Source organism: Vigna unguiculata, chromosome 5, assembly GCF_037176805.1.
Source record: "Vigna unguiculata cultivar grain cowpea cultivar isolate G323 ecotype 2 chromosome 5, ASM3717680v1, whole genome shotgun sequence".
Taxonomy (NCBI): domain Eukaryota; kingdom Viridiplantae; phylum Streptophyta; class Magnoliopsida; order Fabales; family Fabaceae; genus Vigna; species Vigna unguiculata.
This window is the reverse complement of record NC_140796.1, coordinates 20,808,223-20,880,311: the sequence shown is the minus strand read 5'-3', so window position 1 is coordinate 20,880,311 and position 72,089 is coordinate 20,808,223. Positions and strand designations below refer to the sequence as shown.

Below are 72,089 nucleotides of genomic sequence, written 5' to 3'. Positions count from 1 at the left end.
GGAAAGTAAAGAACAATATTGTAGATATTAAAAGAACTCCAAAATAGTAAAAGAAAGGTAAACTTTTATTAAGAACAGAAAAATGGAAAGTTTAGAATACATTCACGATGAAGATCCTTTAAGACTCCTCCATCATTGTGGCTTGAGTCTTCAACTATCCTATTCACAAAAGCTATCCCAAATCTAAGAAAATATATCCAAAACTATGAACTTTGTAAAATGTAATGTTTTTGGGCTCCATTTCTTCTTCCCACTCTAATATATTTAAAAGAAAAGAATATAATGAATTTGAGAATATTACACTCTACTAGGACTCTTAGGTAGGGCTGTGCATAATTTACTAAACTATACTAAACTATAGTTAATTGTACTATATTAAACTAAAATATACTAAACTATTCATAATAATAATTGAAATGTATTATAAAATAGTTTAGTTTTAAAAAACTAAACTTATATTAAGTTAACTAACTTAACTATTGAACTATAGTAAATAGGTTATTAATGTGAAAGAAAAGATTGAAAGAACAAAATACCTCAAATAAAATATTGGTATTAGAATAAGAATTAGACTTATGTGTTTTTTGTCTTACGTTCTATTCTTTCTCTTTCATATTAAAATATTTATTTTATTTTGTCTTAATTTTTTTTTCTTTACTCTTTCTTTGAGAAAAATATAAAATATTTATAATTAATTTATTAAAAAAATTATAAATTCATTCAAGATCTTATTTTATTTTGAATGAATTTTACTATGTAATATTATTTTTATGTTATGATTTTACAGAAGTTATTTTTACAAATTAAATTTTGTGACAACTAACACTTTTATAATTTTTTATTTATATTAAAGTTTTTCATAATTTAACTATTGAAATTAGTATAATAAAAATAAATATTGGTACTAACGTATTTTTTATTTTAAAATCTTATGTAATATTATTTTTTAGTTTAAAAATATTTATTATGTGGCGTTAATTTTTTTAAAGAGAATTTATTTTAAATAATTCTTAAAATATATAAAAAGTTATTGGTTCGTTGCTTCACGAAATATATTTTAGAACTTCATAAAATTTTTAGAACATTTTTCACACAAATATTAATGAAAACAAATGTTAAAAAAAATATTAATTTTGAGAATTTTCTAAAATAAATTTGACGCAACATAATAAACATTGTAAAACTAAAATGTAATACTACATTGTAAAAAATACGTTAATACCGATATTTGTATTTATTATATTAGTTTTAATATTTTAATTACATTTTAAGTTATAGAAAGCTTTAATATAAATAAAAAAATTATAAAAATGTTAATTGTGACACAACTTAAATGTTGAAAACAACTTTTGTAAAATTATAGTATAAAAATAACATTACATAATAAAATTCATTTAAAATAAAAAATAAGATCTTACAAAAATTTATAATTTTTTTAATAAATTAATTATGAATAGTATAGAAAAAATTAAAACAAAGTAAAAAAAATATTCCAATGTGAAAAAGCAAAGCGTAAAACAGAAAACCAATATCTTATTTGTTGGTACTTTACTTTTTTAGTCTTTTCTTTCATATCAAGAGTCTATTTACTATAGTTTAATAGTTAACTTAGTTAACTTAATAAAAGTTTAATTTTTTAAAACTAAATTGTTTTATAATACAATTCAATTAATATTCTAAATAGTTTTTGTTTAATATAGTACAATTTACTATAGTATAGTTTAACAAATATGTCCAACCCTACTCCTAGGTACTATCTATAGTTGTAACTATTTAGATTCCTTCTTTGACCACTTCTTAGACTTCTTAACAACTTGATGTTGATGTGTAGTCCATGAATTAGTCCAGGTGTAGCCAAGACCACTCCAAGCGAGTTACCTCATGATGTTGACATGTTGGTTTTGGCTTGACAGGTTCTTGTGCTCTCTGGTCACACTTCAAACTTCATTAAGTCTTCAAAGCTCCTCTTAACTCCACTTCAAAACCCAATTAAAGATTAAGTTACGGAAAGTCAAAAGGGTTAAATAACATTAGAGCTAAGTTCCATTATACTATCTTTGATATTAAAGACTCAAAACTACTAAACTATAAATCATTATAAAACACTCTTTTTCACATATTTTCTACAAAACTTAGAATTTTATTAGAATGAATGAAAATGAATTAAAAACTAAAAACACAGATAATAATGTTCCCAAATGAAGTGCTCCTAGACCCTAAAACTAAGCCTAATTTGACAATTAGCACCATCGTATCATCATCATACATGTCTATGCTCCTGCTTATCTACTCCTAAAAGATCTTGTGCATGAGCCTTTGATAGGTTGTCTCATCGTTTTTAGGGCTGAAGGCATAATTTCATAACAATAATTATCCCATTTGGTTATAAAGGTGATATTCTCCTATCCGAGTGATACATTGGTATCTGATTATATGGTGTACTCTTAACATCCAATTTCGTCCGGGTGAATATATTTATTTTTAAAAAAAATAAAAAAAAAAGTAAATTTTTTTTTAGTTAATGGAAAATAATAAAAAATGTGAAACAAAATTTTCTTGAGAGAATTTTCAAACTTTAAGTTTAGGAAAAAAATAAGAAAAAAAGAGAGATGAAAAAAAAGAGAAAAGAAGAAGAAGAAAGAACCGAATTTATTATTAATTATCGTACTTCTTTCTGAGTCCAACAACTTAACATATGGTCTACCCTTTGTCCTGAAACAGAAATTAGTGATATGATTGTAATAATGAGAAGCAATATCTCTTCAAATGGTAAGAATCAATATTACTAATTAGGAGTGATTTTGTTCTCTGATTTGTTCACACTTAGAATCAATATTATTGATCTTGATTGATTTTGTGCTCTGATTTGCTGCGATTTGATTCCCAAAATATGCTGTTATCATGACTAATTCCTTCCTTATATTGTTTATTACAATTAAGGCTGAGATCGATTGATATTGTAATCTGTGAGTATAAATACGCAGTTTGTCATATGAAAAAAGGACCGAAAAAAAATATTCTCTATTCTTCTCTAATTCTTTCTCATCACCACTCTCACACACCTCCTTTTTTATCTCTCTTTCAAAAAAAACATATATTGTAGGAGGTAGAAAAAAAGAGAGAAAAAAAAACATTCTCTACACTCTTTCTTTCTCTCATTACCACCCACATAGACACCTCTCATTTTTATCTATCTTGAAAAAAAAAACAAAAAAGATAGAGAAGGAGGCAAAGAATAAAAAAGAGAAAAGGTGAGAAGATATTGAACATTTTTGAAGGTATGTCACTCTCACTTGTTTTTTTTTATCAATTATTATTATTATTATTTTTTCCATTTCTTTTGTGTTTGTTCGACCGCTCGTGTTGCATGACACCCATTTTAGACTTTCGTTCCTTTTTTTCTAAAAGAATATATATCAATCTAAGAACAAAAAATAGTTTTCTTTGTTTACTCTTTAATATCTATCTCGTTGCTCACGTCATAGTGACATTCACATCCACTTTTAAATAAATTTAAAAAAATAAAAAATTATAAAAGATTAAAAAGATAAAAAAAATCAAATATAAGAAAAAAGAATTTATTTTCAGTGTCTGTCCGGCTGCTTGCATCACGTGACATCGATATTAAAATAATACTAAAAATTTAAATAAAAAGGTTTTCATAATTATTAAAAAAGTTAAATTATTTTTCAAATATTTTTCCAAATAGTTGTTCATAAAGAACTACGTAACCTTGATTCTCCATTCACATGGAGATACGTAGGAGCGAGGATTAATCCTCGTCAGGCCCAAAAAACTAAAAAAATATTTTTGTTTCTTTTGTAAATTCATTTATTATTATTTTTGGAGAAAATAAATATTTTAAACTCTATAGTTTCCTATAATAACTGTGGTGGCGAGTCCAAACTCTATTTTTTGCAAATTTTAATTTTTGGTTCGCCGTTCCGTCGCGATTTTCGGTTACGACAGATGGCGACTCCACTGGGGATGTTAGAGAGTCAGACCATTTATTTGAATGTGCAAAATTGATGTGGTTTTTCTTCATATTTTTTCTTTCTCATTTTTTTTGGGTATCTGTTTTTATCTTTTTTTATATTTAGAATAATTGTATGTGTATATTATTCTTTATTTTTGTATTTGGAATAATTGCCAAGTGTGGGTTTGGGTATACATTGTGTTCTCCCTTCACACACACACATTTTATTCATTACATGAGTGGGGCCCTATACCTGGGTCTAAGTTGCTTATAAATAGAGGGAATTGTGTAGCAGTGTCACAATGGATGTACTTCCTAAGTGGTCATTGTGAGAACCCCAACTAGAGTTTGTTTGCTTCATTGGTACTCCCACTTCTTGTTGTTTACCAACCATCGTGGGAAATTCCATGAAGTGGGCCATAACTCTAGTGACCTTGATATTTAGGTATTAGGAAACTATCCTTGTGAGCACATATATTTTCCCTTAGAACTTCTTAGAACTTTAAGCATTAAACCCATGTTAAATAAAGGCACTAAAGGGAGACTATTTGCATCCTTTACCCTCACCTTTCTTTGTATATAATAATAAATTCATCACAATCACACCATTATAAAAAAAAAAAGAGAAAAAAATGTCTCCTAAGGTATAAGCATGCATTTCATTAGCATATCAATAAATAAGTGCTCTGCGATGCACAAACATGCATTTGCATTCCCATTTTGTGGTCATCCATGGTACCATGTTCATAGTTTAAAACAAAAATATTTGCACTAAAATAAATTCAAATTGTTTCTCATTTTTCTTGTCATCGATTTCTTGGAATATTTCTTATAAAAAATAAGTACATAATAAAACTTCTTTGGTCAAATCGGTGGATTTAATAAGGAAATAAAATTTTGTTTGTTATCATTTCTTTTGAAATACCCATCTAATTTTGGATGCATGAAATTACTCAAATATATCTTCCTTTCCATCTCTCTTCCACCATAAACCTTGTTTTCTTTTCCATGGAGAATTATCATAAAGGGGACACATATCTTAAAAATGATTACAAGAAACTTCCTTAACACAAAAAAATGAAGAATAATTAGCTAGGCTAAAAACTCTGATGGATAGTTTAGGCAAAAATAAGACAAAAAAAGTGAAAAAAAAGAACAAAACAAGGGACATCTTGTCACATGAACTAGATTATTTTCCTCTGAGTTAAAGTTTTTGTTGAGAATAAACAACCATGATTTGAAATGATGTGTGGCCATGTTTCTTTATCCAAAAAAAATATAAGTAATTATCCTTTGCTACCCAATTTGAGCCTTTCAACAAATTTCTTTCAAATTATCCTAAACAAGGGTCACCCTCACACTAAGGGTTGACATAATGTTTGCATTTGTTTCATCTGACTGGTAGTTCACCAATACAAAAATATCAAAAAAAGAAAAAAGAAAAAAGAAAGAAATGATATGGTTATATAGAAAAAAAAAGCAAAAGTTTAAAGAATGAGAATAAAAGGTCAAAATATAGAAAGAAAAAAAAAGGTGAACAAGAAGAAGTCAAACAAATTCTAAATGAAACATTATTCGAAGATCCTTGTTGAAACAATCCTCACATCACTTGTTTGGGCCTTTACTATCATTTACTTCCATACCCCTAGCCTTGGCCATAATACAAGCCTAATAATGTCGACACAGATTAAAGATTGGTTGTTATCTTTCGAAGGTTTTAATTTAGAGGAAAATTTTGATTTGCTAACAAGTTTGTTCTTAAAAAAATTTTAAAAAAAAGATTAAAAAAGTGTGTTCAGAGATTTGCTTTTAAATACTGGGGCAATTTATTTTGGGGTGACATATTTCCAAAGCTTCAAAATTAGCATGGGCAATCAAGCAATCTGATTAAATTTGGGTTGTCCCCTTTCAATTCATTCTTCATGAAATTCCATCTTTGCTCATACAGTAGCCTCCACTCTAAGCCTAAACCTTGACCAACCTTAACATAGTCCATCTTTATCAATCCCAAACCCAAAATGGGGCAGTCACTTTGTTTGTGATTCATATATTCCCATCATTCATTTTGAATTTCGGCATTTATTTACATTGAAGATTGTGATCACATTAGGGGCATCCTATGAAGACCCCGTCATTTTTCAATATCCTCAATTGGGAAAAGCCAAACGCACTTTTGCACCCTAAGACCATCCTAGGCTCTCACACTAGGGGCAACTTTTTGAAGTGCCCATCATTTCCTTCATATCATCAATAACTAGGGAAAACCCAGACACATTTTGTGCCCCGAGACCAATTCAAATTGAGGCAACTACCTAGTTAATCTTCATCACCTCATCCAAGCCTTTTCAAGCCCTTGGCAATTTCATGGGTGTCATTCAAATAGTGTTTCAAAAGAATGAATAAAAAAAATGATTCGTTAGTAGCAGATTAGATCAAAGAAATGATTTGGAAAAGTAAAAAAATATCAAAGTAGAATGATTCCATGAATTAGAAATAACAATGAAATAAGAACCAATTCGAATTTGATTTCAATAAAAGGCAAAAGAATAATTCATACATCATACCAAGTCATGCACACATGAGTAATTCATCTTTTTGAATAAAGCAAATTCCACCCATGCATCCACGCATCCATGCATGCATCATCGTCTAGGTTTAAAAAGAAAATCATAGCATGTCATACATCATCAATGATTCACTCCTCCAACATTTCTTAGATTTATGAAAAAAGGAAAAATGAAAAAAAAACCTAATAAGAGTCTCATGAGTCCCACCCATGCATCCACGCATTCATGCATGCATCATCATCTAGGTTTAAAAAGAAAATCATAGCATGTCATACATCATCAATGATTCCTAACGTGTGCATATGCATAACTCCTCCAACATTTCTTAGATTTATGAAAAAAGGAGAAATGAAAGATACAAAAAGAGTCTTCTTAATCTGTTTCATCATACCATACAATGTACACACATTCACATCATGTCATCCATCATACTCCACAAAATCATTGAATATTATTTCCAAAAAAAATAAAGAAATTTGAAAAAAAGTCAGCAATGATATTCTTTTTTTGTAAATTGCAAAAATGTTAGGCATTCACGTGGTGTTAGTCGACACTTCATGAGCAAAATTCAAGTTTTCCTTTTATACATCAAGACCCTCTGCGAGGCAATGGTCATTGATTCCCTTATGTTTACATCAAGACCCCCTGCGAGGCAATGGTCATTGATTTCCTTCTATTTATATCAAGAACCTCTGCGAGGCAATGGTCATTGATTTCCTTATGTCACAACGAGGCCCTCTACAAAGCAATAGTCATGATTTTTCTCATCATCGAGGCCCTCTGCGAGGCAATGGTCATTGATTTCTTATGTCACATTGAGGCCCTTTACGAGGCAATGGTCATCGATCTCTTTACATCGAGGCCCTCTTCGAGGTAATGGTCATCGATCTCTTTACATTAAGACTCTCTGCAAGGCAATGGTCAATTATTTCTTATGTTACATCGAGGCCCTCTACGAGGCAATGGTCATCGATCTCCTTACATCAAGGCCCTCTTCGAGGCAATGGTCATGGATCTCTTTACATCAAGACCCTCTGTGAGGCAATGGTCATTGATTTCTTATGTCACATCGAGGCCCTTTGCGAGGCAATGGTCATCGATCTCTTTACATCAAGACCCTCTACGAGGCAATGGTAATTGATTTCTTATGTCACATTGAGGCCCTCTGCAAGGCAATGGTCTTCGATCTCTTTACATCAAGACCCTCTACGAGGCAATGGTCATTGATTTCTTTATTCCATCGAGGCCCTTTGCGAAGCAATGGTCATTGATTTCTGTCCTTTTGATATAGACCCTCTCCATGACATTGGTCTAAACTGTTTTTTTAAAAAGTCAGAAAAGAAAATAATAAAACAAAGTGATTTGTCAGATCGTGACCCTCAACACGTTAATGGTCACTAAATCTTTTGGATATAGACCGTCTCCTCGGGATTTTTCTAATCTTTTCTCAAAATGTCAAAAAAAAATAAAATCAAATTGAGGCCCTCTACATGGTAATGATCACCGAATCTTTTGAATAAACCCTCTCAACGGGATTGGTCTAATTTGGTTTTTTCAAAAAGTAAAAAAAAAAAACAAAAAGAATTAGTGTGTCAAACCGAGACCCTCTACTTGGTATGGTCAAGTTAATCTTCAAATTATCTTCTTTTGAAACTCGAACGAAATTAGTGTTTTTATCTTTACTTATACTTTATTACGATAAAATGAAAAAGTCAAATTTTCATATTATCCAATAAAATCTAAGTAAAGAGGGGCAGTTGTCAACACCCAATTTCGTTCGGGTGAATTAATTTATTTTCGAAAAAAAAAGTTTTTAGTTAATGGAAAATAAAAAAAATGTGAAACAAAATTTTCTTAAGAGATTTTTCAAACTTTAATTTTAGGAAAAAAAATAAGAAAAAAAGAGAGATGAAAAAAAGAGAAAAAAAGAAGAAGAAAGAGCTCAATTTATTATTAATTATCGCACTCCTTCATGAGTCCAACAACTCAACATATGGTCTACCTTTTGTTCCTGAAAGAGAAATTAGTGATATGATTGTAATAATGAGAATCAATATCTCTTCAAATGGTAAGAATCAATATTACTAATTGGGAGTGATTTTTTTCTCTGATTTGTGGACGGTTAGAATCAATATTATTGATCTTGATTGATTTTGTACTCTGATATACTGCGATTTGATTCCCATAATGTGTTGCTATCATGACTAATTCCTTCCTTATATTGTTTATAACAATTAAGGTTGAGATCGCATTGATATTGTAAGGCGTGAGTATAAATACACAGTCTGTCATATGAAAAAAGGACCGAAAAAAAATATTCTCTATTCTTCTCTAATTCTTTCTCATCACCACTCTCACACACACCTCCTTTTTTATCTCTCTTTAAAAAAATTATACTGAAGGAGGTAGAAAAAAAAGAGAAAAAGCATTCTTTACACTCTTTCTTTCTCTCATCACCACCCACATAGACACCTCTAATTTTTGTCACTCTTAGTTGTTTTTTTTATTTATTTTTATCAATTATTATTATTATAATTTTTTTTAATCATTAAAACATATTTTTTTCCATTTCTTTGGTGTCTGTTCGACCGCTCAAGTCGAATGACACCCATTTTAGACTTTCATTCCTTTTTTTCTAAAAAATATATATCAATCTAAGAATAAAAAATAGTTTTTTTGTTTACTCTTTAATATTTATCTGGTTGCTCACGTCGCAGTGACATTGGCATCAACTTTTAAATAACTTTAAAAAATGAAAAATTATAAAAGAATAAAAAGATAAAAAAAATCAAAGATAAGAAAAAAAAATTTATTTTCAGTGTTTGTCCAGCCGCTCGCGTCGCGTGACATCGATATTAAAATAATACTAAAAATTTAAATAAAAAGGTTTTCAAAATTATTAAAAAAATTAAATCATTTTTCAAATATTTTTCCAAATAGTTGTTCGTAAAGAACTACGTAACCCTGATTCTCCATTCACATGGAGATATGTTGGAGCGAGGATTAATCCTCGCCGGGCCCAAAAAACCAAAAAAATATTTTTGTTTCTTTTGTAAATTCATTTATTATTATTTTTGGGAAAAATAAATGTTTTAAAAAACCACATAACTTTTGCACATTTAATTAAAGGTATTGTTTTAGGACGGGCGTTGTGGGGTGCTAATACCTTCTCCACGCGTAACCGACTCCCAGACCCAAAATCTGGTTTTTCGCAGACGTTGCTCTTTTTTATGGTTTTCCATAGTTTCCTATAATAACTATGGTGGCGACTCCAAACTCTATTTTTTGCAAATTTTAATTTTTGGTTCGTCGTCCCGTCGCGATTTTCGGTTGCAACATTTCGTAACAATAATTATCCCATTTGGTTATAAAGGTGATATTCTCCTTGTCCGAGTGATACATTGGTAACCAATTATATGGTGTACAAATCCTATGGACATGCCTTGTTGAGGTTAGTGAACTCGATACACATGCTCCACTAACCTTTTGGCTTCTTCACCAATACCACATTCGAGAGCCAGGTGGTGTACTTGAACTCTATTGTGATGCATGCCTCTTACAACTTCTTTACCTCAACTTCTATTGTTAGTCGATGTTCTTTACCAAGATAGTTAGTTCATTCGAAATTACCCCTGGATGTATATTGAGCAAGTCTGCTAACGTTTGTGCGATCAAGTCTCTCTTGTCTTTTAGAACTAGTATTCCTGTTTGCTCTTGTTCATGGCCCAGGTCGGTTCACAACCGAGTAACTTGGCCATCCAATCGACCTACTCTCTATTCTTTGGTTTCTCCTTGGGGCTCCATTTTATCCTTCGTGTTCGTTCGCAAGTACAAATCGACCATGACCACCTCCAATCGGTGAACCTTTTTGGATGGGTGATATATCATCATTTTCAAAATTCCCCTATAGCATTCCATGACTATTTTTCAGTCGGCATAGATCGTGCAAATCCTCTGCTTGTTAGAGGTAAACTTCATTGCCATGTGTGGTGTAGACACAATGGCTCTTAAGGCATTCAAACAAGGACGATCAATCAATACATTATTTGATGTGTTGGCTTCTACCAAAAGATATCTATATAGTCAAACTAGGTCTGTAAATCCATATAGTCGTATGTGTAAACTCGTTTGCCCAAGAATCAGACGATTTGCTCATTGTACGAAATGATGAGGTCATCGACAATGTCCATCTTGAGGAACTTCTCCCAATTAAGGGTATTGACCGAGCTACATTGGTTAATCGAAATTCTGCTTATAACATATTGGTGAACTCAATTGATATAATCATTAGATCGTCCTAATTGGGGTCAGGCGCCTTAAAGTTCTCATATAAAAAAGTAAAGTGCATACTCTTGAGTCTCTTCTCCACCAAGTGCCCTATTTTGAGCGCTCGAACGTGCCTTTTTTGAGTTGACATGGTGTGCCCCCCACTGATAAGCCCATGAATACAATGTTAATAACGTGCTTCAATGGTCGTTCTCAACTCTTGTTCCCGCTTTAACTTCTTCTTTTTAGTGGCTCCCTACACCTAAAAATTCTCAACGTTGGCCTTCAAGGGCTTTTAGGCTGATTTCACCTACGATGTAATCTTCTTTCTGGATGGTCCATCCTAACGAACTTTTTTAGATGCCATGTTTGGTTCAACTTTTCTACTTTATCTCTTAGAGCTGCACACTCCTAGATGTTGTGGCCAAGGTTATGACGATATTGTCAACACCCAATTTCGTCCGAGCAAATAATGTTGTTTTAAAAATAAAAAATATATAAAAAATATAAAAATATAAAAAATAAAAATATATAAAATAAAATACCAATAATAATAAAATAAAATAAAATAAAAATAAAATAATAAAGTAAATAATATATATATATATATATATATATATATATATATATATATATATATATATATATATTCAAAAATAAGTGTAACATAAAAAAGATAAAAGATAATAAGTTGTTAAAAAATAATAATAAAAATTAAGTAATAAAAGTTTTTTGTAAGGCCCAGATTTCCTGCCCTAAAGCTTTAAGGGTTGCCCTTGAGCTATTGGGCCTTAGGGCTGACCCAAAAGATAAAGCCACCGAGTCTTACCTAATTCCACACTTTTCAAATTTCTTCTACCTTGGTGCTTAGAGCCGCAACCGCACTCTTTCCGTTAGGGTTCCGTTGTGTTGACAGTCCGCCTCCCGTTTGGCCGTTCTTAGCTCACCTTCGAGTCCGTTCCTTGAAGCTGTTCGTCCTCCACAGTTTGGGTGTCGAGGTTTTCAGCTAGCTTGTCCAGGTACGGGAACCTCACTGTTAATGTGTTTATAAACTATTTTGCGGTACATTTTTATGATTCTTGAACTTGTATGTTGTGGAGATTGCTTGCAGTGGTTGGTGTTGTTGTTGGTATGTGCAAAATACAACTGTTACAGGCATGGCAGTGGCGGTGACTGTTAAACTCGCCCAGGCGAGCATGTCTCGCCTAGGCGAGGTGAGCAGAGGCTCGCCCAGACCTTCTCACGCAAATGGTTGCCTAGGCGACTCGCTCAATTTCGAGCAAGCGAGCATCTCGCCCAAGCGAGGCAAGTCTCGCCTAAGCGAGAACGTGCGGAGGCCCCTGTTCCAGATTCGCGAACTCTCGCTTAGGCAAAAAGGACTCGCCTGAGCGAGAGACTCTCGCCTGGGCGGAGAGGACTCGCCTGAGCGAGAGACTCTCGCCTAGGCGAGGCTCCTCAGCCTGAGCGACGGTTTGAGCGAGAATGCGTTCAGTTTGGGGTTTTCATGTCTTTTGGTGGTTGAACTATGTTCTATTGTACTATTATGTGATGGTATGAGGGGGGAAATGGGTATGCATGTTGGGAGGAGATTATATGTGGGGGGGATTATGAGCTTGGCATGATCTCTACATGAATTGTATATGTTAAGTTGGTTACATATGTGTGTGCGTGGGGTCACAAACTTAGCATGAGCAATAATGAATCTTGGTGGTTGGTAAACCTTTGGTATGGTTGGTATAAGGAGAAACACTTTACTCATGATCGGGAATAACGAGTTGGTAATGATTCAACATATGAGAAATGGAGATTTGTTATGGGTTTTGGGTTGAAATCTTATGTACAACATATGTATAACGTCTTGGTTGTTTATGTATGTTGGTCCGTGTCAGTGCATAATTCCTTAGGGTCTCTAGGTGAGACTTTCAGGGTTGCGCTTTAGTGGTCGAGATGTAATTCCATGGCCCCTGTTAGTGGGTGTCCATGGTGGTGCCCCATCTGTATGACTAGGTAAGGATTGAAGGTAAGGTTGCATTCTGACACTCTAAGGAGTCAGTTAGTCTCACCTAGGGCGGACTGACTCCTATGGTGAGAGTAGCAGGAGGCCTGAAATTCATTAAGGGCTAACCTTGTGGTGAGGGAAAATCGATTCATTGTAACACTTGTAACACAAAGCTCGGGGGTGAGTAGAGGTATCCACCACAAGTGCAAGCATCCGCTGAATCAGACCAGGTTATACGTATCCAGATGAGTCGAGTCGTAGTGTATTGAATGAAGAGTCATAACATGCTTGGATGTTGTGTGAGTATGGGATGGTGAAAATATATTTGACTGTATGATGAATATGTTGTCAGCTCTAGCTTACCCGTTTTATTGTATGGATGTATTGTTTATGGCTACTCTTTCTCGCGATGATCATCAATGTGATTGATGGGAGCAGATGGGCGAGGTTCTCGTGGTCCGCAAGGAAATGGCGAGGTTCTCCTGTTAGACTTTTATCTTGTTCCCTTGGCATCGTGGTGTGCCTAGAACTTGTAGGGGCTGTGTATGAGACCCCAGGACTACGATATTGATTTATCCGTGTGTGACGTTTCTTTTAATTCCGATTAATAATTAAATGGGACGTTACATTTTTAATTTATGTTTTTTTAAGCGTTAAAGTAAAATAATCTTTTTGTTTTATATATATATAAATATATTTTCGTTTTTATTAATTAATAAAATTCAGAAATTAAAAATTAAAATTTGAAAATGAAAACGGTTTTTTGGTAGGATTGGAGGGAATGGTTTCTGATCACGTCATGCACAAAATCTCTATTCAGTTTTTGGAAGGGGAAAAGAAAAGAAAAAAGGAAAAAGTTTTAGAGGGGGGAAAAGGTTATTTTTCTTATTGGTTTTTGGGGGAATCCAGGAGAAGACTTCTTCTCGCTCTACTCTCATCGTCTTGTCCATAATCCGCTAAGCCTACATTCGCCTCTACCAACCCTCGGTGGCATTGTTCTTGATTGTCGTCATTCATCATTTTTGTCATTGGAGTTCATGATCTAAGTCTATTTCCAATACAAGGTTAGCCTACAAGGTTCATTTTTGTTTTCCAATATTTGTCTGTGTTATGAATACTACTTGATATTTGTTCAGGTTTTTCATTGATGTTTTATCACTACTTTTACCGTTTAAGTTTTTGGATTTTGTTCTCAGTTTTTATTTGTTTATTTATGTTGATGTTTTGTGTCAGGAGGTGAGTTACGTGATGTTTCATATTGGCTTAGTCGTGTGTGGTTGTTTTAGATGGATTCATCTTAAGGGTATTTTGAGGTTAGTTGAGATTTTTATGGAGAATAGATGTGTTAATCTTATTTGAACCCTTTTTTCAGTAAGAGTGTACCACTTTTGGCTGGGTCTTTTAACTTGGTTTATGAAAATTATTTGAACCCTTTTTTTGGCTTTCAACTTGTTCTTAGAATGTTGATTGATTTGACATTGTTTTTTTTTAAATGCATACTACGTTCAACATGGTCCAATTCATGATCCAATTTGAGTACAATGTGCGGGACCTACTTTCTTTTTAATCATTTTGGAATCGTGAGTAAAATATGCTTATGTTAAACTTGGAATCATGCGTGAGTTGTTGTAGTGTTTTAAACTTTAAAATCTTAATTGCTTTATGTTCATATGTCCATTTAGAGTTTTTTATTAAGTGTATGTGATAGAATGGTGTCATTAATTCGTACACCCCTTGTATCTTAAACTTAACAGATTTTTTTCTTCATGCACCACCATAAATAATTCGTACACCCCCTGTATTTTAAATTTGGCAGATTCATCTTTTCTTCACGCACCTCCATAATTAACTCACGCACCCCTGTTTGTTTAATTAAGTTTAGCATATTTAAGTTTTTCTTTACGCACCTCCATATTTCAGTTTATGCACCACTACTTTTAATATTGGATTTTGTTTATTTATTTGCTTCATGCACTCCCCAATGTAATAACCCCACACCCCTTACATTAAGTTTTAGTTTACTTTACGTACCTGCGTTTTCACTAAGCACACACCCCACTCCTTTATTTTCTTCTTAGATATAGTGTGTTTACTTTACTTAATGCACCCCGCGTTTCTCTTTATGTACCATATTTCGGTGTTTGTTAAGTAAATTTCACATTTCAATCATGTCATTTTCAAAAATAGTAAAAATATTTTAAATTGAAATAAAAATAATTTTCAAAAATGAAAAATAAGAATAAATAAAAATTTAAAATTATTTTCTTTATTTATTCTTTCTTTTGGTGTATAATCGGCCGCCCGTGTCGTACGAAACTTTCTTTTAAAATGAAAAATATTAAAAAAAAATTTTGGTGTCTAATTGACCGTTTGCGTCACATGACACTCTTTTTTTTCAATGAATAAGTTATAAAAAATGTGTTTGGTGTCTAATCGGCCGCTCGCGTCGCACGACACTCCTTTTCCTTTTCAAATATGTCAAAAGACAACTTTCAAAAGTAATTTAATCAAACAATTTTATCAAGAACTACGTGATCCTTGATTCTCCATTGTAAATGGAGATACGTAGGAGCAGGGCAAGTCCTTGTCAGGTTCACTTCCCAAAAATCAAAAGGTTTTCCAAATCATTTTCAAATTGTTGTATAAAGAACTACGTAGCCCTGATTTCTCATTTTTTAATGAGAATACGTAGGACCAAGGTTAATCCTTGTCGGGGGTCCTTTTTAATAAAAAAAAAAATTTGTTCAATATTTTCTTATTTATGGAAAAAATAAATATTTAAAATAAACACATCCCTTTTACAAATTTAATTAAAGGTACCGCCTTTGGGCGGACGCTGTAGGGTGCTAATACCTTCCCTACACGTAACCGACTCCCGGACCCTAAATTTGGTTTTCGCAGACTTTATTTTATTTTTATGGTTTTCCATAGTTTTCCAGAATAAACTATGGTGGCGACTTCTAATCTCTTTTTCCAAATGAATTTATTTTTAGTTCGTCGTCCCGTCGCGATTTAGGTTGCGACAGATGGCGACTTCACTGGGGACGTAGAGAGTCAGGCCTATTTAATCGAATATGCGAAAGTGATGTGTTTAATTTAAATGTTTGTTTTTCCCTTTCTCAATTTATGTATATATTCCTGTTGGTGTATGACATATTTGTGGATATTGAACCTTAGGGTAGAAAATATGTTTTTGTATGGATCTTTTTTGCAGGTGGGGATTTAGGTTTGCATTTTTTCTCTCCCTTCACACACTCACCTTATATTTTGTACATGACTTGAGCACGGCCCTATACCCGAGTCTGAGTAGCTTAGAATTAGAAAGGGATTGTGTAGTAGTGCCACAGTGGATGTACTTCCCAAGTGGTCATTGTGAGAACCCCAGCTTCATTTGATACTCTCACATCGTGTTGTTTACCAACTGTTGTGAGAAATGTCCTGAAGTGGGCCATAACTCTAGTGACTTTTTATCCTTAGGACATAGGAGACTATCCTGGTGAGCACATATACATACCTTAATCCTATGATGCGCTTGAAGCTTATAAGGCATGAAAGGGAGATGTGTATTCCTATAATTCCTTCTCTGTTTATTTTATTTTATTTGTATTTCTTTGTTTGTGTTCTTTTCTTTGGGTTATAACAAGTTATGTAAATTATTCATAGCATAATGTAGTATGTATTTTTTGTTTCTTTTTTTCTTGTACATTTTCATTGTATCCATTCTAGGTAGAAAATTATAAAGCTGTGTCATTTTCTTGGAGAAGAAATGGAAATTAATAGGGAATCTGGAGTTGGAGAGCATTCTGGTTCAGAGTCACTAAAAAAGAAGCAGTCAATTAGAGCAAACGAAGGAAGTATGGGAATTTACTAAATCTTCTAGAGATTGATACTCAGGTTCCAGTTGTTACTGCTTTGGTCCAATACTATGATCCGCCGCTCCGGTGCTTCACCTTCAAGGATTTTCAATTAGTGTCGACAGTGGAGGAATTTGGGGATATTCTAGATCTGCCATTAGAATGCAAGATTCCTTACAAGCATGCAACGCAAAATACATCTGTTTCAACACTAGCAGGAATCTTGAAGATACACCCTGCAGAGTTCGAAAGCAAAATGATTATGAAGAAAATCATCAAAGGCATTCCTCAAGGGCTTCCAGAGGGACATCTACGCCAATTGGCTGATAAAGACATGGGGGAAACCTTCATGGATGTACTGGCGCTCGTTCTTTATGGCGTCATGATTTTTCCAAGCATCAATGCAGAATACCTAGTCAAAACAATTTTAGCTGATGTTTATGGAAATTTGAATATGTGTTATGAATCTAAGAAGAAGAAGTTGTCATGTTGCTTGCCAGTATTATATAAATGGTTTACTTCTCATATTAGTCCAAATTACAAGCCAACAGTTAAAGGAGCGCAAGAATGGGCATGTTTTTTTACTTAGTTACATAATGGAATGATCAAATGAGAGGTATCCAGGCAGCAGAGATCACATATCATACACTTTGGGGAGTACCCAAATGTACCTCTTATAGGAACCAAATATTGTGTTAATTATAATTCGATATTAGCACAAAGACAATTTGGATATCCTATACGGGGTGCACCAAATCCAGAATCTTTAGTTGCAGTGTGGAATTGCTATGAAGAAGGGACCTCTAATGATTTACTCCGGTGAATTAGAAGTGCTTGGGGCAGTGTGGTGCATGAAAAAAAAGACTTTAGGCCATGGGTAGTAAATGAGAAGACGTCTTATCAGCAATGGGTAATGGATAGGGTTAAAGAGGTGAAGCTACCATTCAAACTAGTTGCCTTCATGCCAGAACAACAAGATGTGGAGAGTGAGGAAGTCAAAACCCTTAAGGAAGAAATAGAAAAGATGATGCAGAAAAATGTTAAGCTTGTTAATGATCTTCAGAAAGCTCACCATGAATATATAGATCTCAAACATGACAATGAAGCCAGGATCAGAACTTGTGATGTATTAATAAAGAAGCAGAGAAAGGAAAGAAATCATCACTTTAAAGTACAGCAAGATCTCGAGGCAGCTAACAAAGAGCTAGCTTTGAGAGGCAAAGAGAAGAAAGCAGTGGCATTGTCTGAATGTGAGAAAATTGCATTATGTGAAGAATTGGCGAGAGACAAAAGGGAGGCATTAAACAAGCTGTGAAATGCACCGGTTAGGATTAAGGAGATGGAGCAATAGTCAGAAAAAATGATAGCAGCTTATGAGGCAAAGCTTGAAGAAGAGCGTTGGTATAAAGCAGAGTTAGAAAATGACATATAATACAGGAACAAAGAGTTTGAGAGACAGATGAAGGATATAGTATCGACTTATGAAGCAAAAGTGGCTGAGGAGAGTTGGTATCGGGCAGAGTCGGAGGAGGAAAATCAGAGATTGATAACTGAATGTGCTAAGTTAAAAGGAACTGCAGAGTATTGGAGAGGATGTTTTTCAAAGTTAGCAGCTATAGCTAACGAAACAATTGAAGATGTACCCAGGATGTTAACTGATGCTGAGATTGCAATGCCTATATTCAATCCACCAAAAGCAATTGAAGATTTCCTTGGTTATTGCAGAGAGCTAGTAGGGGAAATGAAGAATATAGTGGCTAGAGCTCGAAGTTGATGTTTATGCTTTCTTTCTTTTTCATATTTTTATGAATTTCTGAACATTGTGGATTTTCTGATGAATTGACTACTTTATTCCGCATTAATTTCCATTATTACTCGCAATGTTATTTGCACAACTTTATAGTTTCTAGCTGGAATGTTTGCATTTGCATTTTGTCTTTTCTTTTCCTTTTTCGCACTTCTCATTTCATTTGAAATTAAACATAAGAGTGATAGTAAGTGAATACGACAAAATTTCCGAGACACCCTTATAGAACTCGGGCAAATTCCATAACAATGGAGGATTGGGAAAACGCACACGAGGAAGTGAAGGAAGAAATTAGCCAAGTGAAGGGTGAAATCAGCCAAATAAAGGATCAAATGGGTCAGATCTTGGAGGCATTGAGGACTATGAAGAGTTCAGGAGAAAGTTCAGCAGTTGATGGTGGTACTTCCTACCCTCTAGGCTTCCATCCTCATGTATCAAGTGGACCTCCGATTTACCCATCACATCATCTAGTGAGTCAAGGGACATCATCTCAAGCTTTTCCACCTTATGGCTTACCCCCGGGTTACACACCTCCAATGGCAGAGTATGTAGAGCAAGTTAAGATTTCATTCTCTGGTGGTAATACAAGTATACCTGTTTCATCACCTAATGAGCAATTCCAAGTGTCAATTGGGATGGTCGATTCCACCACATGTTTCGACTGTAGGTGTGGGTTTACAAGAAAAGACACTAGCTCAAGTGATTTCATCGACTGTGAATAACAAGGGAAAGTTAGAGATATTGGAGGAAAGACTACGGGCTATTGAAGGGAATAAAAGTTATGGATTCGGTGATGCTGTAGGCTTATCTTTGGTCCCTGACGTGGTAATACCCCCTAAGTTCAAAGTGCCTGAGTTCGAGAAATATAGGGGGACTACGTGTCCAAAAAGCCATATAACAATGTACTGTCGAAAGATGGCTGACCATACTCATGATGAGAAATTGTTTATCCATTTTTTCCAAGATAGCCTAGCTGGGGTAGCGTTGAATTGGTACATGCATCTTGAGACGACTCATATTCATTCTTGGGTGGATCTAGCTGATGCTTTCATAAAGCAATATAAATTTAATATAATTGAAAAATATGACAATGAAGAAAAATGAAACTTTCAAAGAGTATGCCCAGCGTTGGAGAGAGATAACTGCCCAGGTTGAACCACCACTATATGATAAGGAGATGGTTACGATGTTTGTGAATACATTACAGCCGCCATTTTATGAGCATATGATTAGGAATTGGAATATATCTTCTAATTTTGCGGACATCATGATCATTGGTGAAAGGATTGAGACTGGGATAAAAAATGGTAAAATTGCGTATGGCCCGCCCGCGAATGCAAATACCAAAAAACCAGGTTTCAATCAAAGTAAGAAAAAAGAAGTTGAAGTTCATGCTGCATCCGCATGGGATAACCGTACACCTATTAATTACCAAATACAGCCTGTTTCAAACAATCAGTTGCAACCTCAGAAACTGACTGCTAGTGATAGTGAGAACCCAGGTTAAAGTACTAATACAAGAAGGGAGAGGAAGTTTATTCATTTTACTCCTATTCCTATGACATACACAGAGTTGTTACCAATGCTTCTTCGTAAATCTTTTGTTGCAGTTTGCCCAATGAAGCCACAACAACCTCCTTTTTCCAAGAGTTATGATCCAGATGCTACATGTGACTACCATTGAGGGGTAAAGGGGCATTCGACAAAAAGGTGTTTTCCTCTCAAATATAAGGTACAATCTTTGATTGATGCGGGGTGGTTGACATTCAAAGAAGATAAACCTAGTATTGAAAATAACCCTTTGCCGGGGCATGAGAAGACTTTAACAAATGCTATTGAGGTTAGGGAGAAAAGGTTGGTAAGAAAAGTGAGTGAAATTCGGAGCTCTATGAAATTCATTCTTGAAGCACTATTAGAAAGGGGGCTAGTAAAAGGTGAATATGATCTGAGTAATGCATGTGCATTCCATCCGGGTGCCAAACATTCTATTAATGATTGTATGGAGTTCAAGGTAGAGTTGCAAAATCTAGTTGATAAGCATTTCCTGCAAGTTTTTAATGGAAAGAAGGATGAGGAGGTATTGGCCCAAACTGATGAACAATCCAATTTAACCATGCCAGAACCTTTAGTGATTCATTTCACTAGACCTGCACCTTCTTTCATGGAACAAGGAAGGCAATCCATAGTGATAAAAACGCCCTCCTCTTTTCCTTATGAAAGTGATAGAGCTGTTCCATGGAACTATGGAGTACATGAATTAGGTGAGGGACAACAAGTTGAAAACACTTCTGTGCATGAAGGTCCAAATGTTGAAAATATATCAGGTCTTGGTGGGATGACAAGGAGTGGTCGTTTCTTTACACCACCAGATCTAAGGAAGGAAGCATGCCATAGAAGTAAAGTAAATTATGGAATTGAAAAAGCAAAAGAGATATTAAGAGAAAAGATGATACAAGATGAGGAAGAATGCAGAAAAGATAAACAAAAAGAAATATCAGATGAAGAGGCCGGTGAATTTTTGAAATTCATACAACAAAGCGAATACAAGGTGGTGGAGCATTTGAATCGCATGCCAGCTCGTATTTCGCTTTTGGAATCGCTCATGCATTCGACAGCTCACCGAAAGTTGCTAATGAAAATACTGAGTGGGGCTCATGTTGAACAAAATATTTCGTTGGATAAATTTGAAGGGATTGTGAATAATATTACCATTAATGATTTCCTTACTTTTTCGGATGATGAGATACCAGTTGAAGGAAGAGGACACAATAAAGCTATTCATGTATCTGTTAAATGTCTCGACCATGTTATAGCTCGTGTGTTGATTGATAATGGTTCTTCCCTAAATGTGATGCCTAAGGTGACGCTGGAGAAGTTATCACGTGATAAATTCCCTATGAAGCCAATGATGGACGTCCTTGGTGTAGGAGAGGAAGGAGATCCATGGAAAACAACAAAAAGAAGATGAAATGCAGTGAAAATGAAGATAAGAGCAAGAAGAGCTCTAGGCAATGGAGGTTTTTGGTGAAGATGAAGAGTAGAAGTGAAGCTATGGTATGGAAGGTGGCTAGAGGAGATGAAGGAGAAGGTTAGCCATGTGTGCTCTCAAAATAATAGAAGAGTGGAGTGATCTCAATACAAACATTCTATTAGAAATTTCAAGAGTTAAAATGTACAAATGGTCTACTTTTGGCTTTTATGTGTGAGCCTAAAAGCTAGACTAATTCTTGGCCCTTAGATCAAGCTTGGAGGAGAAGCTTTAATCATCACCCTTGGATGGTGGCTTGGATAAGGAGGCATCTTCCTAGCCTTTGGATGAAGACTTGGAAAAGAAGACACTCTCTTAGCCCTTGGATGAAGGAGGCACATGGGTGGAGTGTGGACTTGGCTCCATGGGATGCATGATCCATGAGGTGTAGGAAGGAATGTTGACTTCCACTTAGTCCACCTTTGACCTTTGGTAGCTCATGGCCAAATCTCCTATTGGGCTTAGTCAAACCCAATTTTATCAATTTAACTACACATTGTTTGTCTTATTATTCTAGATAAACAAGGCCTAAACAATGGCCCAATTTAAATCTATACTACTTCCTTCATGCATCATCTCATATTTTAGAGATTTCTTTAGCCCATGTGAATAATGTAAAAAAGCCCATGATTGACTTGATCATCTTATGAGAGGCCCATGTGAATCTTTCTCATCATGCTTCTAGTGATTGGGCCTTGATGTGGGCTTGGGCTTGTTGATGCACTTGAGCTTGGGCTTGTTAGGGTCACATCATCCCCTCCCCCTTGAAGAGGATTTGCCCTCAAATCTTGGTGGTCACCATCTTCATCAAAAATACCTACAAAAGGAACCAAATCAGTAATGTTGAAAGTAGGATGCACACCATATTCCGGAGGAAGATCCAATTGATAAGCATTATTATTGATCTTCTTGATGATTTGGAAAGGACCATTACCTCGGGGACTAAGTTTGGATTTTCTTATATTAGGAAATCTTTCCTTCCTTAAGTGCAACCAAACTATCCTTCATTAAAAGACCGAACTCTCTTGCCCTTGTTTTTAGAATGAGCAATCTTTTCAACTTGGGCTTGAATTTGGTGTTTAACCTTCTCATGAAAATCTTTTATGAACTTAGACTTAGAAACCCCTTCTTTATGAAAAAAATCAAAAGAAGTTGGAAGAGGTAATAAGTCCAATGGTGTGAGAGGGTTAAAACCATAAACTATCTCAAAGGGTGAGAGTTTGGTGGTGCTATGGACCACTCTATTGTAAGCAAATTCAATGTGGGAAAGATACTCATCCCAAGATTTATGATTTCCCTTAAGCAAAACCCTAAGCAATGTGGAAAGGGATCTATTGACTACCTCGGTTTGCCTATTAGTTTGTGGGTGACAAGAGGTAGAAAAAGAAAGTTTTGTTCCTAGCCTAGACCACAAGGTCCTCCAAAAATGGCTTAGGAATTTAGCATCCCTATCAGACACAATTGTTTTGGGTAAACCATGGAGGAGAACCACTTCTCTAAAGAACAACCTTGCTATGTTGCTAGCATCATCTACTTTGTGGCATGGTATAAAATGTGTCATTTTAGAAAAACGGTCCATTACCACAAATATAGAGTCAACACCCCTAGAAGTCCTTGGAAGCCCTAGGACAAAATCCATACTTATATCCTCCCAAGGGGTGGAAGCAACAGGCAAAGGAGTATACATCCCTGCAGGCATTGCACTAGACTTAGCATGCAAACAATTCAAACAACTAGCGCAATAGTTTTGTATTTCCCTTTTCATATGGGGCCAAAAGAATTTCTCTTTAAGCATGGCCAAAGTTTTGGCGACCCCAAAGTGACCCATAAGTCCCCCCTTATGCATTTCTTTGATCAAAAGTTTTCTATGAAAACCTAGAGGAATACATAGGCGACCTTCTTTGAAAAGATATCCATTTGAGAGATAAAAGCCGCCTTGGGACTTAGTGAGACAATCATGATAAATGGTAGCAAAGAAGGGATCATGAATATACAATTCACATATGTTGTCAAATCCAAGAATTTGGGACCCAAGCTTGGCTAAAAGAGTATATCTCCTTGATAACATAAGGGAATTGTTCCATGTACTCAACCCACTTTGCATGCCTTTTATTCAATTTGTGTTGGCTCTTCAAATACTTGAGAGTTTCATGATCACTATGGATAATAAACTCTTTTGTCACAAGATAATGTTCCCAAGTATGAAGAGCTCGCACAAGAGCATATAGCTCTTTGTTATAGGTGGGATAGTTATAAGAAGGACCATTTAGTTTTTCACTAAAATAGGCAATTGGATGGCCTTCTTGTAACAAAACCGCACCTATTCCCACCCCAGAAGCATCACATTCTAGCTCAAAAGTTTTCTCAAAGTTTGGAAGAGCAAGAATGGGAGCTTGGGTGAGCCTAGTCTTGATATCATCAAAAGCCTTTTGGTGTCTTTCACCCCACTCAAAAGATATGTCTTTCTTAACAAGTTCATTGAGGGGTGAAGCAATGGTGGAGAAGTTGGGGACAAATCTTCTATAAAAACTTGTTAATCCATGAAAACTTCTAATGTCCCCAACATTCTTTGGCACAGGCCATTCTTGGATGGCCTTGATTTTTGCAGGGTCAACATGCACCCCACTCTTATTGACCACAAATCCCAAAAAGATGGCACTCACTACACAGAAAGTGCACTTGTCAGTGTTAGCATAGAGTTGGTGGTCTCAGAGAAGAGATAACACAACTCTAAGATGACCCACATGAAGCTTAGAGCTTGTACTATACACCAAGTTGTCATCAAAATAGACAACAACAAACTTGCCTATACAATCTCGCAAGACATGATTCATTAGGCGCATGAATGTACTAGGAGCATTGGTTAGACCAAAGGGCATGACTAACCATTCATATAGACCAAATTTTGTTTTAAAAGCAGTTTTCCACTCATCACCTTTTTGAATACGAATTTGGTGATAACCACTTTTGAGGTATATTTTTGAAAATATTTGTGCTCCATGTAATTCATCCAACATATCATCTAGTCTTGGGATTGGGTGCCTATATTTTATGGTGATGTTGTTGATAGCCCTACAATCACAGCACATACGCCACTTTCCATCTTTCTTGGGCACCAACAACACAGGCACAACACAAGGACTTAAACGTTTTTGAACCCATCCCTTGTCTAGCAACTCATTCACTTGAGTTTCTATCTCATTGGTCTCAATTGGGTTTGTCCGATAGGCAGGTCTATTAGGAAGACTTGCCCCTGGGACAAAATCAATTTGGTTCCTCTAAAAGGTGGGAGATCATGAGGGCCATCCTTTGGAAAAATATCTTGAAATTCATGAAGGAGAGCACGAATGGAAGGAGGTAGATCCTTAAGAGAAGGATGTTCAAGACAAGTAAGGATTGCTTGACAAAGTAAGAGGAAGGGAGGTTGCTCATTATAAAGAGTATGCAAAAGAGTTTTATGAGTTTAAAGAACTTCATGAGCAACATCCTTAGAAGAAGAAACTTCCTCTACCTTTGTCTTGTCCTTAGAATCTTTAGAAGCATTAGAGTTCTTGGAACTCTCTTCCTCTCTCCTAGCTCGCATTTGAACTTGATCACTAGCAACTTGGCTAGGAGTGAGGGGATGCAACACAAAAGTTTTTGAATGATGTTGGAGGGTTATCTCATTGGTGTGGCCATTGTGTAAGGTTTTATGATCAAATTGCCAAGGCCTCCCCAAGAGAATATGGCAAGCTTCCATTGGGATTACATCACATAAAACTTTATCTTTAAATTTCCCAATGGAGAACTTGACTTTTACTTGATGTTCAACTTTGAGATCCCTATCTTCATTAAGCCAATGAAGTTTGTAAGGTTTGGGATGGGGTAACAAAGTCAAATTCAACTTCTCAACCAATCTTGTGCTACAACAATTGCAACAAGACCCACTATCAATGATCAAAGAACAAGTGTTTTTCAAAACCTCACATCTTGTGTGGAAAATATTTTCTCTTTGATCATTGAGAGGAATGCTAGGTTGGTTATTGAGAAGCCTCCTAATCATCAAAAGCTTCCCTTCATTTGGATATGAATGTTCTTGAGAATCACTAGAATGAGAAGTGTCAGAGTCACTTGAAGATGACTCCTTTTGGCTAGTGTAGAGGTCTTTGCCCTTCAGCACAATGGTACGTTTGGTAAGGCATTGAGCGACCACATGACCTCTACCTAGATACTTGAAACATTTGATGTCACTACCTCTTTTGTTGGTGGAGGATTCACCCTTGTCACTTACCTTTGTAAGGCTCTTATGAGTGGACTCTTTTTCTTTTGAAAAATCTTTCTTTTGAAAATCACTTTTAGAAAAAGAGGGAGAATCCTTGCGAGAAGGACGTCTCAAAAGTTGTTGCTCCACCTTGATGCTCATTTGAACAAGATCATTAAAATTGCGGTAGGGGAGCAACTCAACTTTATCTCTTATGTTGTAATTGAGTCCACTTAAGAACCTAGCAATGGTAAGTTCCTCTTCTTCTTCAATTTCGGCTCTCATGATGTAGAGCTCCATCTTTTGTCTATACTCTTCTATAGACATAGATCTTTGTTGGAGCCTTTGGAGCTTGTCCAAGAGCTCCCTTTTGTAGTAGGAGGGAACATGGCGAGCATGAAGGGCTTCCTTAAGATCATTCCAATACTCAATATCATGTAGCCCTTTTCTCCTTCTTTGGAGGCCTAAGGAAGTCCACCAATTAAAAGCATGCCCTTGAAAGCTAAGAGTAGCTAGAGATACACGCCTCTCTTCCTCCACAACATGACTCTCAAACAATTGTTCTACTTTGGCAACCCAATCAAGAAAAACCTCAACATTATCCTTTCCATAGAAATGAGGCAAATCAATTTTGACTTCCTTTGGGTGAGGAGGTATGCGCCTTTGCCTTCTTACACGAGGCGATTGTCTAAAGTTAATACGCTCATCTTCCTCCTCTTCAAAATCATATTCATGCCTTGAAGGGGACGAGAAGGCCTAGGAGAGGCACGGGTATTATGGTTGGGAGGGGTAAGTTGATTGGCAATTAATTGAAGATTGGCTTGCATGGATGCCATTTGAATTTTAAGGTCCCTAACCTCTTGGGAAAGAATATTTAGGACTCTAGGATCAACCTCAGCCTCCTCATCACCACTTGTGTGGAGGTTGTTTTCATCAACTTGTTGTTGATGTTGGGTACTAGCACGAGTAGCCCTTCTAGTGCTCATGGTGATTGAAAGAACTTAAAACTTCAACAAAATGGTGAAAGAAGAAACCAAGCACAAGTAGACCTCCAGGTTAGGCGAGGTGAGTCTAAAAGACTTTTTAAGTACCAAGGCCAATCCTTGCCAAGATGTACTTGCAAAAGGTTTCAAAGATCACACAATTGTCTAAGGTTAAGTAAGTAGAATCACTTGAGACACTAAGCACAAACAAACACAAACAAGACTCAAAGAAAAGAAAAGACTAACACTAAAAACGGACCCCTAAATGGCAAAAATTCTAGAGACTTTGGTCTCACAAATTAAAACCACTAAGCGTCTAATCTATGCGGCCTAAAAGCAAGCTGAGAAAGCACTTAGAACTTTCAACATACTCACTTACTAAAACGTTGCACTATAATATGAAAAAGGTTCTACTTAGGAGATGGGATTGAACACCTTTGGTTCCCCAAGACACCTAAGTAGGCCATGGATACAAATGAGAATTTGAAAGCATTTTTGGTTCACTAATTTGGTACTCAAAATGAAGCAACATCAAGCCACTTAATATCTCAAATTTTGATGCTCAAAAGATGCAATTTCACAATCAAGGAGGCTTCAAAATGGTACCAAATAAGATATGCCAAAAAGAAGTACAAAGTACAAAGAAATAAAGCCAAAAATAAGAAACAATGCAACTCCAAATGTGCTGCCAAAGTGCTGCCAATTTGCACAAAATCAAGAGCCAAGAGCTTGGCTTGTAGCCTCCTTTTGATTTGAACAAAGACCAGCACCAATTAAGGCACTTGTAAGCACCTTAAGCCACCAAAATGAAGTGCAAAATAACAACTATAGTCTTGGTTTTAAGGCCAAAACAACTACCAAACCTGCACCAAAAAACAAAACAGCAAAGAAAACTATACCAAGCAATGGAGTTAGCACACACACTCTCAAATGAATAGGTCCAAAACTCTCAATAGGTGAGGAAAATGATAAGCACACAAGCTAAAATTCTACTTCAATATCCACCACCTAAGATGTTACCAAACCATAGAAACCATACTAAACTTCATAGCATCATCAATCACAACCAATAACCAAGAGTCAAGTATATGAACCCAAACAAAGGAGAAAGCAAGAAAAGCTAATTAGAAATGTTAAACCAAAAGAGAATTGAAATGAAACATGACTAGAAGGAGATTCAAGAAGTGACAAGCAAGAAATTAAAGGTTGGAAAGAAAGGCAAGCACCACAAAAAGGAACCTAGAAATGCACTAGAATAGATGAAAAAAATTGAAAATAGAGAAGAAAAAGTGCTTAGAAACAGCCACTATACTCATTGCAATTTTCTGCCAAATTGAGGGAATAAATTCCACTTCTATTGAAGGCAAACTCAAGCCAATATAGAGTACACAATCAAGGAATCAATTAGAATAACAAAGAGCACTTAAAAGCACCACAAATCGCACAAAACAGCAGTAAAACATAAAATTTCCGAGACCACTGCGCCAGAAAACGTGAAAATTTGCCTCAACTTCGCCGATTTTTGATTTTTTTTGTACTCAACATTTTTGAATGATTCTTTTTTTTTTTGTATTTTTCGTCTGGATGTTAGATAAATGAGGAAAAATTCAGATTAAAATTTGGACCAGGCAGTTAGTCATGAAAAATCTCAAACAGTAGGTGTGCGTGTAGTGAAAACTGGAAAAACAGACTGGAGCAGAATTGCTCACGGAAATTGTAAGATGTTCTATGAAAATTCAAGATGAATGAACTTGATTATGATCTAAAATCAAGTATGAATCATAGAAGAACATCTTAAACACTCAAAAGCACAATCCAATCGGTGAAATGGACAAAAAAATAGTGAGACCATTGCCTTACACATCCACAAGCATCACTTGAAGTTCATAGCTCATTTTGTGTGATGTAGGACTTGGTTCTCATCAAGCAAGTGCAGAATTCAGCCATATGAACCAAAATTAAGATGTATGAAAGTGCTAAAACATGCACCGATTAAAATGAAGAAAAACAGCAAGGAAGAAAAGAACAAGTGCTGGAAAACGAAAATGAAACCTAAAACAGATTTGCACCAATGAAGCAAGGAGTACTACAAGATGAATCAATGGAGATTCATGTAGCCTCAATGTCAAATGGTGGAGAGCACAAGAACATGAAAAAAACAACAGCAAAATTGAAGAAAACAGTGGAGAAGAGAGACAAAACGGAAATTGAAAACAAGAGACAAGTATGGACCAAGAACCTTACCCAAACCAAGAGGATGGATGCACCAAAGGCTTGGATGGCTCTAGATACCAATTGATGGACGTCCTTGGTGTAGGAGAGGAAGGAGATCCATGGAAAACACCAAAAAGAAGATAAAATGCAGCGGAAATGAAGATAAGAGCAAGAATAGCTCTAGGCAATGAAGGTTTTTGGTGAAGATGAAGAGTAGAAGTGAAGCTATGGTATGGAAGGTGGCTAGAAGAGATGAAGGAAAAGGTTAGCCATGTGTGCTCTCAAAATAATCGAAGAGTGGAGTGATCTCAACACAAACATTCTATTAGAAATTTCAAGAGTTAAAATGTACAAATGGTCTACTTTTGGCTTTTATATGTGAGCCTAAAAGTTAGACTAATTCTTGGCCCTTAGATCAAGCTTGGAGGAGAAGCTTTAATCATCACCCTTGGATGGTGGCTTGGATAAGGAGGCATCTTCCTAGCCTTTGGATGAAGACTTGGAAAAGAAGACACTCTCTTAGCCCTTGGATGAAGGAGGCACATGGGTGGAGTGTGGACTTGGCTCCATGGGATGCATGATCCATGAGGTGTAGGAAGGAATGTTGACTTCCACTTAGTCCACCTTTGACCTTTGGTAGCTCATGGCCAAATCTCCTATTGGGCTTAGTCAAGCCCAATTTTATCAATTTAACTACACATTGTTTGACTTATTATTCTAGAAAAACAAGGCCTGAACAATTGCCCAATTTAAATCTATACTACTTCCTTCATGCATAATCTCATATTTTAGAGATTTCTTTAGCCCATGTGAATAATGTAAAAAAGCCCATGATTGACTTGATCATCTTGTGAGAGGCCCATGTGAATCTTTCTCATCATGCTTCTAGTGATTGGGCCTTGATGTGGGCTTGGGCTTGTTGATGCACTTGAGCTTGGGCTTGTTAGGGTCACATCAGCCAAGTACTATGATTGTGAGAGCTTTTGATGGTAGCAAAAGAGAGGTGATGGGAGAAGTAGAGTTGCTAGTTCAAGTTGGTCCGTGTGTATTTCAAATAACTCTTCAAGTAATGGATATCTTACCGGCATACAATTGTTTACTTGGTAGACCTTGGATTCATTGAAGTATGTAATGGGGAATAAGATGGTAACAGTTTCAGGAGAGGAAGATTTTCTGGTGAGTGGTCCTTCATCTGCTCGATATATTGAAACAATAGAGGAGGCTCTTGAGACGGCTTTTCAAGCTTTGGAAATTGTGGGGAATACATATGTTGAACCATTTAAGATAAAGCCATATTTGTCATGTGCCTCTCTGATGATGGCAAGGGTTATGTTGAGAGAAGGTTATGAATATGGGAATGGCCTAGGCAAAGTTGGACAGGGACCAATATTTCCACTGAAAATTGTTGAGAACAAGAACAGATACGGCCTGGGGTACAAGCCTACTAAGAAGGACAAAAGAAGATTAGTGGAGGAAAAGAAAGAACGAAGCTTAGCTCGCTTGCGGGGTCGCGAGCCGAGGGTAGGAAAGATCTCCATCTGTGACTTAAAGAAGAGCTTTCGTAGTGCTGGATGGATTAATGCTAGTCAAGTTGCAGTCATTGAAGATGAATCTGGGGAAGGAAGTTCCAGTTTGGTGCAGCCTTATCCTCCCAACATGCAGATCGATAATTGGAAGACCGTGAATTTACCCGTGGTGTTTAAGTTCAATCAAATGTAATGCTTGTTATTTTTATTTTGTTTTTCCCCAAAACATTCTAGGATGTCTTTATGGACTGGTTCTATTTTTTTGTTTTCAGTTAATGTGATGTTTAGTTATGTTTTCTTTCACTACATACTTTGTTTTTCTATTTATTTTCTTTTATAAATCCAAATAATGCAGATATGACAATGAATGTTTTGAAAATAATAATGTCAATATTCCTAATTTTGAGCACCTTATCGATAATATGGATGATGATCATGAAGATGATTGGGAACCTTCTTCTGAGTTGTTAAGGTTAGTGAAATAAGAAGACCGAGAAATAAAACCCTATCAAGAGATCATTGAAATACTTAATCTAGGGGATGAAAATGAAAGAAAAGAGGTTAAAATAGGTAATAACATGAGTAAGGAGGTACGAGGAAAATTATGTGATTTGTTGAAAGAGTTCAGAGATGTGTTTGCTTGGTCATACCAGGATATGCCTGGGTTGGATACTGATATAGTGCAACATCAACTTCCACTTAAAGAAGAATGTCCCCCAGTTAAACAAAAGTTAAGATGAATGAAACCTGAAATGTCACTAAAGATTAAAGAAGAAGTGAAGAAGCAATTTGATGCAGGGTTTTTGGCTGTAGCAAAATATCCTCAATAGGTGGCTAACATTGTCCTTGTGCCGAAAAAATATGGTAAAGTCCGAATGTGTGTTGATTATAGGGATTTGAATCGAGCTAGCCCTAAGGATAATTTCCCATTGCCACATATTGACATCTTGGTGGATAACACTGCTAGATTTTCATTGTTCTCTTTCATGGATGGATTCTCCGGGTATAATCAGATTAAGATGGCACCAGAAGATATGGAGAAAACAACATTTATAACGCTTTGGGGAACATTTTGTTACAAAGTAATGCCATTTGGACTTAAAAATGTTGGGGCAACTTATCAAAGAGCGATGGTGACTCTTTTTCATGATATGATGCATAGAGAAATCAAGGTTTATGTGGATGATATGATTGCTAAATCTGAATCAGAAAATGATCACATCGTTAATTTGAGAAAATTGTTTGAGAGGTTAAGAAAGTTTAAACTCAGATTGTATCCGGCTAAATGTACCTTTGGTCTAAAGTCAGGAAAGTTATTGGGTTTATTTTCAATGAAAAAGGTATTGAGGTTGACCCAGATAAGGTACGAGCAATAATGGAAATGTTAGCTCCTAATACTGAAAAAGAAGTGAGAGGGTTTTTAGGCAGACTGAACTACATTGCTAGATTCATCTCCCAATTAACCTCTACCTGTGAGCCAATATTTAGATTGTTGCGCAAGAATCAAGTTGTGGAATGGAATGAAGATTGCCAGGCAGCCTTCGATAGAATCAAACAGTATTTGCAGGATCCTCCCGTACTGCGTCCGCCGGTATCAAGGAGGCCCCTCATTTTATATTTAACTGTGTTGGATGAATCGATGGGTTGTGTTTTAGGGCAAGATGATGAGACAGGGAAGAAAGAGCATGCCATTTATTATTTGAGTAAAAGATTTTCAGGTTGTGAACAAAGATATTCTATGTTGGAATGAACTTGTTGTGCATTAACATGTGCAACACATCGTTTACGTCAATATATGTTGAGACACACTACTTGGCTGATATCTAAGATGGACCCAATTAAGTATATTTTTGAAAAGCCTGCTCTCACTGGTAGATTGGCTCGATGGCAAATGTTGTTATCAGAATATGATATAGTCTATGTGACTCAAAAAGCCGTCAAGGGAAGCGCATTAGCAGAATATCTGGCTCAACAGCCTATTGAAGATTATCAGTCTATGCAACCTGAATTCCCAGATGAGGACATTCTTGCCCTATTTGGTGAAAAGGAGGGTAGCCATCATGAGAAGACTTGGATATTACTGTTTGATGGAGCATCTAATGCACTTTGACATGGAATAGGGGCAGTGCTCATCTCGCCAGAGAATCATTTCATTCCGATGACAACAAGATTGTGCTTTAGTTGTACCAACAATGTTGCAGAATATGAAGCATGCGCCATGGGTATTTTGGCAGCTATCGAGTCGAAGGTGAAGGTGTTATAGGTGTATGGTGACTCGACATTAGTGGTTCATCAGTTAAAAGGGGAATGGGAGACTAGAGACCAAAAGTTAATCCCTTATCAATCATTCATTAGAGGATTGATAAAGCATTTCGATTCCATTGAGTTCTATCACATTCCACGAGAAGATAACCAATTAGCTGATGCTTTGGCCACCTTATCGTCAATGTTTGAAATTAGTCAAGATGAGGAAATGTCGATGATCAAGATGAGGAGTTATGAACAACCAACATACTGTTATTTAGTGGAAGAAGAATCAGACTGTAAGCCTTGGTATTTTGATTTAAAGCGCTACCTTAAGAGCCGAGAATATCCTGAAACAGCTTATGAGAATGATAAAAGAACCTTGAGAAGGTTAGCTTCAAGTTTTATTCTAAATGGGGATGTCTTGTATAAAAGAAATCATGACATGGTACTCCTCATATGCGTCGATGCAAGAGAAGCAGGGTTGATATTAAAAGAAATTCATGAAGGAGCTTTTGGTACACATATGAATGGGCACTCTATGGCTAAAAAGGTTTTGAGAGCAGGTTATTTTTGGTTGACTATGGAGAATGATTGTTACATGCATGTGAAAAATGTCAGACCTATGCAGATAATATTAATATAGCTCCTACAACCTTAAATGTTCTATCTGCACCATGGCCATTTGCGATGTGGGGAATAGATGTTATTGGAGCCATAGAACCGAAGGCGTCAAATGGACATCGTTTCATTCTGGTTGCAATTGACTATTTTACCAAATGGGTGGAAGCAGCTTCTTATGCCAATGTGACTAGAAAGGTGGTAGTAAAGTTTATAAAAAAGGAGTTAATATGTCGATATGGGTTGCCTAATAAAATTATCACTGATAATGCAACTAATCTGAATAATCAAATGATGAGAGAGCTATGTGAAGAATTCAAAATTCAACATCACAATTCATCTCCTTATCGCCCGAAAATGAATGGGGCCATTGAAGCTGCTAATAAGAATATAAAGAAGATTTTGCAGAAAATGGTGATTACATATAAAGATTGGCATGAAATGCTTCCCTTTGCCCTACACGGATATCGTACATCGGTACGGACCTCAACTGGTGCAACACCTTTCTCTTTGGTATATGGGATGGAAGCGGTCCTTCCTTTTGAAGTAGAAATCCCATCTCTGAGGTGTTAATGGAAACTCAGTTAGAAGAAGCAGAATAGGTACATGCTAGGTTTGACCAACTTAACTTAATTGAAGAAAAAAGGTTAACAACAGCTTGTCATGGTCAATTGTATTAGAGAAGGATGAAAATGGCATTTGATAAAAAGGTTCGTCTAAGAGAGTTTCATGAAGGTGATCTAGTCTTGAAAAAGATTTTGCCTATACAAAAAGACCACAAAGGGAAATGGACTCCAAATTATGAAGGCCCACACGTAGTGAAGAAGGCATTTTCAGGTGGTGCGCTAGTTCTCACAAAAATGGATGGGGAAGAATTATCTCTACCTGTCAACTTAGATGCAGTAAAGAAGTTCTATGAGTAATGATCTGATAATGATTGGGAAATATTGACATTGTTCTTATGGTTCATTGTATTATGCTTTATTGTAGTCAAGACTGGATTGTTATTTCTTTGTAATTTTGTTTTACGTTCTTTTGTAAGTGTCATTTGTCATCACACTGAGCTTTTTGAATACCATGGGTTTAAATCACGAAGTACAAATCATTCAGTATAGCCCAAAATGGTTCTTGAAGGGTGTCATGGAAGTGAGCAAAATAAATAGAGAAGATCACTAGTCAAAATTGTTTGACTATGCAGTTGCAAATACAGTGCATCGCTAGAAGAGGTGAAAGAAAGTGAAGAGAGAGTTAATCAGAGTGAGGAGATATGCACTAGTGCAGAATTGGATTTCTACCTTGCCTTATAGGCCTCGGTTGGCAAGGAACCGAAGCCTATAATGGCGCGGTGGCAATTTTGCAATTATAGGCAACTTTTATGCCTCGATTCACCTACAACCCGAAGCCAAAAGCAGTTATAGGCCTCGGTTGTAAAGAAACCGGTGCCAAAAGCGCTGTTAGGCCTCGGTTAAGAAGGCCCGAAGCCAAAAAGGATGCCCAAAATTTCAAAAATGCCATTCTCGTTTTGACTTATAGGCTTCGGTTGGGATAAAAGCCGGTGCCAAAAGTGGTATTAGGCCTCGGGTGTTGGGGACCCGGGGCCAAAAGGGGTTATATGCCTCGGTTCTAAATTGAACCAAGGCCATATTGTTTAATTAGGGCTCAAAACTGAACCCCCTTTCTTCCTCGCGCGCGCTCCTCCTCTATTTCTCTCTGCAAGTTCCGACCACCATCGCGCGTTGCTCCTGTGCTGCCACTGCCACTGCCACCCCATCGTTGTCTCCTCCTTCTCTCTCCGCGACTTCCAGCGAGAAAACCACGCGAGCACGCGAGCGCCCTGCCGCCGCTGTCTATCCTTCTCTCTCCGCGACTTCCGACGAGAAAACCACGCGAGCCGCCTGCCGCCGTGTCGTCTCGCCTCCGGCCACGCTACTCCGGCAGTGGTCCCTCTCTCTGTCTCGCTGCAACTTTTCTGGTGTCCCTCCACCACCACGCGAGGTCTTCTTCCACCAACGTTGGGCTGCCACCGAACTTTCGCGCCTCCGGCCACTTTGCTCCGACCACCGTTGCTGCACCTCACATTCATGCGCAAACAATTTCCTTTTTTTGTCGCAACTGTCGTGCCTTGGTTTCTTTAAGGTAAATTTCTAACGCGTTTTTTTTGTTTCTTGTTTTGTGTATGTTAATTTTCAATTTTAGTTATTGTGAGTGTTAATTTGCATTGAGATTGAAATTGTTTCGAGTGTTTTGATTAATTTTGTGAGAGGATTGAGTCTCAATTTAAGAGCATTGTGTCTTCAAATGTAGAGCATTAAGTTTGAATTTAAGAAAATTGTAAGAACACTATAATTGAATAGCTAATATATGATGTTAAGGAAATTGTTGTTTTTGCTTTTATTTGTTACTTATGACTTACTCTTGTGTTTTTTGTTAACTCTTGTAGCTCTCGAACGCGTTGAATTGCATCATCTTCCACTGTCATCTGCTCTTTACGCGCTCCCAGGTTCCTAATTCTAATATTTTCCTATGATGCCAATATGTTGTTTGGTTTATATATTTTATTCATTATTTGTTAAAACATGTTGTTTGTTTTTCTTACATGTGAGTTAGCCTTAGTTTCCCGTTTGAGATTCAATACGAAAATTATGTATTGTCCCCGAGTTTTCATTTTGAAAAAACTACATTTTTTTTAAATTAGATATAAGGGGATACAATACTAATAATTTAAATGTATTGAATCTTGAATTGTCCGATTGGACAGTTTAAGAAGATTAATCACTTTCTAGTAATTTATTAGTGCATATATATATATATATATATATATATATATATATATATATATATATATATATATATATATATATATATATATATATATATATATATATATTTTAAAATACATATCTTAAAATTCATGAATATTTGTCAATTGTGTTTTGTATTGATCTTCGGGTGCATATTTGAGTGTGGTTTATAATCACTTTCATTTCGTGTATCCTGAAGGCCAATGCGAAATGCTGGCAAAATTTCGTGAAATTTAAGATATGTATTTTAAAAGTAATATGTACCAATAAAATAAAAAAAGTGAATCTTCTTAAATGGGATAGGGTCACACCTTCATTACGACGTGACCATTGATTCAAAGATTACTGAAATTATTCACGCAATTTCAGTATGGATCGAGATTGGATTAATTTACCACGTATTAGCACTGAGTATGAGAATGGAGTAGAGGAGTTTATAAAATTTGCGCAACGTTATGAGGGGAGAAGTGATGATGAGGTGAAGTTCAGATGTCCTTGTGTCAACTGTTTGAATGGAAGAAAATTGAATGCAACTCAAGTTAGGGAACATCTTATTTGTGATGGTTTCCTTAGAAGTTATACAATATGGACATGGCATGGCGAATTAATACACATTCCAACTGTTTCTCGGACCGAATATCTTGCTAATTCCTCCATGAAAGAGCGACGGAAAGAGCAATTTGAAGAGCGAGTAGAAGTAGAAGAAGACAATATGGAGGACATGATACAGGATGTTGGCGTAGAAGCTTTTGCACAAGCGCATGAGTATGAGACGATGTCTGCTGATGCAAAAACTCTGTTGTATGTTGGTTCAACTAAGTTCACGCGATTATTAGCGGTTTTAAGACTTATGAATTTGAAAGCGACCAATGGTTGGATAGATAAAAGCTTCACAGAATTGCTCGTGCTCTTGAATGAAATGCTTCCGAAGGAAATACTCTACCCACTCGAAACTATGACGCCAAGAAAATTCTTTGTCCGATGGGTATGGAGTATAAAAGGATACACATATGTCCTAATGATTGCATATTATACAGAAAAGAATTTGAAGATTTGAAAAAATGTCCAAAGTGTGGGTCATCATGGTACAAGCAGAAAAGAAACAGTGAAGATAATGGTCAAATAGAGAAGGAAGGATCTGCTTTGAAAGTAGTCTGGTACCTTCCAATCGTGCCCAGACTTAAGCGTTTGTTTGCAAATCCTAAAGACGCTAAAAACCTTAGATGGCATGCAACTAGGAGAAGATGTGACGGACTCCTTCATCATCCAGCTGATTCAATGCAATGGAAAAATATTGATCAGGAATTTCCCAAGTTCGGTGAAGAATGTAGAAATATTCGTTTTGGCTCAGCTACCGATGGAATGAATCTATTTGGTAATTTAAGTACAAACCACAGTTGTTGGCCTGTTATATTATTCATTTACAACTTATCTCCTGGACTTTGCATGAAGAGAAAATACATGATGTTGTCCATGATGATATCTGGTCCAAAGCAGCCTGGAAATAACATAGATGTATATCTCAATCCTCTAGTTGAAGACTTGAAGTTGTTGTGGTTGATGGTGTTGAAGTTTTGATGTTGTTGCTTCTAAAACTTTCATGATGCATGCAATGTTATTTTGCACCATTAATGACTTTTCAGCTTATGGTAATTTGTCAGGGTACAGTGTCAAGGGTCATAAAGCATGTCCTATATGTGAAGAAAACACTGCATCTCATCAATTGAAAAACGGAAGGAAGACCGTGTATCTGCGCCATCGAAGGTTAAAGAAAGCATTAAATGGACATCAAGAGAATGACAAAGCACCAACTCCATTAACTGGCATTCAAATTCATGAAAAAGTTAATAAAGTACATCATGTATTTGGTAAAACGTCCAAGAAGTCATCTGCATCGAGCCCTTGGAAGAAAAAATCAATATTCTTTGACCTTCCATAATGGTCGAAGTTAGAAGTTAGGCATTGCATAGATGTCATGCATGTAGAGAAGAATGTGTGTGATAGCTTGATTGGTACACTACTCAACATTCAGGGAAAGACAAAAGATGGAGTAAATGCTCGTTTGGATTTGGTTGAAATGAAGATCCGAGAAGACTTGGCACCAAGGGAGGTTGGTAGGCGCACTTATTTGCCCCCTGCATGTTACACTATGTCCAGACAAGAGAAGATAAGTTTTTGCTTATGTTTAAAGAGTGTCAAGGTACCTCAAGGATACTCTTCAAATATTCAGAGTTTAGTGTCCATGCAAGACTTGAAGCTTGTTAGCCTAAAGTCTCACGATTGCCACATCTTAATGCAACAATTGTTACCTGTAGCTATTCGTGGAATTTTACCCAAAAATGTTAGACAAACTATAACGCGTTTGTGTGCATTCTTCTCTTCAATTTGTAGCAAAGTCATTGATCCTTTAAAGTTAGATGAACTTCAAGCCGAAATTGTTATCATCTTGTGTCAGCTAGAGATGTTTTTCCCTCCATCATTTTTTGACATCATGGTACATTTACTTGTTCATGTGGTGAGAGAAATCAAGTTTTATGGACCAGTATACTTAAGATGGATGTATCCCATTGAACGTTACATGAAGATTTTGAAAGGGTATGTGAAAAATCAATATCGTCCAGAAGCTTCAATGATCGAAAGATATATTGCTGAAGAAAGTGTCGATTTTTGTTCAGATTACATGGCAAAAGCAAAACCGATAGGAGTTCCTCACAGATCATGGTTGAACAGGTGTTCTATAAGTAACAGCATACGAGGTGTGAGTGTGGTTACCAAAAATCGCGAAGAGTTGATGCAAGCACACCTATACATATTAAACAACACAAATGAGGTAATGCCTTACTTATCTGCACACAAAGTCATTGTGCAAGAGAACAATCCAAGACAATCAGAGAAATGGCATTTGATGGAGCATAATAGAACATTCATGCCTTGGTTTAAATCTGAGGTTTTGAAAGATTCGCAATGCTATGAGACTTTGATGTGGTTAGCAAATGGGTTGAAATTTGATGTCATCTGTTGTACAGGTTATGAAATCAATAATTGCACATTCTATACAAAGTCTCTTGATGATAAAAGCACAGTACAAAATAGTAGAGTCAGTCTTGAAGTTGAGTCGCTACAATTTTCTACATCTAAAGATCAAAATCTCGTAGTAGGATCAATGACATACTATGGTGTAATACAAGAGATATGGGAGGTTGATTATACCATGTTTACTATTCCACTGTTCAAAAATGTAAGTGGATTGACAATAAGAGTGGTGTCAAAATAGATGAATCAGGAATGATTCTAGTCGATTTTCGAAAGGTGGGTTATCGAGACGAGCCATTTATCATGGCATAACAAGCATCTCAGGTTTTCTATGTTAAAGATCCTGCGTCTGAACATTGGTTTGTCGCTCTTCATGGAAAAAAACAGATTGATCCTAATGAAGAGAATATGAGTTATCTTAATATTGCTGTCACCCACCCATTTAGAAGAATGATAAATGTTGATGAAATCCATCTAGTTGATGATGTACATGCAATTCGAGAAGATCACGATGAAGGAATATACATATGACCAATCAATAACTTTATGTATGAATTTCATATTCTTGTTAAAATTTAGGTGTTTTGTTAAATAATGTTTTATATATTAATTTGTCAGTTGCTTATTAATGTTTTTTTATGTTTTCATTTCACAGATACATGGCTGAACATTATACTTCATCAGAGGATGAAGCACCTACTAAGCGACCCACCAGAGGAGCCACTAGGTTGAGAGAGCTCTTAATTAGAAGAGCTAAAGGTCAGAAAACACATGTTGATATTAACGTCGACATTGGTGAGCCTAGTGGTCGTTATGGGGACGTCTTCAAAAGCTATTTAGGAATGTTGGCACGAGAGAGAATATCAATCCTTACGCCATCTTTTGATCATGTCACTGAAGTTGATCGGGAAATGATATGGCAAGATTTATTGGTAACTAATATTAATGTTATTAAAGTTATACTTTGATTTTGTTGATAATATGATAAATATTGTTGGTGACATTTTCTATATTGCAGCTAACATTTGATATTCCAAATGTGCCGACGCTAAGACAAAAATGTTTGTCATCGGTGGCTGAGAAATTTCGTGGTTTTAAGACCAAGTTGACGTCAAGGTATGTCTTTGGACATAAAAAGAATGAAAATCCATTGTTGAAATACACTTGGATTGATGAAGACACATGGCGTCAGTTTCTTGAGCTTCGAACATCTGAGGGATGACAGGTATGTTTATTTGAAATCATCAATAGCACAATTGATAATTATGCAAAATTTTAACTAATTCATAAAGTGGGTTTTATATGTTACAGGTAAAGAGGAAAAAGGCTCAAAGCATAAGTGATCAAAATAAAAACTTGCACATATTATCTCGTGGTGGGTATAGAAAACTTGAAGAGAAGATAATGACAGAAAAGAAAAAATCTAGGCCCCCACCTTCTGAGGGTGAAGATATTGAGCCTCCTTCACCAGCATCACGTCATCAGAAGTGGAAGTTAGCCCGTTTACGCTCATCGGGCAACTACACTTCTGACTCTGCACGAGAAATTTCTGAGAAAATTGTAAGATACAATTCTTATCTAAATTGCTCGTTCATGTTTTATATTGTATTTTTATTTATAAATTTTTTTGTTACATTGTAGGATTCGTTGGTTGAGCAGACCTCCCAAGGAGGATTCATTCCAGAAGGTCGTCATGACATACTTGCTGCTGCAATTGGACGACCTAAGCACCCTGGACGTGTGCGTGGTGCTGGATCAGGAGTCGGCATACGCCAATTTTTTGGTTCCTCCTCTCGTCAGTCTTCATGCAGTCATGGTGCTGATTATGAACAAAGACTAAAGGAAATGATCACGGCGTAGGTGAGAGAAGAACTAATGCGCCAATTTGAGCATTATGGCATTAGTTCGCCAGTGGATCATCTGTCAGAACTAGACCCATTTGTGCCTCCCACGGGTAAATTTGTTTTCTATAAGTTATGAATTGAATAAATGATATTTAATAAAGTAATTGAATAACATTAATAAATCGTTGACTGTAACAGGTAGAAGCGGAAAGGGGAGTTGTTCAGCTCCACCCGGGGATGACATGGATGACACTCATCCATGTCAGCTATATATTTGGGATGGTACAGAGAAGACACTAGTGGCTCGTGGAAAAGTATTTGAGGCAGCCACAGTGCTTCATGGCATGGAGTTATCAGAGGATGAGGTTAAGGTCACGGTAGAGGAGGTTCTCATGCCGTATGCTTTAGTTCATGTGCCAACAGATGAGGTGTATACTGTGGCACAGGCATTCCAGTGTTTCCTCGCCTGGCCTAGAAATTTGGTTGATACGGACCCCCCGGTACAGACTCTTAAACCCACAAATATACTACATTTTTAAGTTTACATGTTTATTATATTCAAACATAAATTATATTCAATTTTAATTGAAATTGCATCAATATAGGAAAAACCTCAATCAAAGAAGATTCTTCTCTCTTTGGACGATCCTCTTGGTGCATTGCTCCAACTTGCAGAAATCATAGCTGATAAGCCGATGCAGGTTCCTTGGGATGCTAACATTTTCGGGAGAGATCTTGACATCCCATTTTACATGCATTCCCAAGATGTCTTGGAGCTTGCACGGGGACAAGAGGAACTCAATATTACCATTATTCAGTTATGGATGATGTAAGTCTTTTAGTCGTTACATATAGTTATTTGATATATTTATCTATTTACTTATATCAAATCAATTTTTGGTTTAGGTATCTGTTTGGTGTCACTGAAACTATGGGGCTGAATGATCTATATGGGTTTATAGACCCCCAACTCACCCATGAAGGCAACAAGTTTGATGACATCCAAGCATATGTGACCAAATGCTTTCAACGTGGAAAAGAAATTTATTTTGTCCCTTATGTTGCTGGGTAAGTCATTTTTGTTAACTTATGAATATAATCAGTCATTTTAATGCATAACAATGAATTTATTTTCTTATCAGGCGTCATTGGCAGTTACTTGTGGTTTCCCTAAGGGAGAACCTTGCTGTGTGGTTTTGCTCTTTGCATCGTCCTCCCCCCAACCATCTTAGACAAGTGATAGATTGGTAAGAACCTCAATATCAATCTTATGAATATGACATGTTATATAAAAATATCCTAACTTATTCCCTATATCGTAGTTCAATTGCTGCACATAACATGTTGTTAGGGAGATCAACGACTAAGGCAAAAGGTCTTGTATGGTGTTCTCTCCAGGTTTGATATTTCTATCCATATCTTCATAATTGTTTGCTTGATTTTCTTCCTTAATTAATTGTAACGTTGTTAATATAATGTAGTGTAATAGACAAACCGGCTCATATGAGTGCGGTTACTATATAATGCAATGGATGACAACCACTGTGCGTGCTCGTATTACAACAAATTGGGAAACGGTAATATATATTTGAATTAAAACGAATACTTTGCAATATTTCCTTTTTATATACTAACTTAACTTAATCTATTATTTTATAGACATTCAAGAGTCCTGCAGCAATTCCCGCAAAGTCCATCAAGTTTGGTAGGATAGCATGTGCGAAATATATAATTGAAATGTACAATACTATTGATTAGGACATTTATCTTGATTGTATATGATTTGTAATTGTCTTTTAAATGAATTTGAATTGTGGATGCATTATAAAATATCTTGTTCTGCCCTATTCTGGTCTGTGTTGGGTGTTGAATAAAATTTGCAGGTTTTAAATGTGGGAATAACACCAAAACAGAAATCGCATTAAAAAAAACAACATATTAGGCCTCGGTTCATACTAGAACCGAGGCAAAAAGGTGAAATATGGCCTCGGGTAATACTCCAACCGAGGCCAAAAAAGTGACATATGGCCTCGGGTAATACTCCAACTGAGGCCTAAAAATGACATATGGCCTTGGGTACCAGTCCAACCGAGGCCAAAACGTGAGCGAATTTTTTAAAAATTAAAAACGTTAGCACATATTGCTTCGGTTAGGCCAGAAAACCGAGGCAGAAGAGGGTTTCTATGGCCTCGGGTGCTGGGGAACCGTGGCAGAAGAGGGGCTCTATGGCCTCGGGTTGCGACCGAGGCCAAAGGCTATCCTCCTTTGGCCTCGCCCCAATATGCCTTGGTCCAGGAACCAGTGCAGAATATGAAAAATAACCGCTGTCAAAAGGCCTTCCTGCACTGGTGATGGTTCGTCTATGTTTTGTGGCATTGAGGGTAGCGGATCAAATACTTCCTATTTTGAAGCATTTTTACACTCATGTTGTTTGAATCCCCCAATTCATGAAGATTTCCCTAAGATAAAGGATTTGCTAAAATAGAATATAAATAGTATGTTGGGGCACATTTTTGATAGCCCTATTTGACTAAAAAGGTTGTTCTGAGTTAAAAAAAGTAAGAGAGAGAGAGAGAGGGGGAGAAGAAAAAGAGAGTTATACACGCAAACAAAAATAAATAGTGATATGTGTCTGATGCCATTTGTTTTTGTCATTGAGTTAACTCTTTGAAAAGAATGGGGCAGTCAAGATTTAAAATGATGTGTGGCCATCTTTTTCTTATAAAAAAAATTGTTTAAAAATATGTTTCCATTATACCCTCTTTGAGCCAAAAAATAATAATTTGTTTCCCAAAATACCCCTGAATAAGGATCATCAACATGTCAAGAATTGCAAGGCTATTAAAGGGACTCAATAAAGTGAAAAAAGTATTTCAATAGAAAAAGCCAAAAGTTGAAAATTCAAAGAAAATCATAAAGTAATGACGAAAAAAGAACTTGAAAAGGAAAAGTTAAGAATGAAGAGAACTTTAAAAGTTCAAGACCCTAGGTGATCGCCGAGGTGATAATCTTGCAAAACGATCTTTGTTACAAAATGTAAAAGCCACTAATATTTTATTTGGGCCTTTAATATCTATTTCTTTCAACACCCTTAAGCCCGGGCCACGTTACAAGCTAGTTAAAGTCCACACTGATTGAAAAATGTCTGTCAGATTTTGTTCATGGGAATAACTTAGAAACAAAAATTTGGTTGATGCCACATATTGAAAAAAGGAAAGAGAGAAAAGAAAAAGGGCAAAAACTCAGTCAGTTCTTAAATTTAGTCAAAAGTTTTAAAGTGAGGCAATCTTTTTTCAATACAAGTTTTTTTGAAACACGTTGCTGACACAAGATTGCATCAGCTGTGTAACACCTATCCATGGGTTCAAACATATATGAGATGTATTGTGCATCAAGAAAGAGAATGTAAGGTATACGGTGCTCTCATTTCGCGCAAAGATTTGCCTAATTCCTCATGATTCCGGTATAGAGTGTGAGGTGATAATGAGAAAAACAAATTATGAGCATGCATTGAATTTGATGACTGCAAAAGCAAATAATTATAAAGACATGTGTCTTCTTAAAAAATGATGAAATAAAAAAAGAGAAAAAAAATGAGGAATGAAATGAAAAAATGAATGAAATGAAAAAAATGAAGGAAAAATGATGATGAAAAATGAATGATTGAGGATGGAAAGAAAAGAAAAATGAAGAGACAAAGGTTCTAGGTCATTCATGCATAACATGCATTCATATTTTTTAAATTAGGATATCATACTCTCAAATTACTTTATATATATATATATATATATATATATATATATATATATATATATATATATATATATATATATATATATATATATATATATATATCGAGGCCCTCTACAAAGGTACTGGTCATCGATCTTTCATATCGAGGCTATCTGCAAATGCAATGGTCATCGATCTTTCATATCAAGACCCTCTTCGATTAATGGTCATTGATTTTCATATGTTTTCGTATCGAGGCCCTCTACCAAGGTACTGGTCATCGATCTTTCATATCGAGGCCCTCTGCAAATGCAATGGTCATCCATCTTTCATATCAAGACCCTCTTCGATGGAATGGTCATTGATTTTCATATGTTTTTCATATTGAGGCCTTCTACAAAGGTACTGGTCATCGATCTTTCATATCGAGGCCCTCTTCGATGGAATGGTCATTATTTTTCTTAAATGTTTTACGTTGATGTGATTTCTTTTTAGAGCCCAGATGAAATTAGTGTTTCTGTCTTTTCTTATATTTTACTTTGATGATATGAAAATGACTAATTTTTCGTATCATCTAGTACTATCTAAGAAAAGAGGGGCAACTGTCAACACCCAATTTCGTCCGGGCAAATAATGTTGTTTTAAAAATAAACAATATATAAAAAATATAAAAATATATAAAATAAAATAACAATAATAATTAAATAAAATAAAAATAAAAATAAAAAATAAAATAAAATAATAAATTAAGTAAATAATATATATATATATATATTCAAAAATAGGTGTTACATAAAAAAGATAAAAGATAATAAATTGTTAAAAAAATAATAATAAAAATTAAATAATAAAAGTTTTTAATTTATGTTTTTTTAAGCGTTAAAGTAAAATAATCTTTTTGTTATATATATATATATATATATATATATATATATATATATATATATAATTAAAAATATATTTTCGTATTTATTAATTAATAAAATTTAGAAATTAAAAATTAATATTTGAAAATGAAAACGGTTTTTTGGTAGGATTGGAGGGAACGGTTTCTGATCACGTCATGCACAAAACCTCTATTCAGTTTTTGGAAGGGGAAAAGAAAAGAAAAAAGGAAAAAGTTTTAGAAGGGGAAAAGGTTATTTTTTTATTGGTTTTTGGGGGAATCCAGGAAAAGACTTCTTCTCGCTCTACTCTCATCGTCTTGTCCATAATCCGCTAAGCCTACGTTCGCCTCTACCAACCATCGGTGGCATTGTTCTTGATTGTCATCATTCATCATTTTTGTCATTGGAGTTCATGATCTAAGTCTATTTCCAATACAAGGTTAGCCTACAAGGTTCATTTTCGTTTTCCAATATTTGTCTGTGTTATGAATACTACTTGATATTTGTTCAGGTTTTTCATTGATGTTTTATCACTACTTTTACCGTTTAAGTTTTTGGATTTTGTTCTCAGTTTTTATTTGTTTATTTACATTGATGTTTTGTGTTTGGAGGTGAGTTACGTGACGTTTCATATTGGCTTATTCGTGTGTGTTGGTTTTAGATGGATTCATCTTAAGGGTATTTTGAGGTTAGTTGAGATTTTTATGGAGAATAGATGTGTTAATCTTATTTGAACCCTTTTTTCAGTAAGAGTGTACCACTTTTGGCGGGGTCTTTTAACTTGGTTTATGAAAATTATTTGAACCCTTTTTTTGGCTTTCAACTTGTTCTGAGAATGTTGATTGATTTGACAGTGTTTTTTTTTTTTAAAAATGCGTACTATGTTCAGCATGGTCCAATTCATGATCCAATTTGAGTACAATGTGCGGGACCTACTTTCTTTTTAATCATTTTGGAATCGTGAGTAAAATATGCTTATATTAAACATGGAATCATGCGTGAGTTGTTGTAGTGTTTTAAACTTTAAAACCTTAATTGCTTTATGTTCATATGTCCATTTAGTGTGTTTTATTAAGTGTATGTGATAGAATGGTGTCGTTAATTCGTACACCCCTTGTATCTTAAACTTAACAGATTCTTTTCTTCATGCATCACCATAAATATTTTGTACACCCTCTGTATTTTAAATTTGGCAGATTCATCTTTTCTTCACGCACCTCCATAATTAACTCACGCACCCCTGTTTGTTTAATTAAGTTTAGCATACTTAAGTTTTTCTTTACGCACCTCCAAATTTCAGTTTATGCACCCCTGCTTTTAATATTGGATTTTGTTTATTTATTTGCTTCATGCACTCCCCAATGTAATAACCCCACACCCCTTACATTAAGTTTTAGTTTACTTTACGTACCTGCGTTTTCACTAAGCACACACCCCACTCCTTTATTTTCTTCTTAGATATAATGTGTTTACTTTACTTAATGCACCCCGCGTTTCTCTTTATGTACCATATTTCTGCGTTTGTTAAGTAAATTTCACATTTCAATCATGTCATTTTCAAAAATAGTAAAAATATTTTAAATTGAAATAAAAATAATTTTCAAAAATGAAAAATAAGAATAAATAAAAATTTAAAATTATTTTCTTTATTTATTCTTTCTTTTGGTCTCTAATTGACCGTACTCGTCACATGATACTTCTTTTAAAAATATAAAAATATAAAAATTGTTTTGGTGTATAATCGGTCGCTCGCGTCGTACGTCACTTTCTTTTAAAATTAAAAATATTAGAAATTGTTTTTGGTGTCTAATTGACCATTTGGGTCACATGACACTCTTTTTTTTTCAATGAATAAGTTGTAAAAAATGTGTTTGGTGTCTACTCGACCGCTCGCATCGCACGACACTCCTTTTCCTTTTCAAATATGTCAAAAGACAACTTTCAAAAGTAATTTAATCAAACAATTTTATCAAGAACTACGTGATCCTTGAATCTCCATTGTAAATGGAGATACGTAGGAGCAGGGCAAGTCCTTGTCAAGTTCACTTCCCAAAAATCAAAAGGTTTTCCAAATCATTTTCAAATTGTTGTATAAAGAACTACGTAGCCCTGATTTCTCATTTTTAATGAGAATACGTAGGACCAAGGTTAATCCTTGTCGGGTCCTTTTTAATAAAAAAAAATAATTTTGTTCAATATTTTCTTATTTATGGAAAAAATAAATATTTAAAATAAACACATCCCTTTTACAAATTTAATTAAAGGTACCGCCTTTGGGCGGACGATGTAGGGTGCTAATACCTTTCCTACGCATAACCGACTCCCGGACCCTAAATTTGGTTTTCGCAGACTTTATTTTATTTTTACGGTTTTCCATAGTTTTCTAGAATAAACTATGGTGGCGACTTCTAATCTCTTTTTCCAAATGAATTTATTTTTAGTTCGTCGTTCCGTCGCGATTTAGGTTGCGACAGATATAGACAACAACTATTATCGTATGCGTTAGAGGAAGTGGTGTTCTTCGTAGGCGGAGGCAGCAAGTCTGCATTAAGGGCTTCTTAAAGGATATTTGCACGAGGAGCATTCAACATTGTGTACTGATGAAAGTGTAGTTCCCTATTTGGTTTCTTAGGTTGTGAGTCTTTATTCTTCCCTAATGGTTTTGTATATGTTCCCTTATTTTCGGCAATGGCCTCTGATCGCATATGTTTTCAAAAATCTCTTTGCACTTCCATTTTCATCTACTTGGATGCTCGCTACCTTAGTTGATCTAGGTTTTTAGCTGGTTGCATGCATAGGCTATCGAGGAACGATCTTAGACGCAACATTTTTATCATGTGATGCATGGCTATCTCAGGACTCAAATTACTGATCTACAAGGCCACCTTCCCAAACCGGTCCATGAATGTCTAAAGGCATTCTTCTTTTTTCTACTGAACGTTGACCAAGGCTATGATGGTCATGTGATGTGGTCGTGGGGAACTGAGTGCCAAACCTTGCGTGAATAGTAGGAAAGTAGTCTACGTAACATATCAAATGACAATTTAAAATAAAATACCTCATTTAATAAGATACCGTTTCCCAAAAAAAAACATGGGAAAATTTAAAACCAAAAATAGTAACCATAACATAGTTCGAATGTACACAATCGTTCTATACAAAAGTTACTAAAGTTCAGCATAGATAAATTTTACATCAAAATCAACAAAAAATAAAGTTTGCTTTCAAAAGCCCCAAGTAGCCTATGCTTTCCGTCTCTAAGCATCTCTTGGCTCACCTGTCAAATCATCTGCTCCCGGATAACAAATTATCCGATCATCGCCATACACACACAGATAGGGTAAGCTATACACAATATATAAACATATACATGAATTAAATATGCCACCCATCCGAAAATAACATAACTTAACATTTCATGACTTTCAAATTACCCAACCATAACCTCGTGGTCCATCATGAGACATATACATGAACTAGGTCTTGGGATTTCCCTATGCTCCCACGAAACTAACTCATTCGTGGTCCAACCCTATGAGCCTATCCCGCTCATAGTCCTGCCCTACAGACTCCTCATCTGTAGTAAAACATCCAAGTCTCCTCAACTTGGACCCTGGCACGCACGCAATCACAATACTATGGACTCCTCGCCCTATAGTAGCCGACGGGAACATATCATTTCCTTGCCCATGTGCGGCCGACACATGTAATCACCATACTAAGGACTCCTCGCCCATTAGTAGCCGACGAGAACTCAACCAGTTCCATGCCCGTCATGTGTCCCACCATCAAGCACATCCCAAACCCCCATTGGACTTAATCCTTCAAGCCCAAATGCTACACCACATGCATATACTTCCTATACTTAGGAAAAAGTAGCCAAATCACACACACAAGCACACACAAACATGGAATTTCGCATAAACTCGCTTAAGCTAGGGACTCTCGCCCAAGCTAAGCCCTCAGCCTCGCTTAGGCTAATTTACCTCGCCTGAGCGAGCTTAAAACAACAACCTCATCACGTTATCTCGCTTAGGCGAGATCATCTCTCGCCCAAACACCCAATTCAGTCTCGCCTGAGCTATAATGCAAGCACACATCCAACTTGATCGCGACATCTCGCTTACGCGAGACTGTCTCGCCTGGGCGAGACCCTGGTTCGATCAAACCCACAAAACTCCTCGCCTGGACGAAAAGTCGCGCTCAACACGCGCAACTTCATCACCACCTCGCTTAGGCGAACCTCCCTCGCCTGAGTTTGCATCTCTGCTAATCTCGCCTGAGCGAGAAATGCAGACTCCTACACTGATCACGCACGCAACAACAGCAACCAAAATACCAATTCACACTTCACTTCATACCAAAGCAGCTTGTATCAATTGCATCAACATCCCACATAATTTAAATGCAATACAGTCCCCCAACCCTCAAATTTGCACAATAGCAGCGTACATAATGCAGACATCCATCATAATCATACATTTAGGTAAAAACACCAATAGAACAATACCTAAATACCCAACCCCTAATTCCTCTCATGTGGAACACGAAAGTTCATGGTAAAACAGCATCACAAGCATGCAATATGACCAAAAGCATACAATTACAGTTCAGCTCCCCTAACCTGTAATTTTTGAACGAGATTGAGACAAAGAGGAAGTTCCTTGTTCACCAATACCTTGCTTCAGCCCTTTGCACACCCAATTCAACCTCTCACTCTCCAATTTCGCTCTCCTCTCAGGCTACCACAAAACAATTTCAGAAACCCTTCTTTCAACCTAAATTTTGCCTTTTATAGGTGTCTTTAAAATGGGTTTTAAAAATAAAACGAAATTGGGCTTTATTGTGGTTTCAATTCCCCTTCAAGGTTAATTATTTGGTGGTTTTCCAACCCTCTTGGCTGCCCCATTCTACTAGGTTCTCTCTACCTTTCCACATTCATCCCAAGCTAAGTTTAGTAAAAAGAAAGGTTAAGTTCCATCCACCAAGGTTTGAACTCGTGACCCTCCACTCATAATGCCAAGCACAACCACTATGCCAATTCACATTTGGTGATACACTCCAATCAATAATAGTTTATATTATCAATTCCATACTCATACCTATTATTAAAAATTAATAATAAAACAACAACACATAATTGACATACATAGAACTCGAACCCAAGTCCTCTCACACAATCAAGTACTCTCAACCACTTGAGCTAGTACTTTTCCACACCACATTAAACCATAATTAATGCCATAAAGGCGCTTTCTACCCGCATTTATTAATTAAGTAATTATTTAATTAATTAATTTTTGCGGGTCTTACAGTCTATGGACTTTGCTAAAAGATGCGTGAACCATGCTAGGACTACACCCGTTATCAAGGTTGAAAAGACTTTACACCATATTGTGTTGTTCATCATGTACATCACCATTTAGGTGACAAATATGTTGACGTGCTCCTTTGGGTCGATGGACCCCTCATACTTCTTGAAAATGGCCATTCTCCAACTGTTAGGCAATGGAGTGTCCATAATATAAGTATAAAACGGGTGTATTCCTAACATATCCACTATGATTGAGATAGATGGGTCAGGTACTATTTCACAAGTGCACTGGTTCACTGATGCGTAGTAGTATCAGCAAGTGTCATATCCATAGGGATTTAGTAAGTATATTGGTAGTTTGATTTTTGGGTTTTTGGTTTTTGATAAAGAGTGCATGTAAACTAGATAGTAATAATTATATAGATTGAGTGGAGTAGGGGCTATGAATTGATTTCATCTCATCTTCTTCTTCTATACCATTACTATTTTGTTAACATGCAAATCATTTAATGTCTTGAGAGTACTTTTTCTATGTAAATCTAGTTTCATCCCTAATACACTAGAGCTGAAGGACTTCAAACCCAATATATATGATTTCTTAACTCCTGATAGAATGAATCCTTGCTTTAATGTGCAAGACTCTCTGCTTCAACATCCCCTCTAGCTACTAATAAGCATTAATACATGTATGATGATTTGATTGGACCATAGTTTAAGATCAGTTTCCCAACTTAATCCAAACCAGTTAAATAGATGAGTGATCAAGTCATCATTACGCATAAATCAAACCACAAACAATTGAATGAAAGCAAAGATAAATACCCAAGAAGTACAAGTGAATAGAATCAGAATTGATTACATCAAACTTGGACATGCGGGAGTTTAGCTACTCAGAATATTACAATGCAATTCCAGCACCATCTACACTTAGGATCTACACTAAGAGCACCTCCCTCGTGCCTTGTAACATCCTTAAAAGATATTACTTAATTAAATATTTAAATATATAAAAAAAAGCTTGAACGTCGCAACTTTATTAATTTCCGTCGCGGAAACAAAACAAAATTTAATGTTCAAAGCGACAATCATTTAATACATAAAAATAATTCCAAAAGTTATTACAAGTTCCAAATAAAACTTTAAAACATAGTAATTCCCTAGCTCTAATTCCCAGCTAGTCCCTTTCTCCATCTCGAGTATTAGTAGCATTACCTGTATCATCAACTGCTCCCGTGTAAAATTACACGAGCATCGCCAAGCACAGACAGAATGGGTGAGCTCAACAATATATACAAAAATCACATAAATTAAAAAATAGAAAACACCCAATCTTAGTATCATAACTATATCTTAGTTACATTCTCAACACGCCCCAAGGCTTTTCAACTACTAACATACAACAAGGTTAGTCATAGACTCAGGATTTTTGATGCTCACACGAACCTGCCCTCTCGTTGTCCTGCCTCTACGAACCTCCCCACTCGTAGTCCCACTCTACGGACCTACCTGCCCGTAGTCCAACACATGTGATCCATAAGCTATGTACATCCCCGCACACAACATCTCTTAACTATGAGCACGGAACATACGAACCTACCTCGCTCGTATCCCCACAGGAGAGTAATCGAGTATGAACCTGCCCGCTCATACCATCACATGTTATCCACCATCCATGAACCTACCCGCTCATGGCACAACATCTCCTGATCTATGTTTCATCAAAGCTACAAACAATACACATAAACTGCTCTAACTCGCTTGGGCTAGAAGCCTTAGCTTAAGCGACCAGGCCTGTCTTGCTTAAGCTAAGCTTCCTCGCTTGAGCGAGCGGGCAGAACTGATTAACTTGCGAAGTCTCGCTTAGGCGAGTCCCCTCTCGCCTGGGTGAGCTCACACTTCGCCTAACACCCAAACATTCGCCCAAGCGGCGAGTTAAGCAAAATGCAAAAATTAAATAAGAGGTCTCGCTTAAGCGAGAACCTCTAGCCGGGGCGAGACGCCTTGTCGCCCAAAACCCTGATCCTCTCGCCTATGCGAGACACCTCAAAACACAGACTCACATCCTCGTTTTCTTGCTTAGGCGAGATGTCCTCGCCTGAGCAAAGCAACAGGTCGCCCAAAACCCTGGCATTCCGCCTAAGCGAGTAGCTCATGCAAAAACACAATTTTTGGCTCTGCAACTCTCGCCTAGGTGAGCCTGGCTTGCCTGAGCGAGACTATTAGATTACCTCACTATTGCGTGCACACAAAACCCACACACCATGCCAAAACCTCATACAAACATGATAACCAAACCCTTTCATCGTTCCAACATTATGAACCTATTTTAGACTCCAAAATCTGACTCTCAAACAAAGTAATTACCCAAAATTCCATACAGTACCAAAAACACCAGTATTTCCATATATTTACACAAGGGTTTAGTCATATACAACAAAACAATCACACACTCAATTCACAGCATGTTGGCACGAAAATTTTATGGTAAAGGCACACAATTCATTGCATATTACAGATTACACAAGAATCTTTTCATGAAAGGTATGCAAAAGAGCTCCCCTAACATGTGAATCTTTGCTTCCAAAGGTTGCCTAACCTTGACTTTGTGATAGCTAGAACCCTCCCTTTTTGCTCTCTCAACCACCACCGCTTTGCTCTGAATCCCAATTAGCTTTCACACTCAAAACTCGTGATCCTTTCTCATTCAAATTTTTCAGACTTTCAAAACCCTTCTAATGGCCTAATTCTCCCTTTTTATATGACTCCTAATTGTGGTAAAAAGAAATAAAACGAAAATTGACTTTTTAAAGTCTATTATTACCTTTCATAAGCCATTATGGACTGTTTTTTCCAACTCCCTTGGCTGCCCATTCACCAGTGTAGTAGGGGCTTTTTGCCCCGGTTATTTTCCTCATTTTGCCTCGGGTCTGGAACCGAGTCATATTGGGGTGAGGCCAAAAGGTACCCTTTTGGCCTCGGTTGTTACCCGAAGCCATAGAGTCCCTTTTATGCCTCGGTTCTAAATGTGACGGTGCAGTCGCATACCTCAGTTGCGGTGACGGTGGATTTCTGCAGCGGCGGAGATCTCGACGGTGGTTCCTCTAGTGGATCGCGATGGCAATCTCGCGAAAGGTGCTGCCATGGTGGATCGCGTCGCCGCGTTGCAGATCTGGTGCCCTATTTTCACGTCGCAGTGGTGGCTGGTGTTGTCGCTAGGGTTCATCACCGGTCAGAATGGGTGCGGCATAGATGGGTGGTGATGTTTGCTTTGTTCATGCGTGAGGTGAAAGGTAGAGGGGATCCAGGAGACTAGCGAGACGCAGAGAAAGATGGAGAAGATGCAGCGGCGTGCGAGGAAGAAGTAGAGGGGTTCATGTTTTTGTCCCCTAATTAAACTATATGGCCTCGGTTCAATTAATAACCGAGGCATATAGCCCTATTTGGCCTCGGTTCAGTGCCACCCGAGGCCAAAGACGTAATGGCTAGTGGCATTTTTGAAATTTCTAGCCACGTTTTTAGCTTCAGGTCTGTTCAACCGAAGCATATAAGCACCTTTTGGCATCGGTTTTTTTTGAACCGAAGCCTATAACCCTTTTTGGCTTCGGGTTTTTCTTGAACTAAGGCATAAAAGTTGCCTAGAATTGCAAAAATGCCATTGTGTCGTTATATACTTCGGTTCCTTGCCAACCGAGACCTATAAGGCGAGGTAAAAATGCAATTCTGCACTAGTGATTACCTCTAGGGCTTTCCCACCCTTTCACATTGAGACCACAAGTATTATAGCAAAAATAAAGAGATTAATTTGTTCTCATTAAGGTTTGAACCCACAACCCATCAATTACCAAGTCAATTGCACAACCAATTCACATTTGTGATAATTCCTAAAATTTTAGGATTATATTATCACGTCTGTCATTCAAACATACTACGAAATAATACATAAATTAAAATAACACACAAAGGCATACATAGGACTCGAACCCAAGTCCTCTCACATAATCAAAGTACTCTTAACCACTTGAGCTAGTACTTTTCCACGTCACAACAATTCACATTAAGTACCATAAAGGCTTCCCCTACCCGCATTTATTAAATAATTATTAATTTAATTATTTAAATTTCCCGGGCCTTACATGCCTCACAAACCCTATTCAATGCTATTCCTACATTTTTTAGCCTCCACTCAAGGCATATAATGAAGACCCAAGGTCTTTCTTTATAGAAAATTTTAGGCGATGCTCAGCCCAACTTTTGGTGCTCAACCACAAGGGTTACTTCACAAGTGGGTTTCCTTTTCAACTCAGCCCCTTGTCCTGGTGCTTAGCATGTGACCTTTCCTTCTTGGAAGGGTTTTCTTGGCTGCTCAACCTAATGGATTTGGGCTCTAGGTTTCCTTGCAAAGAGGCTCATCTCCATTTGTTGTGCTCAGCCAGAAAGTCAAAATATGTTGTCCTGTATTTTCAACTTCCATTGCTCAACTCTAGTATTGTGGCTTAGTTGCATACTTGATATTTTCTTTTATATTCACTAGAAAACAACAAAATATCATTATAATTCATAAAAATTCAATTCTCAATACCTCATTTTGTATCTTAAGCTAAGTAAGTTTGTTTTATGCATAAATAGAACCATTTGATACATGATAAGTATCAATTTTAAATTGAAAATTGACTTATTCTTGACACTTATCAGTAGCTTGCTTCAACCAGTATTGCTTCCTTGAATAGTTTTGTCTGTTTCATCAAGCGGGTGGTTTGTTGATTCAGGTTGAGTTAGGGTAGAAGGCACAGGCTCCCTCATCCACCATTCTTATCTTATAAGTGCATTCTTGGAGCGCAAAGCCTTAAGCTCGCCTTCATACTTCTTCTTCATAACATCTATCTCTCTTCTCATATCCCTCATCATCACCATTGAGTCCATTTGTTGCTTGTCTGATGCCTCCTCTTCTACTACGTTGTTCGTCTGATGCCTCCTCTTCTACTACGTTGTTCGTCTGATGCCTCCTCTTCTACTACGTTGCTCGTCTGATGCCTCCTCTTTTACTGCGTTGCTCGTCATGTGCCTCGTGGTTACATTGGGAATAAAGGAAACACTTGCTCCGCCCCACGATGGGTGCCAAAATATTTCTACTAAGCCAGTTGGCACTCTCATGTCCTTAACGCTCGGATCTTCCTATCACTCTTGTCTCTAATCTATCAATTCTCAACAGTATTCCGATCGTCCAGAATCTATCAGGTGGTACTTACAAAAGGTACTTTGATGCTTAAATTAGTAGGTGTCAGAGCTTAGTGGTATGAAATGCAGTAATGTAACCAACTACCTTAGTTGAACCTCCTATCTATACTACTTGTAATGGGCTTTTACTTAGCATCGACCTAATTACGATCCAATCATACCTTAATACGGTTACCTAGTTGATTTGCCTTAAACTGCTTTTAGATTTGGTTAATCGCGTCAAACATTGACTGATCGGTCATGCTCGATATCAACGAATGACACATGATCGATTTGCTTGTAGTCAAGTAAGCTACTCTTGATCTTTTTTGGTAAGTTGAAGAGCCATGACAATCGCTCGATGCATCGGTATCTAAGTTGGTTTACTGCTCTTGGTGGCCTTGTCTGATCGGTCCATACTATACAAATACTAATTAGAACACAAAATAACCAATTATGTTTATCACTTATTAATGAAGAATTACTTTTACTAGACAATAAGCTTTTAAATGTGCATGTCAACGTTTTGAATACTCAAGGACAAATAAAATCTATTGCCCCTATAATATTAACGGAAATATGGTTTTCGGACTGTTTTTTCCGTTTGTAAAACACACGTTTTTGGTCTTGCATTGAGATAATCAACAACTCAACTCGATCTAATCTCTGAATTCTCTGTTCTCTTCTTTTCTTTGGATATCGAGGACAGATTTTTTGTTTGTTTTCATATTTACATCTTAGCTTCTTTATAACCGAATAAGAAGTGCCACTATTTTTCTCCCTAACCAATCATAATATTTAAATTTTCATTTTCTAGTCGCACGTAAGGGCCTTAATATATTTTTTACATCCTTCATTAAAGATAGCACACGTAACCACAAACTCAACAAAAACGAAAAGTATAAGCAATGAACTTCTTATTTATTGGATTGTCCCAGAGGCCAAATATTTATTTTACAGTAAACTCAAAAGACACACATTATTATGTGAAAGCACTGGAAATTCTGAAGAAAAAGATAGAGACCGCAGCTCCATTGTTTAACACAGCAAGTGTAAATGGCACCAGCAACAGCTATAACTATCTAATTCATTCAGATATTAGCAATTGCGTACATATGGTGAGCATGGTGGTTTCGGCTTCGGTGAAGGACTGCAACTTCTATAAGGCTGACCGGGAGGACAGTTAACAGCAGGTTTATTAGGATCTCCTGTCTGAAATGAACCTTCTGCATAAAAGTGTACATACATCATTGCATTAACTATAGTGGCCACTTATCACGTAAAAAAGTTGTCTCAAGTTGTTTGCTACAACTATATCAAAACATGTTTTTCATCTACTTCTTGTGATCAAATTTTATAGAAATATCAACAAAAGAAAAAAAAATTACTCTTTTATATTTACACTCAAAAGTTCACCCAAATAAGTTATAAGAAGCAAGTTTCGTGAGTTTCAATTATGATATTGATGAGTTTGGTGCATATGAGAATTGAGGAAGTATAGAGAAGTCAGTGAGTATAATTACCCTTGAGTTGTCGAGCCGTAGTTGAAGTGGGAAGGAAGAAAAGAGAAGCAAAGAGTAAGAAAGCAATGAGAATGGCCTTCATGTTTGGGAAGTGTTTGATAATATGCTCAGTATATATTATTCACTTTTCCCTTTGCATTGCTATGAAGAGTGTTGTGATGTATTTATAGTCTGAATTCAATGTAGGGACAGAGATATAAAATGTTTACTCATCACATCTTTGTGAAGATGTTCAAACATTGACTAGACTTTGTGGATATAGACTGCTGCGAGAAGACTTGCAAGAAGACTTGATACTGCAGAAAACGCCTCCATTGTATACTTTTCTTTCAACATCACAAAATTAGCACCTATTTTAGGTTCTTCATATAAATATTCATAATCATAGATGACGGAGGAGAAGTGCAATTAAAGTTTTCTACTTAGAATACTTGACTCGGTCGTCAATGGAAATTAGTTTATCATTGCAATAAATAAATATTTATTGGAAGAAAAAACAAATAATGACAAATGGAAAGTGGGATAGAGGGTTTGGGTGCTTCCTGGAAGGCAAATATTTATTTATGGAAATAAAATTCATTTGAGATAAAATTTACTGATATTCTTAAAACTACCTGGAAAATAAACTTAGAATTGTGAAGTTGGTTGGGAGTATTTGAATGTTGAAAACAATATTCTTAAAACAACCTTATTAAGCTAAAAGTGTTTAGTAAAATCTTTATTAAAGTATATCTGTAAAATGGCATTAATAAGAATATGCTAATATAATATTTTATATAATTTGTTAAAAAGAATATTTTGGAGTATTTGAAATCTTAGTATTTCCTTAACTTTGATCTGATGTGATTTTTATTTCATTACAAATTTAAGAAAACATAAATTTCACACCCAAATAATAATATTGTTCAAATTGCAACATTTTTAACGTCCACTTAACCGATTTTAATACCACACAAAATATTAATTTATTAAGAAAATTTAAAATGTAAAAGTGGATTTAATTTATTTTAGTAAATAAATATTTATGTTAGTGTCATATTAGTTATTTAATTTTAAAAAAAAAAGTTAAATGAACATAAAATTATTTTTTGGTCATTCTAGAAATTTGATCTTAATGCAAATTGTATGTTAAAATGACTAAGGAATTAGAATTTCAACATATGATTTAGAACTTGCTTCTAAGGAATTATAGTAAGTATGCTTTTAAAATGAATGTGAGTACGTTAGAGATATATTGTGTAGTGTTACATTAATTCGATTCATGAAATCCAATCCTAATTAATCTATTTACCGAATCACATATTTACTTTCATAATTTTGCATTTTTTTATTTTAGGTTGAACAAAAAATGTTTTTCACAATTGCTAAAATTAATAAATAATGACAAGTAGATTAACAAACACAAATCCCTTAGGAAAACGAAACTTGTACTATAATTTTACTACTTGGAACGAATTGGTACACTTGCCAATAAGTTAACAAGTTTTTGGCGTTGTTGTCGGGGATATGTTTGTTGTTGTTCGTCTTTTGTATGTTATTTATCGGTTTAAACTTTCATTTGTAATTTCACTATGCTTTTTATTTTTCTATATTCAATTTGTGTATATATCTCTTAAATATGCCTTGCCTTGTCTAGTGGTTCTTGTTCTACATGAGAAGCAGAACAAAAGCTGAAAATCTTCTATTTGATCTTGAGATTGAACTAATTGTTTGAAGGAAAAATAGTAGAAGAAGGCAGAACAATAAATTTAGAGAAGCTATGGAGGGAGTTTCTACTTCTTCTGAACATATTCTCTTCTCCTCATCTGATAAAGAGGAAGAAGAAATGGCTCGTAACGATGATGATGGACGTGATCAAGGTCGGCGCACTCTAGAAGACTATGCTTCATTTCCAGCACCCCTGAATTTTAGTAGCATATCTCAACTAGTTGTGAATGCCACAAACATGGTAATGAAGCCAGTCTTATTTCACTTTGTCTAAGGTAACCAGTTTCATGGATTGTGACATGAGAATCCATACACTCATCTAGCTACATTATTGAAAATCTGTAACATTGTCAAAATCCATCAAGTGCCAAATGAGGATATCGAACTCAATCTTTTCCCTTTTTCTTTGGTTGGCAATGCTAAAGCTTGGTTAAACTCATTTTTTTAGAATAGTTTAACTAATTGGCGGATGTTGTTGCTAACTTTCTGTACAAATATTTTCCTAGTCAAAGATCAACAAAGGGATGCAAGAAATTTCTTCTTTTCAGCAAGAAGCTGATGAGTCACTAGGTCATGCTCAAGAGAGATTTAATGGATTGCTCACAAAAACCCCTACTCATTGTTTTGATGCGCCTGATTCACTCACTATCTTCATAGGAGGATTAAGGTCTCCCAAAAATTTGATGCTAGATGCTTCGGTTGGAGGGTCTATCAAGTGGAAGACACCTCGTGAAGCCTTTGAGTTGATTGATAATATGTCATCTAGTGACAATGAAGTTAATGAGATAACTCAACTTCTGAGGAATGTGGCGTTTTAGAATTGCAATCCCAAGATGCTTTATTGGCTCAGAACAAAATTATAACTCAACAACTTGAAAATCTTATGAAGAAACTTTCTCAATTATCGAAAGAAATCCAAAATATTTCTCAGGCTCAACACCAACAATCTATGCAAGGGTGTTAGTTGTGTAGTGGTGATCACCCAAACATGCAATGTGCCATGAAAACCAACTCTCATGAGGAGGTTAATTATATGGGATACCAAGGTTGTAAGGGTAATTACACCCAAGGTTAGAAACCTCATCCTAGCATGGGGCAACCTAGTTCTTCAAACAGACCACCACAACAAAAACCCTCTTTGTATGATAAGACGTCTAAAGTTGAGGAAACCCTCAATCAGTTTATGCAAGTATCCATATCTAACCATAAGAGCATAGATGCCTCTCTTTGTAACTTAGAGGTGCAAGTTAGCCAATTGGCCAAGAAGTTGTAAGATAAAATTGAGAAAATTTTTAGAGCTAACACTGAAACAAATCCAAAGGAGCAAAGTTAGGTCATAACTACAAGGAGTGGTAGAGTGTTAGCCGGGAAACCTAAGAAGATAGAAATAGAGAAGGATGATGTTATTGGTGAGCAAAGTGTGGTTGATGAGAATGGAGAGAAGGAAGAGAAAAAAGAGGATGAGGAAGTCACAAGAAAAAGGAAAAGAGGTTGTGAAGCCTCTTCCTTATCTTAAGACTCATTCTAGAAAAGAGAAGGAGAAACAATTCTCAAGGTTTATGGATATCTTCAAGAAATTTGAAATTAGCATTCCATTCTTTGAGGCTCTTCAACAAATGCCTTCATATGCAAGATTTATGAAGGAGTTGCTCACCAAAAAGAGGAAATACATTGAAGAGGAAACAATAGAAGTACAAGGTAATTGTAGTGCAATCATCCAAAAACTTCTACCACCTAAATTTAAAGATCCAGGCAGTTTCACCATTCCATGCACCATTGGAAAATTACCTATTGGAAAGGCTTTGATTGACTTGGGAGCAAGTATCAATCTGATGCCTCTTTCCATGTTAAGGAGAATTGGTGATTACAGGTTAAACCAACAAGAATCACACTCCAATTAGTAGATCGTTCTACCAAGTGTCCATACGGTGTCATAGAGGATATCCTAGTTAAAGTGGACAAGTTCACTTTTCCAGTGGATTTTGTCGTTTTAGACATGGAGGAGGACATTAAGGTTCCTCTCATCTTGGGTTTACCAATTATGAGGATTGATAGGGTGATCATTGATGTGGATGATGGCCATGTCAAGGTGCATGTGTAAGATGAAACTATGACTTTCAATGTTAAGGAAGCCATGCAACATCCTAAGGATAGTAGCAATTGCTTTCGGGTGGAATTTTTAGATGAATTAATGGACAGTACGAAGAACCATATGTTTGTGAAGCTTGTAAGATCTAGGAAAATTAAACAAATAAATAAATAGTTATTTAATATAAATGCAATTAAAGGGATCTTAATAGTAATTAATGCGAAGAGTTATGATAATGAGCAATGGTAGCTCAAGTGGTTGAATGTGTGGAGTGGTGTTGAGAGGACTTGAGTTTGAGTCTTGTGTATGCCATTAGTGTGATGTTTTGATTATTTTATTTATTTTTTGTGCATGCATGAACACGGGGCATGGTGTTATAATTATATGTGTGCATGAAATGTCAGGAAACATGTAATTGCTTGATGGTTTTGCGTATGTTTGATAAATGTATGGATTTGAATCCAAACCTTGGCTAGTGTGAAATAATCCTTTTTATGTTTGGATTATTTTGGCCACAATGGGAGATGCTTAGAAAACCCTAGCCGTCATAGAGAGAAGCTAGAAGGGTTGAGAAACCACCATGTTAGTGGCATTTTATGGTCACTAAAATTCCATTATTTTTAGCTGAAAATGGGGGAGGAAAGAGTATAGTCAAGTGAAAACAGAGAGACATACATGTGGCAGTAGAGAGAGGTTCTGAGAGAGCATATCTTTGTGACCAAAGAGTGAGAGGAAGGATAGTGAGGATTCTTGGTGGGAAAAGGCAATGTTGTGATCAAGTTTGGATCAAGAAGGAGGTTAGGAACGCAATTGGAGCCGGAAATCCAAGTTAGGGGAGCTGCAATTGTGATGTATTGATGCATGAGTGCCTTTTTCTTTCTTCACTTTCGTTGACTTTCGTGTTTCTGGGTTTCTGCCCAAAAACTGCCTGGTGACAATGAAGGCCGGCCAGGCAACACATTTATATTGAACCAATTTTCTGGGTTTTTGGCAAGAATCGCCTAACGGCAGTTATGCTCTGCCAGGCATCGCTAACTCGATTGCCTCATTCTGTGTTCTATTGGGTTCTGGCAGAAATTTTGGGGTTCCCAATGAATATATGTATGTTCTCGTGAATGTATAGTGTTATAAGCGCATGAAATTGCCATTGGTTGATAACATCTTGATGATTGTTGATTGCATAAATATCAGGGTTCAAGGAGGGTTTGGGGATTCATTGGAATTGGGATTCAGTGCGCAACCTAGTATTGATTTTATGTTTCTATGACATTATTAAATATGCATACATATTGGAAACATGAGGTAATGAAAATCTTTCGTGCAATTTGATTATGGGTTTGAGTTTGGGGTGTGAGGGGTTTCTCGCCAGGGAGAAAAATCTAGAATTTATCACGGAACCTGATGCACCGCTTTATCAGTGCTTTATAAACGCCAAGCGATGGCTCAATGTCGCTGCACTTTTCACGTGGTCGCAAGGGTTGCAGGTTTGGGGTTTTGTTGGAGGGTTACTTTTATTAAAAAAAGGGATTGAAATAAAATGGGTAGGTTGAAATAGTTGTGAATCTAGTGCATGAATTAAGGTTATGTAATAAAGTTAAACTTGATGTTGTATGAACAATGAATTATTTGGTTGATGTTTTAGAGGTCCTATGTGTAGGAGTAACTCTTAATTAATTTCAATTGTTTGCATAATTTCAAGTATTAATGCATATATAAGTTTGGATATATATATATATATATATATATATATATATATATATATATATATATATATATATGTGTGTGTGTGTGTGTGTGTGTGTGTGTGTGTGTATATAATGCTTGTATGAGTTGTGTGATTTGTTAAAATGAGTCAATTTGGGTATGGGAATGAATGTTAATCATGTAACGTCTGGCATGAGAGATTGTACCGCCAGGCGATAGTTAGGCACAAGGAAGCCCTACGAGGGGTTGGCCCCAAGCTGCACCCATGTACCTATAGACGAGACCAAAACTGAGGGTTGGTGCCTTGCAGCACTATTTGAATCGCCAGGAAGGTTGCTGAACCGGGTGGCCTGGTGAAAGTCCAGTGAGATGGCTCTTGGCAGCGTTGAAGAATCTGCTAGGCATTCTGCAGTGAGACGTCACCAGGCGACGCTTAGGCAACGCCAAGCAATATTCTAGGAGTAGGTTGCAGTTTTGAGTGTTTTTGCACGTCTAGTTGTGACGGCCTTAAGTTTGGAATATGCTTGGATTATTTTACGAGCGAGAGGTTCGTAATGGAGTTTGAACGTGTGGTGATCGCAGACGGGAGGTCTGAGATGTCAAAAATCTTGTGTGAGAATACTACTGGGATGTTCGTATAGTGCTACAGCCGATGTCCCTTGGCGTTTGTTAGTGTAAGGACAAACGTCAATTTCAACAGTTTTTTTTTTTAAATTTGGCTAGATTTACATATTACCACACCTGAAAAAATAAACCTTCCCAAAACAGAGTTGATATTATATTCCATCAACGTGGTAATTTTAACTCATAATTGTAAAGTTGTCTAAACTTTTACAATTACCACAAAACTAAAACTTTCATCAAGAAATTGTTCTACAAAGTTTTTAAAATAAAATTCTAATGTTCTAGGGCCTAACTCCATTGTTCCAATAAATACGATGCTCACTCTTGTCTTAGTGTTTGGATAGTGTCTTCCGATAAAGGTGATGGATTCTTGAAGCACTGAAAAGATAATACAAATTCATTAAGCATGAATATCATTGTTTAAAGTTTGATATGATTTATAATATCTTAAAGATATAAACATATATTATTACCTCTATCCATTCATCTTTAACTTCAGCTCAAATGATTGTTCTTATCTAAGACATGACATAATACCCACATTCCCATGAATCTTCTTGCTTATTACACTAAAGATGACAAAGAAAATAATCACATATCAAGTTCATAAGTTCACATGCAAAAATAATAACTTGGTAAATGAATGAGTTACAACCTTTGGGTATAATACTTTAATTTGTTGTGCTCTGGTCTTATCCACAACTCTAATGAAATATTGGAAACATAAAATATAGGTTATTTTTAATAAGTAAATACATATGACATGAAAAAAAAGTAACACTTACTTTTGTAACATGTTTTTCAAAGCATTTTTAATCTTCCAATGCAATGAACAGAACCATCAATTGTGCATTGATTTGGAATGATGACCAATAGTTGCCAATGATACCTATCATCAATCTCAAGTACTTAGTTGAATAATCAACAATAATTCATAAAATATTACAACCAATAACACCTACCCATCAATGTATGACACAATGTAAATCTCTTTGTTTGACTCAGCCATCCATGTTTACAAATAACTTTTCACGTGATCAGGTGAGTTTCCAGAAGCTTGAATTGTCCGAGGTTCAATGAATCCATACATGGAAGCTCGACCTTGTTCCACAATTACTTTGTCCATGTACCTACGATAAAATAGTTAGGTATAAATTAAAAAGTACCAATTCCAAGTTCTAAATGTGGAATACAATAAAAAATCTTACATGCACTGTAACATCCCGTCAGGATATTACTAATTTATAAATAAATAAATAGAATAAATAAGACAGCCCGTTTAATAATACCTCATTTTCCTAAAACGCGGGAAAATTTAAAGCTTTATTTATTGAGCGGATAAAAATTTAGAACGTCCATTACATAATTAAAACCACAATGTTATTAAGTCACCCATTCGGGTTTACAAATGTTTCCCAAAACAAGGTAATACAAGTAAAAGTTCCCCAAATCAATCCCCTCTCCGCGACTAAGCTGCACCAGAGCCACCTGCATCACCAACATCTGCTCCCGTGTACCGCGTACACGATCATCGCCACACACACGCAGATAGGGTGAGCTTAGCAGATAAAACACACATAAATACAAAGCCATAAACATATATATATAAATCAGTATACATACACATAACACCACTTAAATTAACTTTCCACATTGCCCTATATTTTTATTCCCTCAATTCGATCTCCAATAAGTTTATTCGTGTTCTACTTCGTCTGCTAATTACTTCAAGGTGACTTGCTGCCATACCTATCGGCCACAACCGATAGAGCACATGCGGGAATACATGCTACGGATCATACACCGCAACGCCAGGTAGAGTTCCCATATACGAACAAAGCCTGTATCGTCCCAAGACTACCAAACTCGTCAGCCAACAACTGAGGAGGGCAATCTATCTGGACCCATCCGTACTGGCCACAACCAGCACACTCATACCGGCCACACTCGCCAACCCGAGCCACAACTCAAAGGTTTCTCGTGTTCATCCGCCATCCCGAGCCACAACTCAAGAGATGCTATTCTGAGCCACAACTCAAGGAATACCACGTGCTTAACCCCTATCCCGAGCCACAACTCAAGGGATACGTTCCGAGCCACAACTCAAGGAACTCCAGCAACCTCACCTCTAAAGCACTACCAGAAACCTTGTAGAACACCCTACGAAGTCCATCAACTAGGACTCACAGCAGCTAAATCGCCTAGCGGGGGACACGTACCGCTAGGCGCCACAGCTTCCAGACCGCCTGGCGGGGGACACGTACCGCCAAGCGCCAAGCGCCCCATAAATCACAAATTCTGCAACTACCGCCTGGCGGAACCGTTTCCATCACCAGGCGGACGCTGTTCCAGAGACCACGAATTTCTTCGCCATCACCTGGCGGAACCCTTTTGCCGCCAGGCGTTTCCTGCACCAGAACCCCACTATTGCCTCTCTACCGCCTGGCGGACCTAATTCTGTCGCTAGGCGCCGTATCAGTACTTATGCAGTACTGGTTTTGGTCAATTACCCTTCGCATCTTGCCCTCACACCCATCCTTAATCCATTATACTCCTAACTCAGTGCATGGTATTGTTCACTTAGACGAAACTGTACCACTCTCCCGCTCTACTACAACTCTTTAAAATAATTACAAGCCAAGAAACTCACCCATAATTAGGTGTCATTCTTATTTTCCCCAATTCCATACTGACACGCAGGTTATTAAAACTCTAACAGTACTAGAATATCCCGTGGCCTAACATACTCCCCAAGCTTCCTATTACCACTATCTCAACCAATTTATACACTCCTCAAGTTCGCTTGTATAGTAAGAGGGAAATTATCATTACCGTAATGAAATCTCTACACTCCAATTTACCAAGAGACCAAACATCAATTATCCTATCAATACCCTCCTAGACCAGAATAACCACAAGCGTCCACGTCACTGTACTGGCGCCGGGCGGCTAGTCTCGTGCCGCCAGGCGGTGCATCAGACTTCTGGTAAAATTTCCAGAATTCCCACACCTTCGCAGTCTCACTCTCCCTTACTTTTCATTCCAGATTAATCTCCATCATATCTCGCGCCATCTCCCTTATATATCGTGTTCCTCGCAACCTACACCCACACCTATTAAAATTATTCCAGCATTCCAATCACTGACCACTCTCACAACATCAAAACCCAATTGTTCAACCCTAATGCTTGGTCACTGTTCCATTAATTTTCCGTGTCAATTTCACTCGAAACAAAAACACTTCCACACCAGATCCACTCATAAGGCTCACCCCTTAATTTCCTTCCGAACAATTCACGCCAAACACTCAAGAAAAGCGTAAAACGAGTATTCAACCCGCGCCGCCTGGCGATCATAACCAATCCCGCTAGGCGGTTCATCCCAAAAACACCCAGAATAGCCCAGACTATGAGTCGCCTGGCGGCACAGGGATCCACCGCCAGGCGCTGCAACTCAAAACACAGCGAAATGCACACAAATGGATGAGCCGCCTGGCGGCTATGTATAGCCCGCCAGGCGGTTTCTGGAAAATTTCCAGAATTCAACGAAATCATGATACAGACACAGCACATGCTTAAATTACATAGTATTTCCATACAATTCAGACCAAACAATCAAAATTAACGTAGAAAGCTCCCCTAACCTGGAATTTCCTTTGCTTAAATCGAGTTGTGTGAGATATTCCAATGATCTCTATGTCTTCGCCTTCTTGATGTGGTCACTCAAACCTCACCAGAACCTCACTCAAACCTCACCAATTTCTCTGATTTTCGTGCTCTAATTTAGGTTACTATTCTAGCTTGCCAAAACCTTGCCTAAACTCCAACTTTTTCCTTTTAAACTAGTACTTTAGGTTACTTAAAATATTAAAACGAATTTAATTTCATTTACCTTTTAATAACTCTCCATCTCTCATCATGAATGGGAATGCACCCCCCCCCCTTGGCCGTACTGCTTCCCATGGCCTCTGTTAACCTTTCTCATTTCCCTCTAAAGTCACCATTAGCAAAATAAAAACAAGCATAATTTCCATTTAGCATTTCCAAGGTTTGAACCCATGACCCCTTTGTTACCACTCAAGTGCATAACCATTTCAACCAATCATGTTTCATGCTAACCATCACAATTCAAGCATCATATCATAACAGAACATGCTTTCATAGATTGAAATAATAATAATAACACAAAAGTATCATGCATAGGACTCGAACCCAAGTCCTCTCACACAATCAAAGTGCTCTCAACCATATGAGCTAGCACTTTTCCACGTCATACCAACCATAATTTAATGTCATAATTATTACCCCTCCCGTATTTATTAATTAATTATTTATTTAATTAATTAAATTCTACGGGTCTTACATGCACCATAGTTGTAAAATAGAAATATTTAACATATTGTCACCCGCAATGATCTCTAGTGCATCATTCAGATTGATGTACAATTGAACATGACAATAGAGGCCAAATAATCTTAACTCTCACTCTAACACTACCGGTCCTCTCTTCAATTTGTGTAATTTTGTGAGCAACTTCCCCAAAGGTTCATCTTCTGCTTTTGCCATGTCATCATCTTCACGTATAAGGTGTTGATGTCTCATCTTCACGTATAAGGTGTTGACGTCTGACATGCTGCTTTTAAGGACGGGTGGACTAAAATAAGGATTTTTGAAAGGTATAAGATCAAAAAGTTTTTAAATTGTAATATTGAACTACTAAGAATATGATGCCATGATACCTTTTGTGGGCCCAAATATGGCATCATCAATGCTTTATGCCAAGCTATAAATGTGCCTAAAGCCTCCCCAATGAATTGGATTTCTGAAGTTGGCAAAGGCACTTGAGCATGGGGATCTACAATTTCATCAAATGTCACACGCGCATATTGGGGCGGTAGAGGAACACCATGGATAGTCTCCCCCCTTGAAGTTGTCGCCCTATGGCCACTACGCTCAGAGGATCTGCAGCAGAGCATGAGCCTTTTGTGCTCACATGATGTCCTGTAGAAGCTTGAGTGGGGATGTCCATATTCTGCTGCTGCATGGACAGAAGTTTTTCTTTAAGTGCTCTTTGTATTTGTTGTTGTTGTTGAAGTTGTTCCATGAAGCGTTACTCCATAATTCTGATGTGTTGGTTCATTTTTTTCCTCCATTTGTTGCTCCATCTTCATCAAGGCCTCTTGACTCAAGGATTCGTTACTTCTTTGTGGAGGACCAAAGTAATCTTGAAGACCAATGAAACCTCCAACACCACGAACACGTCTTGGGTGCTCTGGCTTTCCAATCGCTATTGTTAGTATATTGCTACGGTAATCCTTTTCCCCTAGGCCACTTGGATCACCCGATCGAGATCAATCTTGACCAGCAACCTTTGTCTACCACATCATCAGTTTGTGACACTCGGCAACCGAGTCACATATCTACATGGTTCGCTCTTTCCTGACCAAGAGCTCATCATACTTGAAAAGCACATCATTAGAAAATGTTAATAAGGAAAATATAATCAATTACCTCTACTATATTACACGAAAAATATAAAATTATAAATGTGAAGATATTAATAAATAAACACCTAATAAGGTATTATTTTCTCCCATATGCCTTCATTGTGGTCACTTCGAATAGTATGAATGTAATCAATTACGTCATCAACCTTATCTTGAATGGTTGTTGATGAGAAAGACATCATCTCAAGTAGATCAAGACAATCTTCATCATTATTTCCATGCATGCTTCTTCCTTCTAATACAATTGACCATTTCTGATTGGTTGGATTAATGACATAAAAAATTTGTCTTGCTTGACTAGCCATAATAAATGGTTCATCCATATAACTCATCTTATTAAGATCCATCAAAGTGAAGCTGAGGTCATCTGTCCCCACACCGGAATTGTTATCAACCCATTTACACTTGAAAACTAGTACTCTAAAAGTTACATAGTCAACTTCCCATCCTTCTTGTATTATTTTGATGTAACTCAATAGAGTTTCAGAAACATTTGGAATCGCATAAATTTTTTTCTTAAACCATGATAAGAAAGCTTTGTTATGTTCATTAAGTGCCCATTTTTCACTTATACGTAGGTGTGCAAACTTTATTTCATCAATGTGTTGTGAAATGTAAGGAATCATTTCTACAGTGTTGTTTAAGATGTACAATTGGGCTTGATCAACTTCTTTTCTATTAACACTTTGAATCTTCACTCCTCGAACACCCTTGCCTTAATATTTACCTTCATGTCTACTCTTACAAACTCCAACTGGTTCACAACTTGGCATATAACTTGAACAAAATTCAATGGCTTCTTCTGCAATGTACCACTCTATAATTGAAGCTTTCAGTCGATACTGATTCTTGACATACCCCTTTAAGATTTTCATATATCTCTCAATTGGGTACATCCATCTCAAAAAAAAACCAGCCCACATAATCGCATTTGCCTCACTAGATGAACTATCAAATGAACCATGATATCGAAAAATGAGGGTGGAATATACATTTCCAATTGACACAATAGTCTAATGGCCTCATTTTCCAAATCATCTAACACTCGAGGGTCAATAACTTTCTTGCATATTGCGTTAAAGAACATACACAAACATGTTAGAACACCTCTAACAAAAGGATGTAAGACGACTCGAATAGTTACTGGTAACAATTGTTGCATCAACACATGACAATCATGGGACTTTAAACCAACTAACTTTAAATCTTGCATAGAAACAAGGCTACTAATATTTGAAGGGTAACCTTGGGGAACCTTCACACCTTTTAAACACTAACAAAAGTTTTACTTCTCTTTTCTAGAAAGAGTGTGATAAGCTAAGGGCAAGTAGGTACGTCTTCCAATTGATTGTGGATGTAACTCAGAACGGATACCCATGTCCACCAAATCATGTCGTGCTTTTACCCCGTCCTTTGTCTTTCCTTTTACGTTTAGTAAAGTCCCAATGACGCTATCACATACATTTTTTTCAACGTGCATCACGTCTATACAATGTCGTACCTCAAGTTTACGCCAATATGGAAGATTAAAGAAGACTGATCGTTTCTTCCAAATATTTTTCTCTGTGGTCTTCTTCTTTTGATGTTTACCGAACACAATATCAATGTTTTTCACCTGGTTGTATACTTCTTCACCGTTGTGGGGTCTCGTCACAACTTCACCCTCAAGACTTCAATTAAATGCTTTTTTCATTCTACGATAAGGATGATTTCGAGGAAGGAATTTTCGATGTTTTGTATACATAGTTTTCTGACCATGTTTCAATTGAATATAACTCATGTTTCTTCACAAATGGGGCATGCGACATGACCTTTAACATTGTAACTGTTCAAGTTTCCATATGCTGAGAAATCATTTATGGTGCAAAACAACATTGCACACAAACAGAAATTTTCTTGACAATATGAATCGTACACATCAATGCCTTCTTCCCATAGTTTCAAATCATCGATCAACGACTTTAGGTTAGAGATGGCAACGGGGCGGGGCGGGGACGGGTTTCACTATCCCATACCCATCCCCGTCAAAAAAATTCATCCCCATCCCCATACCCAAACCCAACGGGTATCAAACTTTTGTCCCATCCCCATCCCCACCGGGTACCGGGTGTAATCTCGTACCCATACCCATACCCGTTTTCTTACTACTTTAATATTAATTTTAATTAATTTTTATAAAAAATTACGGTAAAGGAAACATAATATTATTAAATATTCAATATTAGGAGTATGGTTGTTTCTTCGATATCAAATACTTTGAAATAAATTATAATTGTTTACATTTTAGATTATAATACCAAATAAAATTTGATGAGAACCAAAACATTTATTAAATTTGCAAACATTAATGAAACCTAGTTGATAAATTTTAAGAATATTTTCTTAAAAATATAAAAGGAAAAAAATATTTTTTAAAAAATATAAAAGGAAAAAAATATTTAAATTAAAATATATTTTAAATGTTTGTTTACTTCAATTTTTTAAATTATAATGAATCTATTTTTTATATACTAATAAAAGTTATAATACATCACTTGATCAAAATGACGCAAAGAAAAAAATAATAAACATAATAATAAAATTTTAACATAAATCTTGTATCTTTTGAACCATAATATATATTGGATGGTGGTAAAAAAAAATCATGGCAATTACATTAAATTTTTATATTATAGTAAATAAAAATTATTTATACAACTATAGTGAAAAAATTAAAGTATGAATGTAATGAGTTAGAAAATAAAAAATAATTAGATAAAGTTTATCGAAATAGTATTCTACATGAT

The 72,089-nt window shown here is 36.4% G+C and overlaps 3 protein-coding genes across 3 annotated transcripts; 2 read left to right on the top strand and 1 right to left on the bottom strand.

The window, feature by feature from the left end:
- The first annotated feature begins 18,717 nt into the window (after positions 1 to 18,717).
- Positions 18,718 to 32,210, top strand: LOC146886216 (uncharacterized). Its single transcript, XM_085673345.1, has 9 exons — positions 18,718 to 19,048; positions 19,137 to 19,447; positions 19,566 to 19,971; positions 20,080 to 20,139; positions 20,245 to 21,392; positions 30,042 to 30,649; positions 30,816 to 30,932; positions 31,353 to 31,709; positions 31,769 to 32,210. Exons 1-9 carry the CDS (start codon positions 18,718 to 18,720, stop codon positions 32,208 to 32,210), a joined length of 3,780 nt encoding a protein of 1,259 aa, XP_085529471.1.
- Positions 32,211 to 57,050: 24,840 nt separating this feature from the next.
- LOC114185667 (uncharacterized) lies at positions 57,051 to 57,862 on the bottom strand. Its single transcript, XM_085673344.1, has 2 exons — positions 57,674 to 57,862; positions 57,051 to 57,376 (listed from the first exon to the last, which is right to left on the bottom strand). The coding sequence occupies exons 1-2, from the start codon at positions 57,753 to 57,755 to the stop codon at positions 57,249 to 57,251; spliced, it is 210 nt and encodes a 69-aa protein (XP_085529470.1). The 5' UTR covers positions 57,756 to 57,862; the 3' UTR covers positions 57,051 to 57,248.
- A 2,951-nt stretch (positions 57,863 to 60,813) lies between these two features.
- LOC146886215 (uncharacterized) lies at positions 60,814 to 61,481 on the top strand. The gene is made up of 2 exons (XM_085673343.1): positions 60,814 to 61,201; positions 61,318 to 61,481. Exons 1-2 carry the CDS (start codon positions 60,814 to 60,816, stop codon positions 61,479 to 61,481), a joined length of 552 nt encoding a protein of 183 aa, XP_085529469.1.
- The last annotated feature ends 10,608 nt before the right edge of the window (positions 61,482 to 72,089 follow it).

What these genes read in the sequence shown, in the direction of transcription:
- LOC146886216 (XM_085673345.1), top strand. Translation starts at nt 18,718, where the DNA reads ATGGAGGATTGGGAAAACGCACACGAGGAAGTGAAGGAAGAAATTAGC. An exon ending in TTATGATCCAGATGCTACAT is followed by an intron (nt 20,140 to 20,244) that starts GTGACTACCATT and finishes CATTCAAAGAAG; the next exon opens with ATAAACCTAGTATTGAAAAT. An exon ending in CCTTCTTCTGAGTTGTTAAG is followed by an intron (nt 30,933 to 31,352) that starts GTTAGTGAAATA and finishes TGTTGATTATAG; the next exon opens with GGATTTGAATCGAGCTAGCC.
- LOC114185667 (XM_085673344.1), bottom strand. Translation starts at nt 57,755, where the DNA reads ATGAAGGCCATTCTCATTGCTTTCTTACTCTTTGCTTCTCTTTTCTTC. An exon ending in TACGGCTCGACAACTCAAGG is followed by an intron (nt 57,377 to 57,673) that starts GTAATTATACTC and finishes ACTTTTATGCAG; the next exon opens with AAGGTTCATTTCAGACAGGA.
- LOC146886215 (XM_085673343.1), top strand. Translation starts at nt 60,814, where the DNA reads ATGGAGAGAAGGAAGAGAAAAAAGAGGATGAGGAAGTCACAAGAAAAA. An exon ending in TTTGATTGACTTGGGAGCAA is followed by an intron (nt 61,202 to 61,317) that starts GTATCAATCTGA and finishes ACGGTGTCATAG; the next exon opens with AGGATATCCTAGTTAAAGTG.